At 50.6% G+C, this 70,970-nt stretch overlaps 1 protein-coding gene across 2 annotated transcripts; it reads left to right on the forward strand.

Moving 5' to 3' along the window:
* The first annotated feature begins 12,973 nt into the window (after positions 1–12,973).
* On the forward strand, positions 12,974–41,939 carry MFAP3L (microfibril associated protein 3 like). Of its 2 annotated transcripts, XM_064482510.1 has the most exons (3): positions 12,974–13,054; positions 26,829–27,242; positions 36,241–41,939. In XM_064482510.1, the coding sequence occupies exons 2-3, from the start codon at positions 26,957–26,959 to the stop codon at positions 37,167–37,169; spliced, it is 1,215 nt and encodes a 404-aa protein (XP_064338580.1). In that variant the 5' UTR covers positions 12,974–13,054; positions 26,829–26,956; the 3' UTR covers positions 37,170–41,939. The 2 variants fall into 2 exon arrangements, with proteins under 2 accessions (XP_064338580.1, XP_064338581.1); XM_064482511.1 differs by lacking the exons at positions 12,974–13,054; positions 26,829–27,242 and adding an exon at positions 27,385–29,400.
* The last annotated feature ends 29,031 nt before the right edge of the window (positions 41,940–70,970 follow it).

A 70,970-nucleotide genomic window follows, 5' to 3' on the forward strand; every position in this document is an offset into this window, starting at 1 on the left:
TCGGGTCCTCCAGCGGAAGTCTCACCTCGAAGCCCAAACCAGGGCCGCGGGCCCCCAGCCCCCTCCTCAGCGGGAGGCAGGACCGGAGAGGCACCGCGACGAGACCAGGCTGGCAACCCCGCCCTGCGGAGGAGAAAGCAGCAGCGCGGCAACGCCGCGCAAAGAGTGATGAAACCGCCTCCGGTACCTCAGTCAGCTTCCAACAGCAGCGGCCAGCGGGCCGCACAACGCAAACGAGGGCCGGGTTTGGTTTTACGTCGCCAACACAGGGCTGGTTTACAGCCCCCTTCGAAGCCTGGAAACAGTCTAACCACAGTCCGCGGGAATCTGATTCCTCAGAGAAAAGTGGACAGAGCGAGCGTGCACAGGGGACAACAGAGTGTTCCCGTTCATCCCGCGAGATTCCCTTCCCCTGGTCATGTGCATCCCGCGAGATTCCTTTCCTCCGGTCACGTTCATCCTGCACGATTACCCTGCCCCATTTATGAGCATCCCACGAGCCTCCCTTCCCCTGTTCACATTCATCCCGCGAGATTACCCTGCCCTGTTCAGGTGCATCCTGCGAGATTCCCTTCACCTGGTCACGTTCACCCCGCGAGACTACCCGGGCCTGGTCACCTGCATCCCGCGAGACTACCTCCTCCTGGTCACGTGCATCCCACGAGATTACCCTGCCCTGGTCACGTGCGTCCCGCGAGATTACCTTGCCCTGGTCACGTTTGTCCCGCGACAGTAGCCTGCCATGAAGTATTAGGCAGCGCATGCTTGTTGCGGTTTCCTCGTGAGTTTCCCCAAGGCCCCGGGGAGGCGGTCTGGCCGGATCCAGAAACACCGGATGCTTGTCCTGGGTAACACGACGTGTCTGACGCTGGCTCGGCTCCCTGGCAGACGCCGGGCTCCTGGCTGTGTCTTTGGGCTCTGGCTGTGAAGTGCCTGGTTTGCAGACGGCCCTGCGACCACCAGGCCGGCTTGGGTTCCGTCACCCGGACACCCGGGCTCGGCGCAGAGCTGGTGGAGATGGGCACAGGTGGCACTCCCGGGGCTGCCTCCCGGCCCAGCGGTTCCTGGTCCTGGCAGAGCCGTGCCCTGCGGGGTTGGACATGGTTCCTTCCTGGAAGCTCCGCCTCCGTGTCCCGTCACTCCAACCACAGAATCCGTGATCATAAACGTTCGTAGCCGAGAGCAGCCGGAGCAGTTTCCAGTTTCTGCAGCGGGAGGCCTCCCAGCGCGCCCTTGCGCTCGGGGGACCCAGGAGTTGTGTTCACAGTCAGAGCAGAATCGCGAAGGGCCAAGTCTGGGGGATCCAGCCATAGCCTGAGAGGCTCCCCGCCCCCACCCCCACCCGTGGTTCCACGGGGCTCAGTTCCTTCAGCAGTGATGGGGGCAGCGTGCAGACCTGCTGTCAGCAAGGGAGGCTCACCTGGCCCGGCTGTCCAGGGTTTTCACTGTGGTCACTCTTACAGTGTCTGCACAACCGACCCAGTCACTGCAGCGTCACGACAGAGGGAGAGCAGGTGGTCACATAAACCCGTCGTCAGCGTAAACCACGTGGGAAAGCCCTGACAGCAGGGCTCGGCCCCCAGGCGTGCAGAATAGGCCTGCAGTCAGTGCATCTCGAGATCTGTGTCCCCAGGCTGGGGTCCTCCAAGGGGACATGGCGGCTTCCCCGTGTGCGTGCGTGTGTGTGTGAGAGAGAGAGAGAGAGAGAGAGAGAGAGAGACATGATCAAGAAAGAAGAAGCAGAGGAGCGCGGTTCTGCAGGAGGGCGGGTGGCACTTACAGAGGGGCCCGTGGCACACAGCTGCTCTGGAGAAAGCAGCCTGAATCCGGCTTAGTCGCTATATCACAGACCCAGAAATCTGCAGCCCCGGATTTCCCACCGATGGTCGTCAGGACAGAAGAATAAACAGGAAAGGCTTGTGGGAAGGACACCTGTTAGGATGCCAAGCTTCAGTCATTCATGACGGCCTGGGGATCTCAGAAGTCCCTGCGGTTAACCCCTGCAGATTGCATCACAGCCCTTCGCTGCGATGAAAAAGGCCCAGGTTCCCGAAAGGCAGGCAGCAGTTACGAGCGTCGGCCGGCAGGTGGCAGGCTTGCCTCACGGTGAGCTGGCGGGGCGGCGCAGCAGCGTTTTGATTCTGAGCCATATCTGCCGAGAAATCCCAGCATATCTCACATTGAGCAGGAATTACGAACACGTTATTATTTAATCGTACTATGGCCTGTAGTTGCATGGATAATGTTGTCTAAGTCTGTTCATTCAATTAACTGCAAGAATACAAAAGATACCCCACGTCTGTAGTGAGTGAATTAATCATCCCAACGTTTCTGCACACTACATGCTGTGGAGACCATTCTAAGTCATAGTGGGGGACGTCGTATATTTAAAGACTGACTTTCCCATTAAGATTTTTAATGTATTCTGTCTTCCTATGTGAAGCCCGTCACTAATTCATATTGCAAACTCCTGTCTCATTTAATTAAAACTGTTCAAGTCTTCATCCACTGGAGAAAAAATATTGACATTTACTTTTAACTTTTCATGAAGATTAAGTACTGTCATTTTTACAATATTTAAAATATATTTTATATAATATTAAAAATTAAAATGGCAAACCCCATATGATAATTATGGTAAGTCGTGGGTTTACGCTCAAAATATCTGCTGAGCCTGGTATAGGAAGAGAACACAGTTCCTCTCTTCCACTTACTTGCTGTACGACAACCTCTGGCTTCACTAGCTGATGGTTAACAGGCATGGCTCTGCGGCAGCCGGAAGTTGGCAGTGAGAAGGAAAAGGTTCCTGCCTTCAAGGAGCACAAAGCTTGCTACAGAGATGAGACTTACAGAGTCTTAGGTCCCCAGGAGCCTTCTAAAAATCCTAACTATATGACTGCACAGACATCCCCAGCAAAAGACAACATTATCAAAGCACAGGACGGCCGCCAGCTCCCCCTCCAGGTAAGGAACGGCCAACTGGACGTCACTAACCCAGTCACTCATCACCACTTACTCTGCAGCCCAGCTGCACACAGCTGCCCGTCAGCGCAGGTGGTTAACACTGTATTTCAGGAAAAGAAAAAAAAAAGCTTGTGTTTCAGAAAAATTTCACGTGCCTAAGTATCAGAGTTCTTTTTAATAACAGAACCAGAAATCTTTCAGTCTACAAATTCCAGGAGCCTGATAAATGCACCGTGGCATGAATAAAACATCAAGTCGGGTGCACATTTCAAATTTCAGTTAATAAAAATCAGGAGAGAGAATGGACGAGTTACTGAAGGTCGGGGGTACGGAGCTGGACCGTCTGCTGGTGGGAACAGTGGAGGAAGATTTCCTGGTGATGAGGAAGGTGCCTGGGGGGGTGACAAGGGGGGAGTCAGACAGAGACTGTGATCTGGACAAATGTCTCTGGAAACACGCTGTCCTATTCTGCCTGGGCTGCTGTAACAAAATACAGACTTTACTGCTCACGATCTGCAGGCTGGGGAGTCCATGACCTGGCTCCTTGGCTGCAGGCAGCTGCCCCAGGCTGTGTCCTCAGTGGGGGACACAGAGCTCCTCTCCCGCCTCTTCCCATCAGGGCACTGGTCCAGCAGGAGGGCGCGACCCTGGTGACCTGATGACTACTTCCCACCCCTCCTAAGACCATCAGTCACCTTGGGGGTCAGCCTTCAACATGTGAATTTGGGGAGGTCAGGACTCTCTCCACAGCACACAGAAGGGCTCATCCGGTCTGTGGGATGCCCGTGTCAGTCACCCCTCCGGGCACAGTTGGCACAAACCCAGCAGAACGCACACGGAGTCAGGCTGAGATGGCCCTGCAGGTGATGGGAAATGTGCACACAGTCCAGTGCACACAGTCCAATGCATACACCCCAGGGCACACACACCAGTGCACACACTCGTACACAGTGTCACCACACGTCAGGGAAGGACCAGGATGGGATGGGGTAAACCAAAGGCAACTGCAATGGTAGGAGCACATGGGTTGAGGGAGAGACGCCTCCATGGCGGGCCGGCCCGGGGATGCTGGCAGGACCAGCAGGACTTGGAGACTGATGCTGGCTAACTCAGTACGTGGAGTCAGCTGCTTGGCCATCAGGGACGCCGGGCTGCTGGGAAGGGTTCTCCGTGGGAAATCTTAGGTGTCATTAAGTGAGACGACATCAAACTCACGGGGCCCATGGAATCTACACTCCCCATAGTCAGCCTTGCTCAGCAAGAGGGCCCCAGGGACCAACCTGTACCTGAAGCCCTCGGTGGCACCATCAGCAACACAGCTCGCTGTCAGATAAGCCATCGCCACCCCGGGAACTTGGGCCTGAACTTGAGCCGCACCCCTGGCATTTAAACCATCAGGTGGTTTTGGGATAAACCGTGCACGGCTGTGATCAGCCCTGTCCCTGAGCAGGTTACAAACAGGACCCTGAGGGCACTTAGATCAAGGAGGTTGTCGTTACAGGAAAGGTTGAGGTGCAGAGTGCACTCACACAAATGGAGCAGAAACACTGCGCCTTCGGTCCCAGAACACCACTGATGACGAGCTGCGGGCACATGATGAACCGCAGGTGGCTGCGGGCCTCATGGGCTTTGAGGGGCTCAAGGAAACCCAGGGTGACCACAGGACACCGGGAGCCTCCAGAGGCCCGGGCGGGGTAACAGAGCCCAGCTCCAGGAACCGCTGGTCACCACCTGTGCTCGGGGACGTGGAGACGAGGGGAGGACCGGGAGGGGAGGACTGAGAGGGTCCCTTGGCCCCAATGCTGGGCTCAACTGGATGCCACCATGAGGGGTTGGGAACCTGGGGGCAGATGAAGGCAAACGACACCACCTTCTTCCATCACCCCCAGCCCTGAGGACAGGGACAGGAGAGGACAGCCCAGGCCCAGGGGAACCAGGAGATCCCAGAAGTTCCCCATCACCCTGTGCTTCTGGCCTCCCACCTCCTGGCCCCCAGGCCCTGCCCGCTGAGAGGAAGTGAGGCCCTGGAGGACCCGGGACGGGGCATTTTCGGGGAAGCTGGGGTAGCAATACTGCCCTCTTAACATGGTTCTTTACAATTAAATGCACTTGTGCGTAGAGCTCACAAACGGGTCTAAAGGCTGGCGGTGCTCGAGTTATGTGACTTCAGTGCTCCTGACCTGCCTGTCACATCACACTTTCAATACTTCAAGTTAGATAACAACTACTATTCATAACAGGAAAGAGAATGAAAAGGACTATACGTGCATTCAGTTATGTATGTGTGACTGAAGCACGAAGCTGTACTCCAGAAACTAACACAGCAGTGTAAAATATACGTCGATTTAAAAACAAACAAACAAAAACAAAAAATAAGGAAACCTGAGCCAGAATCCTGTAAGAAATAAATCTAATCAACCCTCTCAGCATGCGATCTTGGGAGCCATCCTGGACGGGAGGCCACCAGGGACCTTGCTGTTCCTAAAAGGTCTCAGCAAAGACTTGGTCCTGCATTTCCCCGGCCATCTTCTCTTGAGTCTTCCCATAACATTACGAGAGGAAAGCCAGCAAAACTCAAGAAAAATAAATAGTGTGAGAGTCACTACAAGTGAAAATAAGAGAAAATGGTATGGAGATTCCACAATAAACTAAAAATAGACTTACCATATGACCCAGCAATCCCACTCCTGGGCATAGATCCAGAGGGAACTCTAATTTGAAAAGACACATGCACCCCAATGTTCATAGCAGCACATTTACAATTTCCAAGACATGAAAACCACCCAAATGTCCATTGACAGAGGACTAGATAAAGAAGATATGGAATGGAATACTACTCAGCCATAAAAAGGAATAAAATAATGCCATTTGGAGCAACATGGGTGGACCTGGAGATTGTCCTTCTAAGTGAAGTAAGCCAGAAAGAGAAAGAAGAATGCCATATGATATTGCTTACATGTGGACTCTTTAAAAAAAAAAGAGACACAAATGAACTTATTTACAAAACAGAAACAGACTCACAGACATAGAAAACAGACTTGTGGTTACATGGGGGCAAAGGGGGTGGGGAGGGATAAATTGGCAGTTCGAGATTTGCAGATACTATCTACTATATATTAGATAGATAACAAGTTTAGCACAGGAAACTATTCAATATCTTGCAGTAACCTATAATGAAAAAGAATATGAAAACAAATATATGTATGTGTATATATGACTGAAACACTATGCTGTACACCAGAAATTGATACAACATTGTAAACTGACTATCCTACCATAAAAAAAATTAAATGTGAAAAAGAAAAAGAAAAGAAGAGACAGAAAACCAGATTAGGACCTTCAGAACCACAGCCCCCGAGTCCTGGGAGGCACACACGAGAATCTGACAACTCCAAGCCGTCCTGGAGTGGCTTCCCTACGGCCAGCCTGGTGTACTCTGCTAGTGCCAGCACCTTCAGGACTGTCCCCGGTTCTCCTCTCGCCTGGTGCCCTGGGGGAGGGGGTCCAACACCAAGGGAATTCCAGGTTGGTAAGTGGCCAAGTGGTGATGGGCAGTTCTGCTCCGAGGAGCATTACTCCTGTGTCTCTTACAGGGAATAAGCAGTAGTGGACTCTTAGTGAAATTAAATGTAATATTCATGTACCAGCCAGAGATTCCTGAAGCCCAGCTGCTTTGCTGGTCCATTTTCTTTAATTAGTACTACAGCCACGGCACACGCTGGGAATTACAAATCACTGACATCAGTCACGTCAAGACAGGACTGCAGAGCCCTCTCCGTTTGCTGCCGTCGCCGCCACCAATGTCACCACGCTCCTCAGCAATCCTTAGCTGTGCTTCTCAGCCACCTGACCCTCCACCCAACCCTGGTGGGCAGCAAATCATAATTTGTGTTCAGTGTAAGCCAACTGGCCCATTTCGTTCATAAATACAACCACGACACTCCTCAGATCCTAGGATGGACGATTTTTGAGACACTTTCAGAATTCCTATCAAGGCAAATGGGAAGGCTCGTCGAAATGAACAGCAGACATGCTGACCTATAACAGGAGAGAGGCCCTCGGTGCTGGAAAAACAGCCACTTAGCAACCTGCATCGGCAAACACGTTCACAAATTCGGCCACACACACACATCCAGGATTTATTCACAAGGCTGCCTTTTGCCAGCTGACCCAAATCAGGGAGCAACGTGCTGATTACAGACCCAAAACACTTCATTCAGAAAGAAAAGCAGAATCAGCATCACATAGACAGAGGCGGAAGTCCAGGTGCTGCTTCCTACTTGCCAAGGGATCGGCAGGCTCTGTGTTTTGCTGTGCCCGCCTCCACGATGCCGCGACGTGTAGATCAGACCCCAGTTTCAGCACAGAATTCCACTACTGGCATTGATTATAAATCTGACTGAAAAACTGCTAAGGAGAAGCAGCTGAGTTTGTGCGCACCTGAAACGCAGGTGTGGTCCAGGCAGAGAGCCAGCTCCCTCGGCCGCGTCAGCCCCTGTGTGGCTGGTCAGTGAAGGAAAACTGTGAAAAGTGTCTTTCAAAGTCATCTTTCATTTCCTTCATTTGTAGTTCTCCACATATAAGTCTCTTACCTCCTTGGTCATGTTTGTTCCCAAGAATTTTATTTTTTTATGTGATTTTAAAAGGCATAGTTTTTTAACTTTTCTGATTTTTCCCTGTTACTGTAAAGAAATGCAGCACGTTTCTGTATGTTAATCTAAGGACCTACTGCAGAGCACAGGGAACTATATTCAGTACCTTGTAATAGCCTATAATGAAAAAGAATATGAAAAGGAAGATATACACATATAACTGGATCACTACACTGTACACCAAAAATTAACACATTGTAAATAAATACTTCAATTAAAAAAAAAAGTAAGTTCCAGCCCCCGAGGCAGCATTTCCTGTGGTGACGATTCACGTATAGGTGACCAGAGTCTCTATGCTCCAGGCTACGGAGCCCCCCTCCCCAGGCAGGGCCTTCCAGGACCCTAGCCCCGCTCGGCAGAGGGGGCGGCCCGAGAGGAAGCCGGACCCCATGTAAAGCAGGGCCCCCTGGTCACCAGCCCCTCAAATCTCCAAATGAGACCAGCTCTTTCCACCTTCTGCGGGGCCAGCGTCTTCTGCCCATTCTAATCCCTAAGTCCCCATCACCCCCGCAAAAGGCTGGGGCCCCCTGGCCTCCACCTTGGCCTCTGCCTGCCCAGCTCGGCTGTACCTCAGGGCTTCCCGCAGCCTCGAGCTCCAGGATCCCCCGTCCCCATGTCCACGTTTCTATCACCCTCATCCATGGGATAAAAACATAAAGTGCAGAAGTTTCTTCCCTTTTCACTTAGTTCTAGTCAATAACCACTGAAAAAGAGGGAGCCGCGGAACCAGCAGCGGGGAAATCACGCCTCCACTTCCTGAGCCCACCTCGGGCCTGCGCACCAGGCAGGGGTGCCGGCCCGCTCCTGCCCCGTCAGCGAGGATGCAGGCACTCCCCTGGGCAGAGCCCCCCGCTTCTGGGCAGCAGCAGAAGTGGGTGCGGGGGCTCCCGGCCAGGTGTCAGGCAAGGCCCTGTCCTGAGGCCACCACGCTGGAGACCATCTCCCGGCCGGTGTCAGGCACCGCCTCGTCCAGAGAACATCCTGGCACCTCTGGGTGTTTGTTTCCCACGTGCTGACCAGCAGTGTGTTTGTTATTTCGTTGCCCAGGTCACCCAACTTTGACCTTCTCCAGCCCGTGGCGGGAAAGTGGAGGTCCGGCCCTCCCTCCTTCCTGAGGAAACTATAAACGCAAAGAACAGAAGGCCAAGCTGCGTACAAGACAGAACTTCCCCAGGACCCCAGGGAGACACACCTGTGAAGTCAGGTGTTTACAAAGGGTCCCCCCAGCATTCACCCCACCTCCCAGGCAGCCTCTCCAGGGTCCCTCCCTGAACCTTCCCACATCAATGCCCACCCACCTTTCAGGACGGTCCTATGCCTGCGATCCATCCCTTCTCCTGCCAGTACTCCATGTCCCTAAATCCGAGCCACTGTCCCAAATGAAACCCAGAACAGGCAGCTGGCTCAGATGGGGGGCAACCAGGGCTGTGTGGTGACCTCGGAGGGTGGTCCAGGGAGGGCATGACCCCCACACTGGGTGATTGCCCGTGTGAGCTGCAGCTAACTGGTCAGACCACACACATGCACACCCCTCGGGGATCCACATTAATGCTCAGTCTACACCCAGAACGAGGAAGGGAATGTTTTCTGAACACTGACTCAGGCTTTCCAAGAAGCCTCGCCTCCTTGGCCAGCAAGTCACATGCTGTGGCAAGAAACACTTGCTTCCTTCAAGTCCTCTCCCACCCCCTCCTTCCTTGGCCCCTGGAATGAGGACATAGCCCAGTGTCCCTGTCATCTTCCAGGAGATAGCTGGGTCCTGCAATGCTGTGTTGAGGGCATTTGTGCTGGAGAATCGCACCAGGCCCACAGGGCCACCAAGGAAAGTCCTCTGTGGCTCAGCACAGAAGCCCCCTTACCTCCTGCTTGTCTGGATCCCACAGACACTCGAATACACGCCCAGGCCTGTTCACACACACAAATGTGGGTAACAGCCCTGGAACCGGCCAACACTGCCCACACATAGATCTCCCTGCCAGAGAAAACCAATGCAGGGGTGACTTGGAGGTCTGGAATAATAGTTTGTTTGTTTGTTTTCTTGTTTTATCCATATAACTTACAACCATGTTTCTCATAGTGTGCAGAATCACCTGGAGGGCTGTTTTCTGTCCAGGGAAGAGGGCGCTACCCTGCGAGGCTTGGTGTGATGGTGGGGCTGCAGCCCCTGGACCGCACCATTCAGGAGGTCTGGGTGGGTCAAACATCCTGAGATAGTCTGAAGCAGGTGGCTGGCCGTCACACTCAGCAACAAAGGCTCTCAGCAGACAACATGGCTGGTAGAGCTGGGAGAATTACCTTCATTGCTAACCTGTTTGTCTGCCCTCCCTGGGTGCCAGACTTTTACAGGAAAAAACAAAATCTGTTCTAAGGAGTAACCATTTAATTAGAAGGTTATGATGACTACACTGGGGAAGGAAACCAGGATAGAGAACAACAGTTTGTGGATTAATTAGCAATACAATGCTGAGCTGTGTGCAGCCAGGGACTGATAAACAAGGACCCCAGACTGGCTCACCAATGCTCCCTGACCTCTGCAGCTGAAGGAGATTCACTGGGTTGAAGGTCAAATCTGAAGTTTCAGGTACAGGACGCAAAGGAGCATAACCATCCCAAAAATTGTATCTGTTGGGGCTTGGTTGTGATACTTTTTCTGTGCACTAGACTTACAATCCTCATGAAGATTTTTTTTTTAATTAATGAGCTTTCAATATTGCACAGGTGTGTAAGTCTATCATTCATTTATTAAGTAAAATCTTACTGAGGACCGAGAGCAAAAACAGACAGGCTGGACAGGCGCCTGGGTGGACATGCTGCCTCAGTGCAGGGGAGGAGACAAAGGCAAATAAACCAAGGTCAGGGTCAAACGCAGACAGAGCACATGGCACAGGCGAAGTGCCCAAGAGGGAGCTGCCTGGGGGAGGTCAGAGGAGACCCGGCCTTAACCGGCTGTTGAAGATGTGAGTTTGCCAAGGAGCGAGCAAGGCACAAGGAGGGACACAGAACTACAGAACATGGAGGTGTGACCGTGCAAGTCATTCGGGTTGGCTACAATCAGGACATTAAGGGACACTGGCTAGAGGCTAATCTGGAGGGGCAGACGGGCCAGTTCGTGCTTACAACTTGGACTTTCCCAAAGGAACGAGGAATCCAAGTAAGGATTTTTAGCAGACATATTGAATATGTAATTCGCTTGAAAAGAAAAGTGTGGGGAGGCATAGAGGATGGGTTGGAGGGAACAGAGAGAGAGGATCCTTCCAGAAGGTCGATGGGAAGATGACAGGTGGAGGGCCGGTATCCAGAGACGTCTGAGGTCAGATGGACTTGCCCGGTGCCTGGCTGGATGATGAGGGAAGGCAGATGAAGGAGTCTGGGGTAGCACCCGTAACTGTGCTGTGCAGAGCTGGGAAGATGGGGTACCACTCACCACACTGGGACAGCAGGCAGAGGAGCAACTACAGCTCCTGAGTTCTACTGGGGACACACTGGATTCAAGTTGTCACCACCCTCTCCCAGGCCAGACTGTGTGCTGTGGATGACCAAGGGGCCCGAGCAACGTCAAGAGCTGGGCTCAGGAGGCACCAGCACCCACAGGAGCTCACAGGGAAGGAGAGGGATGCGGGTGACCCCAGCGCAAGGCAGGGTTCTAGGGGAAGCGCTGGAGTGAACTTCCAGGAAATTCTTCCCGGAGTGACTTTCCACCACAGGTGGTGTCTCCGGGCACGCTGGGGCTGGGCAAGCCGAGAGGCTGGAGTGAAGCCGCCCCCAGCCGTCGCACCAAGCCTCGCAGGGCAGCGCCCTCCTCCCGGGACAGAAAACAGACCCTCTCCCGCTCACACGGATGTCTCCCTGTGTTCCCGAGTTTATCCATCTCAAGCCTGTAAAATCCATTCCCTGAAAGCTCTCCATTTCTGTCTTCTCTTGGGCAACAAGACTAAAAGCAAGTTCCTACGCCCGCTCTGTGTGCGTCGAGGGCAGCACGAGCGCTTTCTGCCGGTTCCGGGGAATCTGAAGCGGAGTCTCAGAGGAAGAACTGTCTGAACAGAAAGAGGACTCTGACGCTGCGGGATTACCTGAGAGCGAGGGCCAAGCCTTCGTCTTTGATAAAGCGGGTGACAATTTCGTGTCCCAGTGCAGTTGTAAAGAATGCTTGTTAAATACGTGAAAGGAATAAAAGACGAAGGTTTCCTGAGAGATAAACGGGGTGAAACTTCTTGGAGCAAATGAAACTAATGTTGAAATATGATTTCTAATTTCAGTGTTGGGGTAAGTTAGGCTGTGACTCACTTGTGAGCCAGACGCCCTCACCCCCCCCCCCCGCCCCCAGCCAGGACCCGCAGGGCCGCGCGCACCTGCGCCCCGACCGCGCACCTGCTCAGACCCCAGGCCCGGCTGCGTCCACCTGGGCGCCCGGCTGCGTCCACCTGGGCGCCCACCTGCCGCCGAGCATGCTTAGTCGGGTCCTGACCCACTTCTGCGGCTGGGCTCGCGCCGGGGGTCGCGGCGCACCCCGTGTGGCTCGCCGGGGGCGGGGAAAGGCGGGGAGAGAGCGGGAGCGGCGTCACCCGCCCCCTCCGCTGCGCTCCCACCCTTCCGGCCGCGCCGGGGGATCCGCCGTTCCGGTTTTTCGCCGCAGCCCGAGGGGGCGGGGGCGGAGGGCGTGGTCTTTCCCGGGGCGTGGTCGGCCCGGGGGCGGAGCCCGAGGAGGAGCGGGTCCCGCCCCAGCCGCGCGCGGTCCGGCAGATCCCGACAAGGGCGGCCGACACTGCGGGGCCGGGCCCCTCAACTTCCGCAGGCGCCTTGGAAAGCCCGTCGCCCTGGTGGGAAAAGCACCACAGTGTTCGCTAGAAAAAACTTAGAAACCACAGTCAGAAAGGGGGCGGCAAGAGCCCCGAGCCCGCCTCTCCGAAGCCGCCGGGGACGCCTGCTCCTGCGGCTCCGCGCGCGGCGGGGCGCTGACGGCGCGGGCTCGGCGGCCGCACGGGGCCCGGCTCGGGGTAGGTCCGGGATCGCGGGCCGGGGCGGGAGCGGCGGGACCTGCACGCCCGCGCCGAGCGAGCGCCGGCCGGTGACAGCGGGGCGCGGGGTCCCGCCGCGGGACCGCGCGGACCGAGGGGCCGCACCCGGCCCGGCCCCTCCTCCGCGGGCGGGTCCACCGCCCCCGGCCCCGCCGCCCGCCCCGCCCCGCCGCGCTGCCGCGAAGACCCGGCGGCGCCGCGCCGCGCGCACTGGGCATGCTCCGCCCGGCCGCCCGGCTCGGCTGAGGGAGGCTCGGCTCCCGCAGGCTCGGCGCGCCCGCAGCCCGCAGCGCCGCCGGCGCGGGGACGGAGGCGGCCGCCGGGGAGGCTACCGGGCGTCGGCACGGCGCGGCGCGGCGGGGCTCCCGGGCTGCCCATGGCGAGGGGCGCGCGGCGGCCGCCGGGCTGGCGAGGCGGCTTCAGGTTAGTCGGGTTAGCGGGGCGCCGGCGGGCCGGGGCGCGGGCGGCGGGCGGCGGGGATCCCCGCACCGCGTGGTGGCCGAGTCGCCGCCGGGGCCGCGCAACTTTCGGGCACTCGGGCTGCAGGAGCCCGCAGCCGGGACTGCGCGCCGGGCTCCGGGGTCGCAGGATGCTTCGGGGTCCTCGCGGGCGGCATCCTGGAGCGGCGGCGGAGGGACAGCGCGCCCCAGGCTCGTGCCGTAGTCCTCCCGCGGCGGGGAGCGTGCTGTCCACTGCGCGCTGCCGAGGCGCCTCCCGGCCTCCGGGGAGAGGGGCCGCCGAGCCGCGGCAGGGCCTTCGCCGACTCCGGGTCGCCCGGGTCAGCGGGCCTCCGTGTCCCCTGGACGGGAGGGGGCCGCACTGGCCCCGGCCCCGCAGGCCTGGAGTGCAGGTGGTGCGTCGGGAGCCGGGCGGCGCCGCGTCCTGGTGCCGCCGCGTCCTGGTGCCGCAGGGGTGCGGGGAGCCGTGGGCGCCGCGAGCCGCCGCCTCCACTGGAGTTTGTCGCATTTGAGTCCACAGCAAGTTAACATCGAATTGCCTGATGGCGTGAAATGGGGAAATGTGCTTCATCGGCTTAAAAAACAAAGTAATTGCAGGGCTGATTTATTTTAAGCTCGACCATTAACCGGCCTTCCCTTCCAAAAAAACTTGAGCTTGCAAGTCGCAAGACGCATAAAGCAAGCTAACAGAAAAGGGTGTTTGCAAGGTCCAGTATCCGCTCACACCGTGGAAAATACTGTGGTTGAATTGTCATACTTGTTAAAGAAAAGGTGGGTTACTGTAGCACTGCAGCAGTCTTTATTTTGCGTTATTTTAGCTTTATATTAAGAACTTGAAAACGTTGCATTGCAGACGCTCAGTGTTTTTTGTAAAGTTCTCACTTTTATTTCTAAATGAAACACTTTTTTTTCCAGTTGCTACTATGCTGAACATAGTAAAAATTGTTCGGGATGAAATGCAACATGAAAGTATATTTTTAGGAGGGAGTAAATTAGAACAATGTAGTTCTACTGGGCGTTTTACTTTTATGGAAAATGCAATTTATTGGTCCCACTGCTGTTTGTTCCTAAAACATTTAGTTCCATTACTACCCTCAGGGTTACCCCGTTTTAGGAGCAAGGCAAACAATCCTTATTCTAGTGGGAACTAGTTCTACCTCTAACTAAAGCTGTAATTCTCAAGCTGGTTTTCCTGAGTACCACTGAGCAGTGGGTTCAGTTGTTTTATTTATTAAGCTTATTACAAAGCGTCTTGTTTGCGTCTTCATAGACCTTAATAGACTTTTGAGGTGTATTAACTTTTCGTTGGGTGGCAAGCAGCTTTGAATGTGTGTTCTCGCCCCAGATGCCTCCAGCTCTCATTCCAGATACTGCAGATAGCTCCCCACGTGGGCTCTGTGCCGCGCCTGTAGGTGACCCAGACATACTAGCAGGGACAGCCTGAAACATCCCGACAAAGGCGACGGCATGACTCCTCTTTCTGCACATTAGGCCTGCGGTCCTCTGTCTTAGCCAGAGGGTCTGGGCAGTGGTGTTCATTGCTCCTAAATGTCCTTCTAAATATCTTTGTAGAAAAATTTAGAATTTTGAAAAACCCAACATAAATACTGAGAAATTGGGCTTCTGTTTTCTATGAAAATGCATCAAGTTCAGCATGGATGTACAGCTTACCCTGCATAGCAGGGCCAGTTTCCTCCAGCTGCATTCTCCAGTGGGTGTTAGGCCCATCTCCCCTCACCCTTGACTTTCCCTGACCTGAAGGAAGCAGCGAGTTTCCCCTTTGTGAATGTCAAGGTAATGTCAGGCCCCTTTCTTGATCTAAAAACCCTACCTGTTTTTCCAGCATTGAAGGCCCATTTCAATACCACTCTTGACTTTGGAAGCTCCACATTCTCCTCACCTAAAAGTAACCAAACCAGCAGGATTTAAGTTGATAAGGGGTTTAATTATTGCTAATGAAGAAACAAATAGAGTAGACTTTGCATTCACTTTGGGAAACAGGTGATAATTTCTTTTCTTTGGTCGCGAATCATCAGGTTCTTGCAGCTCCCCGCCAGGCATGCGGTTTTACCTGTGATTGCACGCCCTTAGGCTTCTGTACTGCGTAGTGTTGTTAGTCACATTAGATCCTCCAGGCAAACTATTGCCTTAAAAACAGCTTCCCTCATCCATGTGACCTCAGTTTACTCAACTCCTTGAATGACTTGCAGTTTAAACACTTGAGGCCACTTGAACTTCGCTTAATTTGAACTTTCTGTTCTGTTTTTTTTTTTAATGCAAGGACTTCCAGATACTGATATCGAAATAAATACTGTGCCACAGTTGCTCTTAACCCTCAGCACAGTGCAGTCAGGTGTGTTAGGCAAGTATCCGCGTTTTGCGATTCAGAAACAGTGCAGGTAACGCCACTTCCCTAATTCAGCATCTAACCAGCCATTTGGGGTGTGACTTGCCCTTTCCAGCCAAGCCCAGGAGGACACGTCTGCTGCAGGGTGGGTGACAGCTGTGAGGCTAGGTGCTCTGGCTTGCTGGTTTAAATATAAGATATTCAATCATTCTTTCCAAACCTATTTGTTCAGCTTCTTTTAGGTACAAGGGCTTAATATCTGTCATGTAGAAACATATCGTCTAGTTGAATTGACCTCTCTGTGTGTCTGGAAAACCTCATCTGAAGAAATCTTCTACCTTAGTGTTTTGAGAGTGGCTCCACACTAAACTGAACTACGTGCACGAAAAATCAGAAAGAGAAAACGGGTTTTTCAGATGACGTGGTAAAGGAAGCCCTGGCCTGGCAAAACCCCATACTGGGAACAGCAGTTAAGACTTGATTACAACTTGTCTTGGTGACAGCAGAACTGTAAAACCATATTGGATTGCTTCCATTTGCATAACTTTGAAAGATTTTTACCCAAACTTCCATAGATAGTGATGCAGTAATTACTGTTTTCCTCCCTAAAGGACAAGCTCAGTGTACACGGCTCTGTGTGTCTTGAGCCTCCCCGCCCTCAGTCTCTGGGGTACGTGCTCCTTGGTCTCTGGTTAGTCCTTTTTTCCCTGGATTCCCACCTTGTCTTCTCATCATGTGACCTGCTGTGTTCCGTCTGGGTGATTTACTTTTCCTCACGCCTGCATCAGTCACCCACACGCCAGTGTCTCCAAATCTGGATCTTCAGATAAGCCCCACACATCTGTTCATTCGCTAACTCATTGATTCATTCAACAAACATTGATAACCTGAGAGCTTACAATCTAGTGGAGGGTCAGATGTGTGAAGTTCTGGGTGAAGATCAGCGAGAAAAGGAGTGTCTCGGGCTACCTGGGGAGCCCTGTTTGGCTTTGAACCAAAACTTGAAGGCGAAGTAGGGGTTTGGCGGATGTGTGAGGTTATGGACGGCAGTGCGGCCGGAGCACAGAGGTGCCGAGGCAGCTCCAGGGGCTGGGGGAAGGTACGGGAGGCGGAGGGGTGAGGGAGCTCCAGGGATGAGGTCGGAGACGGGGTGGGAGTCAGGGCATTAAGGGTCATGCATGCGTTGCTGCCAACTTCAGTTTTACCAAGTCCATGAGCACATGGACTACGTGTAAATCACGTCTCTCAGCGTCAGCCCACTTCAGCAACAGCACAGTGTGTGGGTTGGGGGCAGGTCAGCCAGGACTGGGTCCATCAGTGTGATATTAGGGGGATGCGCACTTGAACCGGATTGAACCTGGACGTGGCAGCCATGCGGGAAAGGAGGCATCTGAACTCCATGCAGCTGGACCGTCCATTAGGTGTGTGACATCAGGAGTAGGGTGATGCCTTCTCGAGAGATTGTGGGCAGCTCTCAGGGGCCTTTATACAGAACGCAGGGCATTGCAGTACCAGAGAAACCAACTTCACCACCATGTGCTTAACCAGGGGGACCTGAGGCCAGGAGGGGCGGGACAGCCCATACACAGGACTTCATGTGAGGGAAGAAGTCATAAGTGCACAGACTTGGTAGGAAAGGGTGGAAGAAGGAAAGAAGGAATTAATTCCCTGCTGCTTGTCCAGCTTCTGGACAGAAGTTTGGGGCCAAGGGACTGGAAGGAAATCAGTGTGGGTTGGACTTCCTAACTCTGGATTTAGAAGGTAGGTAGCTCTTTTAGAGGCTGTACTGAAGTTGTCTCTCTGATCAGTGGGAAAGAGAAAGCTTAAAGAGTATATTTAAATATCAGCCCAAACCTTTCCTTCCATTGAGGATTTGAGTTGGCTGATGGTTCAAGGAAGAGTGTAAGGGAAGGGTTTCCTCCTTTAAAAAATGAGTGGATTGGAGGAATCACTTGTTGACAGGGCTGGAGGTGGCAGGCTGGGGTTCAGTGTTAGGGGACAAGATGGCACACCTCTGTTCCCACATCTGTGCCCTTCTGTACCCTCCCGAATCGAGCGAGAGCCCTGTGGTGTTTGTGGCAGCGGGGACCATCCCAGGTTGGCCAGTGAGCTCCTCTCTTCCGAGAAGCCAGGCTGCCCGGTGAAGAGGCAGGTGGGTGTACAGTGACCATGCCTTCTTAAGGACGCAGAGCCCACCTTCTCACCTTGGCAGGAGAAGGTGTTTGGGTGAAGGCTGCACAAGTGTTTGGCTCCAAGCCTCACCCAGGATTTCTTCTGGGTCTTCACACCCCAGGGTGGCAGTGGGGTGGCTTAAACTGCCAGGAAGCCTTGAACTTTCTTGGGTCGCTGATGCTGTTGTTAACTTCATCTTGTAAATTTTTGCTTTTCTACTAAAGCCAGGGCTGGCCTGCGTTGCCCGTTATGGCTTTGCTGGAGGGAAAGTCTCAGACCTTCAAGGTTTGGATAGCCTCAGATGACTTGGCCTCTGAGTGAGTCTGCCTCTTGTTAGACTTCCCAAAGGTAGCCTGGTTTTCTCCATTTTAAAACACTTGAGGAACTTGAAATTAGTTTCCAGAAAGCATCAGAGTACTACCAGTCCCCTGCTTCCCTGGGGACTGGGCATTTCTCCCTGTCCGTCTGACCCCAGGACCCATAGTGGACTTTGCACTCCCTCCTGCCTTCGTCGGACATCCCGTCCCTTCCTCCGGGTTTTGGCGTCTCCCCTCCTTTCCCTGGGGTGATAGACTGTCTGTCTCAAAGTCCTCTTGGTCATGTGCCCTAAGAAGCCGCTGAGGCTGTCTAAATAGAACTTCTGGAGGAGGGCCCTGACAAGCAGCATTCTCCAGCTGGGCAGGCACAGCAGATCCTCTACATGAGTCTTGCTGAAACACGCTGTAAAAAACACGTAGATTTTTATTTTAAATTAGCGGGCTGTGTTGATTTCCACCCCTGCTTGCTAAACTAAGCCTTTCCTCCCGCTGGGAAAACTGTCCCGTCTCCTTTATTCACCCTTCAGGACTTGGCCAGCCCCAGGGAACATTCTGTGACCTTCCCAGCTGGCCCTGTGAATTTCTGCAGTATTTACCCAGTTTAGTACTTAATTGCATATTGTTTGTTTGCAGGTATCACCGAGATTGTAAACGTCTTTAGGGTAAAGACCTAGTCTTAAAAATTTTTTTAAAGAGCCACCGCAGTTGGAACGAAACTGATACTAGTGGCCTCTGAAGTGCTTTGAGTTCAGCTTCATTGAGCTGACCCGTCCTGGTTGTTTTTATGGCCCACGTGAGGCTGACTACCCAGCTGAGAAGCCAGTCAGCCTGCAGGGCCTTCTCCCGTCAAAGCTGAGAGGAAGCAAAGCCTGTTTCAGAGATTCTAGGGGGAAACCACTGAATCCACGCTTCCAGCTTTCTTCTGATGTGTAGTTGAGGTAATTTTCCGTAGTGGCACACTGAAACAACTTTTGGAGAAGATTGACCTTAGGATGCATGCAGTAAAGTCAGCCGAACGGTTATTCAGGTCCAGCCAGACTTTGAAAAGTACTGCTCCATGTACAAAATTTTAAATAATAATAATGGTAAAAATAAGTAATCACAATGTTTTAAAATGATCATTCTGACAGTTTGGATGTTAATGGCATTTAGCGAGGTTGTCCCGGGAGTGGACACCGTGGGCAGGTGACAGGAGCCCCGGGGTGAGGTCAGGAGACGAGGTTCTAGAGGGGCGTCCACAGGGGTTGGTCTCTGCCTCTTTCACTGTCAGTGTGGACAGAACACCAGGCCTTCCCCGCGCCGTGGGGTCCTAGCGAAGCTCAGATGGGATGACGTCTGTGGGTGTGTCTCGTGGACCATAAATGCCAGGTGAGTTTGAGGGATGTGTTGTCACGCTGTTTGTAAGAGTTAAGTCAAGTAGGGTTTCAATTACAGGATCTCTTTCCCCTAAGATCAGTTCTTGGGGAGAGTCTGTTAAGAACACTTGTGTGGCTCAGAGGAACGTACCCTGTATAGTTGCACTTTGTGATGATGAACTGGTAAAGAAGGAAGGGAGAAAAGCTCCTCAACTGCCCTCTCCAGTTACCGAGCGGGTTTTCTCCAGTAGATGAGATTTTTATTCTGATGAAAGAAGAAACCCCGGGTGGGCCAGTTCCTCTGCTGTGACTCTGAATGGCCTTAATCAGACACCAGGGAGACAAGGAGCGAGGGACGATGGTTTTGATTTTTGAAATAGAAATTAAATTTCATTTCTGCAGTCCCCTAAACCCTGTATTTCAGGCGTAGGACGGAGTCCCCTGAACGCTTCTCCCCTGCCCAGCCCGAGTCCCCTGACGGATGGGCCAGACCCCACAGCCTCTGCTCCCGAGCAGTGTGGGGAGGCCCCCGCCTCTCCCTGCAAGGGAAGGCGTGTTCTGAGACTGGGTTCTAAGGAAGTCTTGGTTTATATGCTAAAGTTAGTTTTGTGTATGAAGCACGTGCAGAACATCTCCAGCAGTGGGCTTGTGATGAAAAACCAGAAGAATCGAAGGTTGGCTGAAGTGGATGAGCCAGAAACAGAAATTAATTGGCCCAGAATGAAAATCTGACTCTCCCTGTATACATACTCCGAAGAGTAGGGAGAATGTTTTTGAAAGGACACTTTTTTTTAAAGCAGGGTAGATGCTGAGGAAGAAAAAATCTTGTGGTAGAGACGGGCAGAGAAGGACGGAGCAGCTCGAGGTGCCGCTGGGCCTGCTTTGGGTCCAGTGCAGAGTCTAGTGGTCACGCATCAGAGATGAGAGGGAAGGCCCGCCCGGCGTCCTCACCCTCTAGTCTGCATTGTCACCTGATCGGGAGCTGGTTTGGTGGCATGAAGGCCCCGTCCACCAGTGTATCGTCCCGTTTGTATTCAGTTCCTAGGTTTGGTTTATTCCCTGGACCGTCAGATTTCCGAGGAAATATGTCTCCGATCAGTGACGGATTTACAGTAATTGGGCCCCAGACTGTTTCAGCCTGTCCAATTAGAATGAGAATTGGAAGAAGTTAAATACACACGAAAACATCAATAAAGTCTTCTGAAAGATGTGCCTGTGATTGCAATAGCCCTCCTCACGAGACTCGGGTGCTGGAGCCTCCGTGGCACCAAGAGGCGTTCCCGTAACGTTGGGCCTGATGTGGGCGTGAGCCTGGTTCTGAGGTTCTGTGGCCCTGGGCCATCACGTACCTTCTTTGGCCTCCTTTCTGATCTGGTATAAAAAACCACCAGAACACCTTTGAGGAAAGATGCCCAGGTTTCTCCAGATCTCACGCTGCTCTTGTCCTGTGAGCGGGTGTGTCTTCATCCTGCGTGATCACGGCCGTGGTGCCTGGAGAGGAAAGCCTGTGATGCTGTGCTTTTTCTCATCCTCCTTTTTTAAACATACTATTTGTGGGAGCTTTAGTCGATAGGATTCTTACTTTTAATCAGAAAAACATACCAGGTGGAAAAAATAGGGTGGAGGTGCAAGAATGGTTTCTCAGTATTATACCCCGTCAGAAATGAAGTGTCCCAGAGGTGGCGTCTCGGGGGCAGATGTTCACTTTTAGGTTTGAGAAATTGCTTTAAAACAGACCCGTTTTTGAAAAGGCGGTGCCTTAGCTTCATTAAGGAAATAGCAGAGCTTACAACCTTGGACCGCCTGGGGCTCCTGCGTGGTGCCGCCGCGGCGGCCGCCGGGCCCTCTGATGGGGGAGCTGCCCCCCACCTTGTAATTGTGGACTTACTTCATCTGCCACCTTGCAGATTCTGGGATGGCAGGTGAGGCCTGTATCTGACCGGTGTGCCCACACCCCCGGCACGTGCCTGGCACCCTGGGCTCCTCAGGTACCGGCACTGACTGGGGTTGGTCTCTCCGGGTGTGTCCAGAGTGACCTGAGCAGGGTGCACTTCATCCTTCGTGGAGCCGTCATGTCTGCCATCTGAGTTCGGAACTACCTCTGTGTGATGAGAATCCTCCACAAACAGATCCCCAGACATGTTCGGGGAAGAAAGAAGGACCACGCGAGCCTCCCTCTGTCACGGGGCTTTGGGCGCGGAGACAAAACCGAGCTGACTTAGAACATGAATGACGTGCCCCTGGGCGGCGGAAGTCACCGCGGGGACTTGCTGCCCTTGCTCCACACAGTTCCTGATGTTTGGCTTCGGATTCCGGTGGGTCATATTCAGACATCCCCTTAACTACCTGAAATCTCAAATTACAGGAGAAAGAATGGACCGGTGGGAATTTTGTTGGAATTTTTCTTTAAAATTGCAGAAGAAAATGACTTTGAAACCCTGTTTTTAAAAATGGCGAGCATGGGCGGTAGGTTTTCATTGATTATGATGCTTAAGAGGGAGCGTGAGAGAAGGCGCAGAAAGCTGTCCGGAGCTGAGGTGGCCCCGGCCAGCTCCCCGCCTTGCACGGTGGCATCTGTGACAGAGTGGCTGCCCTGGCGCCTCTCACTGCACGGGATGCTGGGGGTTCCCGCCGGGTCTCAGGAGTCGGGACCTGTCAGGGACGTGTCTTGATCTAAAAGGCAGCCTCAGGGCCCAAGGCATCATTTATGCACAAATGAAAAAGTAGTGGTGACTCTCAGTAGATGTTGTGACAAAATCAGTTGTTGTGGGTATGAAATTATCCAGCACAGCTGATGAGGAAATACCAGCATGTCCACTGCCAAGAAAGAACAATCACGAACATTCATCTGGTTCAAAACACCCTGAAACAAGAGGCCCTTTTCCTCCCAGCTCCAGAAATGCACGGTCAGTGGTCATGTTCTGTTACAGGTGAGGAGCCAGCAGATAAGACTCCACCAAGCATGGTGTTTAAATACTTTTAGATAAAATGCAGTTGGTGGGAAGGCAGGAAGGGGTCGAGTTAAAGAAAGGACCTGTGGTGTTTGCTAAGTGTTTTCTCTTTTGTTCCATTTATAAAAAATCAGGGATTCTATGAAGGTTTTCCCAAAGGCCCTGAGCAAACGCGTGAACCTTAACAATCCTCCCATTGTGGCTGTTCTGTTGAGCCCGGGTTTGGGGATCTGTGGCCTTTGTTGTATTTTGAAGGACTGCATGTTAAGCTGCTGGATTATAGTCCTCGTGGTTAATTCTTTGTGGCTGAAATGTCTCTCCCAGCGTTCCAGTGTTGTTGACTGAACTTTTCAGGATGCTGTCTGCGAAGTCGGCCAGGCTGCGCCAAGTCCATTTGTGGGATGTTTCCCTGGTGTCCAAAGGGACATGATGTCTCCACAGTCTTCTGGCCCCTCCCCTGGGAGTTACTCTTCTCTTTCTTTCTTTCTTTTTTTTTTTTAAATGAGGTAGTTAGGTTTATTTGCTTATCTTTTTGATGGAGGTACTGGGGATTGAACCCAGAAGTGTAATTTCAGTAAACGATGTGTTATGTGCTGCGTCAGTAACTTATTTTTCAAGCTGAGTAACACGTACGTGCTTTGTGCACACTTGATCGTGAATCCTTGTGATCGTCCTTACCTGGCAAGTGCTGGGCCACAAACACCCAGGCCAGGCCGTAAGGGTGGTTAGACCCAGAATGCTGGCCCTGTCTCTCCGAAACCTGAGGCCATGCTCTTAGGCATTCTGTGTCCAACTCCCTGCAAAAGGAAACCATGAGATGAGCCAAGTAAAGGAAGCGTCGGCATAGTTGTGCAGGGCTGAGCTGTCTCCAGCCCTGCGGCTCCTGCTGGCCAGTCCCGGGAGACTGTCCTGGGCAGAAAGGCACCACAGTCCACCAGGAGCAGGGAAATCTGTGGCTCCAAGGAAACTCTTACCTCTCCTGCCGAGGAAGTCTGTAGTCTGAAGCAGATTCATCACCCCGAGTACCTCTTCTGTGTCATTGTCCACAGAGCTGGCCTAATAATTGCTGCTTTCGAAGAGAGGGCCATCCGTTCAGCAGTTCACTGGGCATCTAAAGTGTATGGGTGACTTCAGACACACAGACAGATGAGGCAGACGGCACAGGCAGGATGGTGTTGGCTGCATACGTGGGACAGAGTGAGGTTTACAAGTAGACTCACTGTTTTTGACAAGAGGGCAAGATAAGCCATCGAAGGAAGTGTGGTCCTTCCTACAGACGGCGCTGAAATGACTGGATATCCACGTGGGGGGAAGACGAGCCTTGGTCCCTCCCTCAGCCACGCACAGAAATAGCCGGATGTATCCGTGTGAAAGCTAAAATGGGAGGAACACGGGGAACTTGTGGTCGTGATGGTAACATTCTTTATCTTGTTTACTGTTGTGGTTACATGGGTGTATAAATTTGTCAAAACCTATTGAGATGCATACCTGAAATGGATATTTTTCTTTCTCTTTTTTTTTTTTTTTTTTGAAACTGACATATAGTCAATTACAAGGTGTCAGTTTCTGGTGTACAGCACAGTGTCCCCCAGTCATTCATGTACTTACATACATCCTTGAAACGGATGGTTTTCTTAATTTGTAAATTATACCACAGTTAAGTTGATTTTAAAAAGAGAAATCAGATCTTGTCACTCCCATGCTTAAAATTTTCCGGTGAATATCAGATAAAATCCAGATTCCATACTCTGTCCTCAAAAGCCCTCGGTGATATTGTCTATGTCTCTGAGCCGTCTTGCAACACCCTGTTTGCTTTTGTTTTTCCTTCTTCCCGGAATGCTTTTATCCCAGGTCTAGGTGTGGCTGATCCCCAAAGAGGCCCCGGCTCCAGGGCCACCTCCTCAGGGAAGTTCTCCCTGATTGCCTAACTCAGTGTTCAAGTGCATCGGGGTGCGCTTTCCAAAGCATGCATCATGAGCAGAAGTTCTCATTTACGTGGTTTTTACTTATTGTCGGCTGTTCCCATGAGAATATAATCTCCATATAACACGAAAGATCTGTCTTGCCATCTCTATCTCTGGGACCTAGAATGTTGTCTGCCCAGAGTAGGTGTTCGGGACTTTTTCTTTGAAGTACAGTCAGTTACAACACGTCAGTTATGTCTGATGTAGGCTTAATGTCCCAGTCGTGCATTTACATATGTACATTTGTTTTCACATCCTTTCCCATTCTAGGTTATTGCAGGACACTGAATGTAGTTCCCTGCACTGCACAGCAGGACCTTGCTTATCTTCAGGACTTACTTCTGAGGGAGTGAGAAGGGTGAGGAACTCAGAGGCTACAAAGTGGCAGTGCAGGGACTCAGAAGTGCTCAGTAAAGAGATGTCCACATGTGATGTGTGTTGTCGGGTGGTTACAGGGACGGTGCTGGGACCTGGGGAGAGACTGGAGACGGGCAGATCCCACTGGAGGCTTCTTCACCATTTCTGGTGAGGAGACAGGTCCAAACCCGGGCTCAGAGAGGGGGCCCAGAAAGGAGGGAACAGCCCGAGCAGCATTTAAGAGGTGGAACTGACACCATGTAATTACTGAGGGGTGAGGGAAGCCATGGAATTGAGGGCCGTGCCCACCACAGTTGAGGATCCCGGAGACATGGCTTGGTTAGCGGGTTAGGTGAGTTCGGTCTGGAGACGTTTGATGCGAGTTCCCCCCCAGCACCCTGGTGAAGATGTCCAGAGGGCAGTTGGTGCTACTTGTCTGCAGTGCAGGGAAGAGTCAGGACTGAGGATGTGGACTTGAGTTACTAGGTCGTAGGTGGTGGTGAAGGCGGGGGGACGGAACTTCGTAAAGGCTGAGGGTGGAAAGATGGCACCCTCAGGGTTGCTGACCTGCAGGACTGGGGAGAAGACGGCAACTGGTAAAGGACAGTGGCAGAGGGGAGGGTAGAAGCCACGGAAGGGGGAAGTGGCAGGAACCACAGCTGATGGTGGCATTTGCTACAGATTTGGTAAGAAAGAGACTGAGCCCTTGGCAGCTGGGAGTGACCGGGGACAGGAGAGCTGCTTCAGGGAGGAACAGGCAAAGTGCAGAGCACGTGGAGGTGAGAAGATGCGGAGTGCCTCCCACGGGGCAGGAAGATGGGCAGGGAGTTCACACCCGCACCTGCACGCCCCGCAGTGGGGGCGTGGGGTAGGACCACCGCTGGGCTAAGGTGCTGATTCTGCAGTCAAAGGGACTGTCAGCATCATGGGGAGAGGACACCGGACCTGAGGCTCAGGTGGCCAGCTGTCCCCGAGGGCTGGGCTGGGGCCGGTGATCGTCCCTTTATTTTTGCTGTAACAACATGGTTGGAGGATCCTCTCTGGCTGTGCCCCAGCCCCTGGGGTGTAGGGGCCAGGACGACAGGGGATTGGCTTGATCATGGTTGTGTGGAGGCAGAAGGACATGGGGTGAGGGTGCGGGGCGTGGGGTCTGTGCACTCCGGTCCAGACGAGACAGAAGCGGAGCGTGCCGGCCAGGGTAGGAGGGAAAGACTGGAAAAAACAGGAAGGCTGGGAGGCCCAGCGAGGGGAGTAAGAGGCCTAGAAGAGGGTGGGGGTGCAGTTAAAGATGGTTGTTGAGAACTTCAGAAAGACCTGGAACTTCAGAATTCAGAACTTGCAGAGAAGAAAGGTCCCGGGTGTGGCTGTGTGGTTAGTGGATGAGATGAAGGCTCAAGGTGTAGGGGGAGGCTAGAAGAAGTGCAGCCCCCGTCACATCACCCCCTGCATCCTGGGAGGCAGGCGAAGATGGAAACCAAGGAATCCAGTGAGTGACCGGGGTGGGAGGGAGGGTCACCAGGAGCAGGGGCAGCTGGATGCCGTGAAGCTCCAAGAGTCGGGGCGGGTGCCTGGCGGGGAGTCCAGGGTCCTGGGAGCCCTCGGGGGGACGGGGGCTGCTGGGCTGACTCTGGTCGAGCCCTTCCTGTGTGGCCAGGCCCACGTGTGCACCGAAGTAGCCAGAGGTCACGTCCACCAGCAGAGAGGTTGAGGGGCCCCGGTGAACCATCAGGTCGTCCACGATGGGGACAGCTGGCGGGTGGAGAGGGGCGTTGGGGTGCTGAGTAAAGAAGCCTGGGTCCTACGTATAAAATAGATAAACAACAAGTGTATACTGTACAGCACAGGGAGCTGTATTCAGTATCTTATAGTAACTTATGGTGAAAAAGAACATGAAAACGATTATGTGGACGTTCCTGTGTGACTGCAGCCTTGTGCTGTGTGGCAGAAACTGACACAACGTTATAAACTGACTATAGTTCAATAAAAATGTGTTTCTTAAAAAAAAGAAGCCTGGGTCAGCCTTTGGGCCCCTTGAAGCCATGTGATGTAAATTCCACCTGTTCCTACTGAGCATTGTCTGTTTCAGTAGCAAAAATAACAGAAGTATATTGTCATGATTTCTGTGAAAAACACAGCTGAACGTCTGGAACGTCCCCTGAATTTGTGTGCTGTTTAAAAATTACCTACATTTGCATTTTAGCTGGGTTCCAACGTTTGATAAATAATAATTAAAAGTATGAATACTCATATTTATGTGTCAAATTTTTTTTTAACAGGATCTTAACCAAGAGCCCTCTCTATGGCTCCAGGACGAGCTGGTCCCTCGGCCTGCTGTGAGCAGCGTGTTGTCCGGTAGGAGACCCCCGGCCGCTGTCCCTGTCGCCTCACGGAGCCAGCAAGGAAGATGGGCGGGTCGAGGAGCCTCCTGCCTGTGTGCTTTCTGCCTTCTGTGCCCTTCCTAATCCTGGCGTCCACTCTGGCAACTGCTAAGAGCCTGGCCAACAGCACTTTAAGTGGCACGGACGTGGTCGCCGGCTCCGCGCCCGTGGTCACCGCCAGAACCGACCACGTCATCGTCAGGGAGGGGAACAGTGCCTTGATTAACTGCAGCGTGTCCGGCGTCCCCGAGCCACAGTTCAGGTGGTACAATTCCATCGGGAAGCTGCTGGAGGAGGAGGAGCGAGAAGGAGGTAGGCTTCCCGGTCATGTCCAGGGTCATGAAACAGAAGCGGGGACTTTGGGGCCAGCACCCCGTCTCTTGGCTGTTCTTATTCAAGTCATTTAAAAATCTCCTTTTGTCTTGTGTTTCTAAGGCAGGAGAAATATGTATCCGTAAGGACTCAAAGCAGTGATGAATTCGTTTTTTCACTCTGACTCAGAAGACAAAAGGCAAACATTTTACGAGGCCTCTTTAATTTTGTAACAGTGCGCACAGAATGTAGGGGCGAACATTAACATGGCTTTCCCTCAAGTGTATGTTCCAGTTATAGGGGAGTTCTGCTTGGCTTCATGGAACATAAGTTGTTGATCATTAAACGTCAGTTGAATTCATTGACTGTGAATTTAAAGGCCACGCATTTTAAAAGAAGTCTCTGGGCAGGTTCTCACCACCAGCTGGAGATGGTCTGTGCTCCTGGCTGAAGTTGCTAGACTGTCACTGCCGAGGCCAAGAGGGCGGGAGGCCGTAGGAGTGAGAAATGACAGGTGCCCTCGGGAGCGCTTGGCTTCCCAGAAGTGAGTTTCTGGCTTTCCTAAACAGGAGCGCACTTGAGGAAAGGCTGCGGCCGGAGAGGGCACTGCTGGGCTCATCGGAGTCGGCACCCTTCCTGTTTCAGGTGCGAGAGCCCAGCCTGACGTGCTTGGCGCTCGGCGAGGATGTGAGGGGCCGAGGGGGCGGGGTGGAAGGACCGCCCATCTGGCTGAGCCTAAGCCCTCTAACCCCACAGTCTCGGCTCCCGGAAGACCTACATTTCTGACCTCTTTTCCTCGTTTTATCTTAATCACTCTGGAAGAGAACAGAGGCTCCCACGTCTGCCTCCTTAGATGCTCCGTGGATGAATGGGTTGTCTGGGAGGCTCACACCTCTGCCCACAGCCGTGTCCCTGCATCTCCCGTGCAGGTCCTCGCGCTGCTTTTGTCAGCCATTCAGGGATGTGCAGAGCCCCAGGGCTTCGCCCCTCTAGTAAAAGTGTTACAATAGTGAACAGTCTTGCGTGGTTTGGCATGTTTCAGCTACCAGGGGGGAGCTCCCTCCCCAAGTGAAATTACAAGACCACAACTTTCACATCAGAAGGGACCTCAGAGACATTGCCCTTGACGCCCCCCGCCCACGTCCCGGTCCCCACAGCCCCTTCCTCCCAGACCACAGGTCAGAAGGGCTGGAGGTGGTAACCATGGCAACCTGCGCACACGCAGGTCCCTGGGCTCCGTGGGGTCTTTCTGCAGGGCTGGGCCTCTGTGAGGGGTCCCAAGGTGACTGCATGGAGGGGACCAGGGACTCCAGACCGAGCCTGCCTTTCACATGGACCTTGGGGCAGAGCTGGGGCTCTTGAACCCTGGGTCCTGGAGAGGACGAGGACCAGGGAACAGCGGAGAGTCAGGGCCTGAACTTCAGCTGTGACATTTCGAGTGCTGTCCTGGAATCGCACCTGACGGCTGCGAGGAGATGGTGAGAGGTCCCGATGGCTGGTGTTGAGTCAGTCTTGGCCAGAGGACCCCGTGCCTCAGCTGCTCGTCTGCACGTCGGATGGGTGAACGAGGTCACATGGGGCTCACTGTTCTCCTATCTTGTGGCTGCGTGGGGGTGGGGGGGGTGACAAAGCCGTGGCCCAGAGAACCATGCCGTCAAAACCCTCTGGTCCTGTTTGGAGCCAGTGGCCTTGCTGAAAAAGCATTTGGTTGTTTTCAAAATCTCATGAGGGCGACACTCTGCAGATTTTTTCAGAGAACCCGTGATACTAGCACTTGGCGTTCCAGCTCAGCCTGTGTAATTACAGCGCATAGTCACAGTCATTTCAGGACGCAGGTAATGCAGGGTAATACACAAAGCACTGCTGTCAACCAGGCGGGACAGAGGAAACAGCGGGACATTGATCCTCATCATAAAACGTAGCATCGTGGTGCCGCTCGACTACCCGTCGTCTCTGACTCCTCCTTTCTGAGGGGAAGATGCCACATTGTAACCAGGACGTAGCTTTCAGTTTCCAGGCCAACTGGCCGGGGTTTAGGTGGAGCAGCGGCTCGTTAACAGCTCAGCACAGGGGTGACGGGTACAGCGTGGGAAGGGCGCAAGGACCTAGAACGTCACCTGGACGCAGTGGCCTGCTGCTGAAAACAAGCACAACGCGGGTAATTTCCACTAACAAGCACCCCTGGTTATTAAGTCCCTGGACCAAGTGACACACGTTATTTCCTGCACTGGCAGTTAGCGAGACCGCGGGTGCTGCTGACCCTGAGGTACAGGTGTGAAGCAGGTGAGGGGAGGAGCCAGTACCCGACCGAGTGCGGCCGGGCTGGGCTTCAGCTCCCTCCGTGCCTGGGCAGCACCTGCTCCTCCTCCCAGTCTCGGTCGGTGAAGGATGGCTTAGTCCCTGAGACCCACACCCGAGTGGAGGAGGCAGCACCAGGACCCCAGGTGGCATGCGTGCGAGGCGTGCACACCCAGGTGTGTTCAGAGCCTTCCGGCCAGCTGCTCTGGCGCCCAGCCCGTGTGCTTGGCGGTTCCAGGAGCAGCTCATGGATGCTGAGAGGGTGAGGTGGTGCTGCTGGTGCGGGCACCGCGGTCCCAGAAGGCACGGGCTGGCTCCTGGCTCCCACCACTGCTCTGCTTTGCTTCCCTAGTGTTGCCACTTCGATTCCACAGCTTCAGAGATGCTTGTGTGTGACCTGTTCTGGAGCAAGACTTTTTTTATTTTTGGAGTTCTCCAAAGGACATGTTTGAGGGTGTCCACCCATATTACAGAAATAACCCAAAAGTCAGGTGACATGAGCAGCCACCAGTGGCCACAGGACGTGCTGTTTTCAGTCCTCCTTTTGCTGGAAGCGAGTAGGATTATACAGTTGCCAGAAAGTCTAATAAAAAGTCCCCATTATTTCAGGTACTAATGATCCAGTGTATTTTTTTTTAGATTTTTTTTATTGATGTGTAGTTGACTTACAGTGTTAGCCTCAGGTGTACAGCAGAGTGATTCAGTTATACATATACATTCATATATATATTCGATATCTTGTAATAACATGTAATGGAAAAGTAGGGAGTGTATTTTTGCTGTAGCTTCTCACTCTGACTGTAAACCATTCCAGTGCTCATTGGCACCTTTATCAGATGGTAAATAACAGGCATTTCAAGAAAGTCAGCTCCAGAAAAGGCACAGGGCTTGGTAAACACATCTGATGGGTTATCAATTAAGTTGGAAATTCTTCATTAAAGTTGGAGTTTAGGCTTTTCTGTGTATTTGTCTTCCACTCTCCTGCAGCTTCCTGTCACCAAAAGTAATTAAGAATGATCTTTGGAAAGAGATGCACACAGAGTAAGCTGAGCTGAATTGTGCCAAGTTCACGAGGATTTCACAGCTCCTCAACCTCTGCGGAGTTCATCGTTTCAGATTTTGCTTAAGTTTTTGTCACTCTGGTGTTTTTACCGTCTATTTCTGCGAATGTTCTCAGTGGCCTGTGAAGTGCCTTTACCTCCTGCGAGGGATCACCCAGCAAGCTGTGCTGGCTGTGTTTTGACACCAGGGTGTATCACCCCCCATAACATATCCGGGAGGGGTCAGTTCCCACAGCAGTCAGCGCAGATCATCCTTTGCCTCTAAAATGAAGCGTGAAGTGGTGCATTGACCTCCGAGAGTGTTACACTGAATTCCTCTTTGGGTGCACTAAATATTTGAGATTTTAAAAAGTCAACTTCATCAAGAGGCATTAGAATTTGTGTAATTGTAAATGTATTACTGGGAATTCAGCGGGAAAGTGTGATGGTGTTTCCCCTGAGCAAGTTCCATAACACTTCTGAGCTGGTTCTCCTCCCTATGAAACAGAGACAGTCCTTTTTTACCTCCAGGGACGGCAGAGAGTCTTGTTTTGTGTACTGATTGCCCAGGATGGTACCCAGAACACCCCACGCCGTCAGTACACGCGGCTGTTGTCACTTCTGTCAGTCATGTTACCCGTGTCCTGCGCTGTCACAGTCAAGATTCCAAGTGCTTCAATCTCTGTTTCGTAATTAGGTGTGTTTTGTAAAGAAAGGAAATAATTTTCTGGGCTGTTCCTTATTTGCTGTCTCAATTTCTCAGCCTTTTAAAAACATTCAGTAAATACCCCCCCAAAAATGTATATCCCTTAATTTTTACTGAAACCTCGAAATAGCACTGTGACGCCTGTGATGCGAGGGCAGGGTACCCCACCAGCCGCTTCCTGTTCCCCACACACACCCCCTCTGCGCCCAAGGGGCCGGCCAACCTCCAGCGTGCGCCCCCGTCTGAGGACACGGGGTGCAGACATTACGGAGTATATCATGCGTGGGACGAACCGCCCATTTGTTGAACGCGTTGGTTCCTTCCTCCCAGAGGACACTGGCGAGGTCTGGAGGCATTTGTGTTTGCATAGCCGGGGCAGTGGGGGAAGGCAGCAGAGATGATGCTGCTGGCATCTGAGGGTAGAAGCCAGGGATGCTCCAAACATCTCATAATGCACAGGGCGGCCCCCTGGGAAGAATTACCCAGTCCAGATGTCAGCAGTGCCCCAGAGAGAATCGCTGGTCTCGCCCAAAGCAGCGGCCTCAGCCAGCTTAGAGAGTCATCCCGGAGGCCCTCAGGTCTCCACGGTGTGTTTCTCCATGGAGGTGGTACTTCAGTTTATTTCCCAAATTGAGTCATATTCGGCGCTGGCCTGGCAGCCAGCCACACTTGCAGTGTTCCTTTACTGACTCGCACTGCATTTGGGGTGTGGACATCTGGCAGTGAAGAGGCCCTTCCCCATCCTGCCCAGATGAGGTGACGGCTGAGGTCCCAGAACAGAGACCCACAGGCTGCTCTGACCAGGACATTTTTTCACTACCTTGATTTTCTTACAGTCACGAATATTTCCCCGGTCAACCTAGACATGCCTGATTTGAATTTCAAGAATGCTAAAAGCAGGTCCCAGGCTACATTCATCCTGAGTTTGGGTGGAGGCCCAAAATCAACTTCCCAGTGATTTTATCCCTGCAGCCCCCACCTGCAGTGCCCCTCCCCCGTTCTCTCAGCAGCATAATTAGAATCGGTGCCCACCCCCGCAACGGTGTTCTGAAAGGTGGGAAAATTGCTTTTAAGATTGCTTTAATCTCTTTAAATTCAGTGATGACTTGCCCAGCAGTGGTTTTGTGCACATAGACAGTACCCACATTCCTTTGTTCTATGACTGATCCGTCCATGTCCCTTCTGTTTTTTTTTTTTTCTTTTGGGTTATTTTTCTTGATTTATAGGAGTCCTTTATGCTTTATAGGGATTAAGCATTTGTCTGTCAGATATTCTAGATTTTTCTCCCGCTCTTGTCATCTGCTCTTTACTCTAGTAGGGTGTATTTTATAGTGTAAAACTTTTGGTAGAAATTCCATCCAGCTCTGTTCTCCTCTACAGATTGTGGGATTCTTGAGATGCTGAAGAAGGCCTTCCCATCCCCAGTTTATAAAATGTGTTTATACCTTCTATTAATTTTAAACTTTTTAATTTTATATTAAGATCTTCAGAGTACTTGGAATTTATTTTTACGTATCACATAAAATAGGAATTTCACTTTATTTTCTCTCCAGTGAGCAGTCAGTTATCCCAGAGTTCCTTCCCGCCTAATTTGCAATGACATCCTCCTCATGTCTGGTTTGGACTTTGAGGTTTTCCCTGCTGTTTAACCCAGGGTCGGAGAAGGGGATGGGATGAGCCGGCCACCCCCTGCCCCTCGGGTTTGCGGGGTCTGTCAGCAGCAGCATGTATCAGCTCCTCCCTTTTCCTCAAACACCCTGTAGCCCCCCGACCCAGCCTTGGGAATGCTTTCCCTAACCCCCGCCCCCTGCCTGCACTCCCAGCCCTGCTCAGGACCGCAGTCCCCTCTGAGCAGCGTCCTCGCTGTACCCTCTCCCGCCCCATGACGGCCCCTGGGTGGGCTGGGCGGGCACCCCCCTGGGGCCTGATGGTGTCTGCAGCCAGGGTCCTGTCTTCCTCATCTTTGGATCCGCCTCGTCTGGCAGGGACCCACTGTCCTGGGCTCAGAAGCAGAGCACATGCCGAACTAATAATGTTTCTTCTATATGTATTTTTTATTGAAGCATAGTCAGTTTATAGTGTTGTGTCAGTTTCTGGCGTACAGCACAGCGCTTCAGTCGTACGTGAACATACATATATTCGTTTTCACCATAAGTTGCTACAAGATGTTGAATACAGTTCCCCCTGCCATACAGGAAGACCTTGTTGTTGAACTCATGACTTACGTGCTGAACGTCTCACCGGCTTCCCCAAAACAAACCACAGGTGCCACCCGAGTAGGTTGTGTTTGGTTCCGGACCACAGCCCCTTGTGACCGTGCGGCCAGGAACTTCTGGGGTGTCTGTGTGGGTATCTGCCTTGAATGTCTTGGGTCCAAGGTGGATAAATCCACATCAGTAGACAATTAAAAGCATGCCTGGAAATAATTCTAAAATTCAAGCTCAGAGACGCCTGGAATACTCAGTAGAGGAAGGCGTCGGTGTCTCGTCCCAGCATGCACCTCTGCAGTTGACTTTCCTGTACCAGTTAGAATGCAGTCATCGCTGACGGCCATGCTCCGGTGTGGGGAGAAGGCGGTTTACGTCACCATCAGATGCCTGTCTTCTGAGCTGAGTGACCTTCTCCACCTTTCCTCTTCTGTAGCCGGTGCCCACTGCTCTGTCCTTGTATGTACAGATGATTCCTCCAAAAAGCAGTAGGGGTGGGAGGGTAGGAGGTGGACGCATTGATCCCCCTACAGATAACCTCACCTCCTCACCCTCTCCCATCCTGTTGCCATATTTTCCAACAAAGTAAGGAAGGTGGTATGAGAAAAAGCTGCAGGTACGGTCTGTAATTCTCTGCAGTCTGGCACCATCCTTGTCTATAATACGTTCTCTGTCGCCCAGAGTTGTTCTTTCTTCCCTATGCCTACCATAGTCTAGTTTTATGAAACATGAGTATTTTGAGAAAGAAAATGGATAACTTCCCTTTCTCAGATTATTACATACTTGGATAAATCTGCCACTGAGGTAGGAGGTGTTGTGTTCAGGGAGTGACCGAAGTGGGAGCCTTGCCTCTGCCCACTGGAATGAGAGAAGGTTTCCCAGGCCAGGAGAGAGGTTAGTCTGTTCACACACACTCACAGGAGACTGAAAGTCACCAGATTTTCCAAACCAGTGTGTTCCACCCTGGGGTGGAACACACTGGCTGGATTGTTAGGGGCGAGTCACTCAGGGGCACCAGGAGCCACTCTTCACAAATGGTCTTTCAGAGAGCACATAAGTAAGGTAACAGCATCTCCAGGGCGCATCCCGCCAGATTCCCCAGGCCAGCAGGGCAGGGGCGTGGGCCCCAGAGGCACCCCGCTGCCCCAGGCAGCTCCCTGGGGGACGCTCCCTGCAGGAGAGGATGCCGGAATAACGGAGGCGGCTGCCTCGTCCCGCGGCCCCTGGGGACCCTGGTCATGCTTGTCCTCACACGTTTAAAAAAAAGAAAAGTTGCTTGTTGCTTTTGGAAAATATCAGGCTTTTAATTAGACTTAAGTCCCTGCCAGACGGGGCAGAGACAAGTGAAAATGCAGTGCGATAATAGACACTTAAAAGGAGACGACCAGTTAAATGCCCTCCACCCCTCCCCGCCAAGAGAGCCTTTCTGGCTCCCTTGGGAACTGGAGTGCTTTTACAGAGAAGCGTCTGTCTGCTCCTCGGAGTTCCCAGCAGGCCTGGCCGGGACCCTCCTTCCTCTACAGGACAGCCCAGGGAGGTGGTGGGATTTCAGACAGACTCAGACCCAAGACTTGGAAGGCAAACCTGGTACCACATTTCCTGGGGTCCTCTGTCCTGCGGGTACACAGGCAGACTGAGAATTAATCCCAGGCAGAGAGTGTTACCAGATTCAGAACCTCAGTCCCAGGGCAACACTTTATCTTTTCCCGGCCAGAGGAGGAAAGAATTCTTAACAATCATAAGGCTTATCCATGTGCATTCTCCATCACGGGAGGCCTGATTTCAGCCGGAGGGTCTGTGATTTACCTGCAAAGATGGACCAGACTAATGCTCATTCACATGCAGCCTCTGAATCTCCGGGCAGTGTTAGCTTGCAGCTGTAAGTGACGTAGTTCATTGTAGGTTCTCAGAACTAATGACTGAAGTTTTGTTTCCATCGGCTGAGGTCATGCAAGGATAGCTTCAGTCTCAACCATGAAAACCCAGGTCAACAGTCATCATTTAATGGGTCTGCTCCAGAGTTTATGTTGCTCCTAAAATAGTTTATATTCTGAGAAGCATTAAACTCTCCCATGAACGTAAATCCAGTAGATCCAGGCCCGCTGGCAGGTTAGAAAATCAGATGCTACTTTGAGGAATTCTCTAGTAAGAGCACGGTATTTTCCAGACTTTCCAGGCTGTCGATTTTTTTCACTGGGAAGTGGGATTCCACAGTCCAGTTTGGTGTTAAGAGTTCAGCCTCCTGAGCTTGAGTTCACTTCGAGCTCAATGGCTTCCAAACGGGGGGCCTTGGGAGGTGGTTCAGTGCAACTGTGCCTCAGTTTCCCCATCCTGTAAAATGGGCTGATGCCAGTATCAGAGGAGCTAATCCAGTCCCATGTCATGTGTGTGGTCAGGGTTCCCTGTGTTCATTGTAGCAGCAGTGGATGTGGTGGTGGCTCTGGTGTTGGTAGTGGTGGTTCTGGTGGTGGCGGTTGCAGTGATAATGGTGGTGGTGGTGTTGGCAGTGGTGGTGGTGGTGGCGGCAGCAGCGGTGGTGTTAGTGGTGGTGGTGGCGGTGGTGGCACTGGCATCAGCAGTGGTGGTGTTGGTGGCGGTGGTGGTGGCAGCGGCGGTGGTGTTGGTGGTGGGGGTGGCTGCAGCAGTGGCAGCAGCAGCAGTGGCGGCAGGTGCTCCCACTGACACGGGGTGCAGTCGCCGCAGGGGAGCAGAGGTCCTGGCTGAATCTCTCCCCTTCCTTCCGGCAGGAAAGTGGCAGATGCACAGCGGCCTCCTGAACATCACCCAGGTGTCTTTCTCGGACCGAGGTAAATACACGTGTGTGGCCTCCAACGCCCACGGCTCCGCGAACAACTCGGTGACGCTGCGGGTCGTGTTCACGTCGGGGGACATGGGTGTGTACTACATGGTAGTGTGCCTCGTGGCCTTCGCTGTGGTCCTGGTCCTGAACGTCACCCGCCTCTGCATGATGAGCAGCCACCTGAAGAAGACGGAAAAGGCCATCAACGAGTTCTTCCGCACAGAGGGCGCCGAGAAGCTGCAGAAGGCCTTCGAGATCGCCAAGCGCATCCCCATCATCACCTCGGCCAAGACGCTGGAGCTCGCCAAGGTCACCCAGTTCAAGACCATGGAGTTCGCCCGCTACATTGAGGAGCTGGCCCGCAGCGTGCCGCTGCCCCCACTGATCATGAACTGCAGGACCATCATGGAGGACATCCTGGAGGTGGTGGGGCTGGAGGAACAGGGTCAGAACTTCGTGCGGCACGCACCCGAGGGCCAGGAGGCCGCCGACGGGGACGAGGTCTACACCATCCCAGACTCCCCGAAGAGGAGCGACTCTCCCACTGGTGACTCAGACGCGTCGTCGCTGCCTGAGCACCCCCAGCAGATCGCCATCAAGGTGTCTGTCCACCCTCCGTCCAGGAGGGAGCACGCGGATGCCCATGAGGGCGCGCCATTCCCGGCGGGAGAGGAGGAGGACACAGAGCCATCGGCTGAGCGGTCCCCGGAGTCCGCCGAGCCCTCCACCGATGTCACATCCGCGGCGCTGACCTCTGAGGAGCCCACGCCGGTGGAGGTCTCAGACCGGGTCCTGCCGCCCCCTCTCCTGGAGGCCGCGGAGCCAGCCGGGGCGCAGGACAGAGATGCCTGCGTTGTCTATGAAAGCCATGTCTAACAACCACTCCAGGAGCTGTGCACATCTGGAGAATCAGGGGCTGCTCCTCGCAGTACTGACCCAGTCCGCACTCGCCGCTAAGCCTTACAGGAGACACTCACTCCGCAGGTGGAGGAGGTGCCGTGTCACCGGGAGAGACACCTGTGTGCTGTTGGTGGTGGCTGGCACTTCCCCAGGAAAAGAGGATGTGAGGGACCTCAGGGTGCAGAGTCGAGGACGTCTGTCCGCGTGATCCAAGTCCAGAGGCTGTTCTCTGCCAAATACCTTAATCGGTGATGCCCGTGTGGCAAAGAGTCCCCGGCTGTAAGATGACCCGAGTTCAAGAGCCCCGTCCGATGCACCCCGCGTGGCTTTTCCTTTGAGTGGTTCCAGGTCTGCTTCGAGAGCAGCTGCACGTCGTCCGTGGGTCTGTTGCACTTTCTTCTCGGTTTTCACTCCTGTCACGTCCCTTTAAAACAGAGTCGTTGTTCTGCGAATGCTAACCGTCCCTCCCGTTCCGTCCTCTTTGCCACTTTGTCCTTACTTCCCCCCAGAACATTTACCTCGGGGGCTTTGGTGTCAGGGCTGCCACCTGCAAGTCACCTGCGATGTTCCAAAGCGGTTACCAGCCTTGTGATTTCTGTCGGGTCCCCAGGCTGGTGTCATATGTCACCCTTTTTGTTTCCAATGAAGCTGCTGTTGTGAAACTCAGAAAAAAAAAACAAAAAAACACCTTGCCCGAGAATAGCACTTTAATAGCCAGATAGAAATGTGTTTACCCGTCCGATTCTGGGAGCCTTTTGGTGAGCTCAGCTGAGCTTGGAGGGAGACCGTGAGGCAGGGCACACCCCACCTGTCCGTGGGAAGCACCGTCTTTACGTTTTAGTCCCGTCATCCCCACACGAGGCTGCTGCTTCCTCTGGAAACGTGTTGCTTCCAAAGACAGAGCCATCCAATGAGTCAGGTTAGAGCGGAGCCCCCGCGAGAGCTGGAGGGGACCGCGTGCCGTCGGGTGGCTCAGACACTTGATTTGGGGCCTTAAGGGTGAGGTCTGTGGAGTCACGGAGCCAGGCCCCCTCTTGTGACACGGAGAGCATTAGTCCGTCCTCGAAGGAGAGAGTGAAAGGTTAGCGTGATAGCATTGAATCGCATGCCAAATTTCTCGAAGTAAGTTTTAGTCCCACAAGAAAGCAGTTGCACATGAGGCAGAGAGACGTTGCAGGAGGGGGACAGAGCCGGTCGTCCGAAGGCCAGCGCCTCACCTGGCTAGGGGGCGACCACCACGGGGTTTGGGCGAGCAGGTCTCAGCTCCGTATCTCTCAGAGGGACAGACCAGCCAGGCTCTGAGTGCCACCTAGATGGTCTCACTGTCCCGCAGAACCAAACCAGTGAGGTCGCCCCGCTCTTCTCTGCAGTCGTGGTAAAGATTTCCACTTCCGTGGTTCTCTTGATGGTTCTTCTGCTGAAAATTAGTATTAATGCGAATAGAGAGTCGGTCTCAGAGGACTCTGAGCTCTCTCAGCAAGTTGTGGCTCTTCTCCCCCCAAAGTTGCCTCCCGTTCAGACGCAGCTGTGCTAAGAGCGAAGGGGCTTTATTTCCATTGGTGGGCGGGGGAGCCGTCGTTAGGGTCGCAGCCACACCGTGGGCCATGGGCCTCGCTAACCGCGGAAGCGCAGCCCCGATGTCCCGTCCTCACTCTCACTGTCCGGACAAGTGACCTTAGATGCCTCCCTTGGTCTGATCCCTCTCATCTGCATGACGCGGAGGTGGTACATCGGGTTCAGAGATCTTATTTTATGGAAGGTGTGTAACCACCCCCCCCCCCGATGGCCCCTTGCCTGAGACAAGTAATACTGGAAGCGAAAGTGGGCAGGTGATGGGTGCCTATGGGGTGGGTGCTTTTGCTGCGCAAACTTTACAGCCAATGAATTTATCTGGCCCTGTAGCTGAGGGCAGAGGGCTTGGCTGGAGGGTCTTCTCTGTCTATAGAAAACCGGTGTGGGAGGTGGGAGGTGAGCCGACAAGGCACAGACTTGGATCAGATACGTCCTGGCCTGGAATGATCTGCTGCCATCTAGTTAGGAGTGTCTTGGGTGGTCACATAAAAAGTTAGTGAACAACCAGGAGACTCCTGGAGTCCCGCTTCGGCTCTCTGGTCGAGGGTCTTCTGTATTCGGGTGGCAGGAAAGCTGTATCTCCAGCTCTAAGAGCATAATCATTTTCCGCTTGTCCTGATGTTGGCAGGTGCTGATTTTGTGACACTGTATGAGCTGCTTCCCACGGTGTCCAGTCTGCGCCACCGAAATCCACGTAGTTACAGGAAAAGGTGTCTTTCCCATCTAGACACTGACTAGGGGTAGAAAGTTTAAAATAGGCAGATTTTTTTATGAAGCAGGAGCAGGAATGTGTGACCAAAGAATGTTTTCAGGTTGGTTTTAGCTTTTTTAGACTGGGGAGATTATGTAGATTTTCAGCATGCTCCCCATCTCTGAGGCGTTGGAAAGCTCTTGACAGGGTGACAGCCAACCAAAGAGGAGGCTGGCTCCCAATGCAGGTTCCTCCGTCCAGAGAGTCTCCGCTCTCCTCCCCTCCTGCGGTGTCCCTTCGGAGTGACAAAGGCTCTCCTGCTGGAACGTGGAATTCCACGACCTCATGACTTCCAGCTGATTTTTCAAAGATGAGTTAACCCCTTCCGCTTCATGGAGATTCATGGACGTACGGCTGCATGTGTGTGTCTGTGTCTGTACACGCACACAGACACACACACGCATCAGACTCATTCGGGCAGTTTTTAAGAGCTCAACTCTAAATCCCAAGCCGTGTCCTTTGGGTTTTTCTGTCGTCATTCTCAAAAGCCAACAGTTTCTGGCTTCTGAGTCATCGGTCATATCTCTAGCGATTTTTTTTTCTTGAAATTCTGAAAATGATTCAGATATGTGTGCGTATTTAATTCACTGAGATGATCTGTAAACTTGGATGGTATTTATTCTAAACGGGGAAAAAAGCAATTTTATACTGCAAATCTATGTAATTTATAATGGTTTTGTTTTATATATTATATTTTCATATCTTTAGGGCACATCTACTATTCTCATCTTTTTGTACATCATACTTGACAGAAAAAAAAAATACTAATACTTGACGAAATCTCTAGGAACCAAATGTGATATACGTAATGTGCAGAAGTCGCTCTGAAAACCCCTGCGTGTTCTCGCCCACCGAGCCTGCTGCGCCGTGTGACCCGTTACACCCGGAAGCATTGGTCTCAGAGGCTGATGAGCATTTCTTGTTTCAAAGCCAAGGTCAGAGGGCCTGACATCCCACGCACTGGAGTCCAGAATCCTCCCTTCTTTTTTTTTTTTTTAACATTGTTTTTACTGAGTTATAGTCATTTTATAATGTTGTGTCAAATTCCAGTATAGAGCACAGAATCCTCCCTTCTTTGTCTCTTTATTGTGTATTTCAGTTTTTAATTGCAGAAGGCCGTGTTGTTGAAGCTGCCCTTTCAAGGGCACACATGAGGTAAGAAAGCACCTGGTGGAAGGGCTGACATGAACTGCGGCTCCGTAACGCATTCCCCGGGCTGATGACGTTCTACGTCACGTGCTTGGATTGTTATTTTTTGGTGACCCGGGATCTGTTCAGCTCTAGCAGGTGAAGGAAACGTGGGGCCCAAGGAATATTTGCGTGTTCTGAGCAGACAGCACAGACCAGCTCAGCCGGGCACAGCCATCCCAGGCACTGGCGCTGCCGTGTCAGGAGAGCAGCCCCGACTCCGTGTGCTTGTAGGCGGGTGACAGGGCTGCACCAGGGTGAGGCCCCTGAGTGGCAGCCCCTGCGGTGCTGTGACCAGGGATTTCCTCCAGCGTTTCCCTGGGGGAGAAAGTGGAGCAGTTACCGTAACGTTCAGATGCTCCACAGTGCGGCGACCGTCCTGGACCTCTCCTCGCAAACCTTTTTGCAGTCCCTTAAGATCATGATCCCTGTTTCTGTTCTTTTTAAACTAATTCATGGGTTCTCTTTAAGTATCTACCGAGTCACATCGTATATTCACACACATAGTTTGAGCACCTGTTACCTTCAAGAAATTAAGTCATTTTTACGTTCACCGATTCATTTAAAAATCTTTCAGTAGATAACAAATTTCACTTTCCTAATGACTCTTAGGGTTCCTACAGTGATTAATAAGGTTTGGATTAAGCAAATCAGTGGTGGGGAAAAGAATCAAATAAAGCAGAATTGCTCATTATGCTTTCCTGAGGACTGAGTGTTTGTTATACAGGAAAACCTCGTATGGAGGTGACCAGGATCTTTAATTGAGACTTTTTTTTTAGAGATGTCATTTCTAAGGAGGCTGATGCTTAGATGACTACAATCAAAACTGAAGCTCGTAGAGAAAGTAAAAGCAGAAAGCAAATAGTTCTCAGAATATTCCGGCGTGAATTACTTTTATCTCACTGGGAATGTAAACCTTCCAGTGTCCCTCAGACACCCTGGAGCTGCCTGCAGCGAGTCGGGGTCACGGGAGGTGCTTGTTCCTGCGTCCCATGTGCTGAACCTCTGGGTCTAGACATCCTTTGTTAAAACCGGAAAACAAGACGGGAAAATGTATCTGGGCGGAAATGTCAAACTGTTGATTTGTGAATTGTAACTTTTAAAAACTAATTGAAACATGTAAACCAATGACTAATATTTAAGCTGATCTAGCAGCAAAGGAAAAAAAACCCCTGAAAACCCACATGACCCATCCTGTATTTTGATTGTTGCTTTAATAAAGGATTTGCACTGGTGTCCCGTGTGTGTCGTGTCCCACCTGGAGCCAAAAAGCGTGGAAGAGGAGGGTGCTGGCGTCAGCGGACAAATCAGCCATTGTGCCATCACGGGAGAGACTCAAGAGAGCTTTGTCCGAACTGCGTGATTTTGACGGGTGTGTATTTTCAGACCCAGAATAAACAGTTGCTAACTTTTTCTTTTTTACAGGTTTTGGAATGGTATGTTCTGCATGGGCAGAGGAGCCTAGGTAAGGCTTCATGTTAATCTGCGTGGTTTTTCAGATGTGTGTCATCACAGAGCTGGAAAGTGAGTGTCAGGTGTCCTGATTCCCCTGTCTCTTCGGCAGTGTTCCTGACAGGCAGGGGTTCAGGTCTGCTTGAGCGTCTCTGACGGTGTGGAGTCCGTGACCACGTGCTGTACATGTCTCTTGGTGGGTGGGGTTTAAGCGCTGAGTCAAGGTTCTTGAAAGTGGTTCCACCCTGGTCCTTGTCGAGCCATCTGGAACCAAAAGCATGAGTTTGTCCTGCCGCAATAAAATTGTCCTTTTACTGTCAAGCCCAAATGAAAATGATAATTGTATTCATATCACAGAGAGGATTACCAAACCTGGGTGCTCCTGGCACCCCGACATTGAGCACATGCTGTGTGGCAGACACGGTCATTTGAGTTTGAGTGATTTCTGCTAGCGGGCATGTCGGAGGCAGAAGTCAGGAGAATCTGGGGCTCCCCTGGCCCCCAAGATGCCCTGAGGCTACAGCTCATTAAATAAAAGATGGTTCAAAAGCCAGAAAAATGAAAGAACAAGCAGATTAAGTGCCTCAGTAGATGAGTGTGTTTTGGAAGGATCATTAGGACTGACATACTGACAGGAGTGGGTGTGTGCTGAGCGGCACACACAGATATTGAGTATCTTTAAGTAACAGTTCAATCAGAGCCAGCACCGATTGCATTTAATTATCAGGTAAAAGGAAGATGCCAAGGGTAAAATAAGAATTTTCCTAAAATATTAAATAGCTAATACCAAATAAGCTAAGAAATACTAATGAAGGTTGATACAGCAATACGGATTTTTCAAAAAGCAAATTTCTCACCACCACAGGAGTAGATTTTCTTGTAATAGACTCCTGTTTGGAAGCTCAGTATGGAATAGGAACCCCATGGAGCATGTGAAACATCACCTGCGGGTAGAACACTGATAGAATTCAGTGACTTGCTGTCATCAGTTTAAATGCTGTGCGATAATTCACACGACGCTGATACGTATTGGAGACCCCGGTGTGATTGGTGGTTTCAAGTCTGGTTATTACATCCCCTGTGGCACCCATCCCCCCGGGTGAGGAGGTGAGCAAAGTTGTCCCAGAGCTTTAAGAAGATTCCTGATTCTAAACATCAGGGTTTTCACATGATGTGGGGGAAAAAATGACAGGTTTGTCTGAAGAAAGAGGTAACATTCCCCAGGACCAGCTGCATGGAGCTCCCTCGCTGTCAGGCAATGTTTCTGTCTTCCCTGCGAACCTACCTCTGCTGTCGCGCCGTGAACCAAGCTGTTACACGTGAGATAAGATGCTCGATTACGGAACAGAGCCTGAGAGAAACCCGTCCGCCTTCTGGTAGACATTTGAGCACAAGAGAGGTAAATTTTAATGCTGACTCTGTTTGAAACATTACAAAAGTCATGACCTGATACTGTCCTTGTAGAAGTGTGTTCATCTAAGGAAGAAGAAATTAGAAAGTGTTAAGACCTCAGAAATGGCAGAAAATTTAAATATATTCCATTTCTAGGAAAAAAGGAAGATGGCAGCTGGTATGGGAAATCTGTGATCATTAAATTTTTTTATCTGCAAGATGTACATTCCCTAACTTTTTTGTCATCACAGTAATTATTGAAATACATATTTCTGACACCCTGCCAGATCTTGTGGGGGAAAAAACCCCAAATTTAACCCAAATGTTTAAAAAATACATATAAATAGATAATTCTTATATTATGCTAATTATTTTGTTATCTTTCACCCATAATGAACTTGAGACGACTAAGTTAAATATATTTTACTTTTTGTGCATCCTTTGAAATTAGTAACCGATCTGGTTCACACAAGTTCACCGACTCTCAAGAACCAGGCTGCTTCAGTAATCAGATGTCTTACTCCCAGTCATTTTGAATCAGTGAGAGGTTTTCAGTATGATCGTAACAGCTGAACAGCTGGATGATCAAGGAAGGTTTTTCTTTAAAAACAAAAGATTTTCTGCTGTAACACAGGAATCAGATGATTATCCTGTGCTCACAGACTGAATGTTGTGTCCTCTCAAAAACCAGGTGTCAAAATCCTAATCCCCAGTGTGATGGCGTCAGGAGGGGGGGCCTTGGGGGGTGATTGGGTCGTGAGGGTGGAGCCCCGTGAATGGGGTTAGTGCCCTTATAAAGAGACCCTGGGGAGCTCCCCCACCCTCCCACCGCGTAAGACGCAGCGAGAAGACAGCCCTCTCCAGACACTGAATCTTCCAGAGCCTTGATTATTGGACCTCCCAGCCTCCAGAACTGGGAGAAATGAATGGTTTTGTTGCAGGTGCCAGTCTGTGGTAATTAGGCCCTTTATCCTGAGGTAAGTCCAAGTTCTCCTGCGGTTGTGAGAAATTGTACAGAGATCTCCCACGTCCACTTCACGGGTGGTAACCTCAGATAGCAGTGTGCACACCATCGCAATGGGACATCAACAGTGACACAGTTCCCCAGTCGTAACCGGATTGCCCAGTTTTCCCCACACTCATTTGTGTGCGTGAATTTAGTTGTGTGACATTTTATCACGTGTGTAGGGCTGGGCGTCCACCACCACCATCCAGAAGCAGAATTTTCCATCACACAAGGATCCCTCCAGTTCCCCTTTTATAACCTCCCCTCCCGCCCCACCACCCCAGAACACTTTTTTTTAACTTTACTTAATTAGATAACTGAAGCTTATCTGGAACCAACTGTAATAAGTATGTTTGTCCAATAGACATCTGTGCAAATGTGTCCATCTGGCTGTCTGATTTCCCATTGCTTTAGAAGAACTCGTACAATGAAGACAGACAGGTGTGGTTTCTGAAACACACAGGGAAGGCAGCCAGACACTTGAAATCCTAGAAAACTCTTGAGAAGGAGGGGACCTGAGGGAGCATCAGTCACGCTGTCTTGGAGGAGGATCTACTGGCCACCAAACCCACCCCGACTGCTCTGGGAGCCAGAGATGCAGGACATGGAGCAAAGGCATCGTTGCTACACGCCTTTAAATGCCTCAAAGAAGGAGAAGGCCCGCTCTCCTGTATCCCCAGTGTCCCATACCCCCTAGGTCTGCTCCGCAGTTCCCAGAACCGAGAGTGCAGGGTGCTAACGGCACCAGGAGAGCCCAACTCTGTGACACTGGTGACCTGCTCGCCTTGCTTTCCTCCCCCTTGGGTGAGACAGGACTTGGAGGTAAGTGCCCAGCCCCTCGGCCACGCTGAGATGCCTGCCACGCCTGATGTACTGAGGAAGCGTGAACGCCGCTACCATCTCAAGCGCTGGCCTGAAGGCCGCCAGCCGGGGTCGAGGAGATGGTCTGCCCAACTCGAGGGAAGCAGCAGGGGGCAGGGTGCGGAACAGGGTCACCCCTCATTCGCAGCCACTCTTTCATGGAATGGCACCGTGGAAGAGTCCCTCCTTCAGAGTAACATTTTCCTCTTACTGTGCAAAGGCCCTGGACTCGGAATCCCATTTGGCCTTGTTAGGCATTGCAAGTGCATGGCGTGGACTGGTTTAATCCTGTGACTCTACCTAACAGCCACTGAAGTCTGAGTGCCCAGAGCAGGAGAGTGAGGCTATCCAAGGAGACTTAGGGAGGCCAGACCTGGGCGCAGGGCAAGCAGTCAAGAGCTGGATGCTCACCTCTTGGAAGCATAAGAGGAGCTGCCTACAGAAAGCAAGAGACAATTGAAAAATGGCTCCTACGTCGTGCTGTCAGCCAGGAGCAGCCATGCCCAGATAAGAGTGAATTTTTAAATATGGCAAATACTGCATGCATTCACTTATGTGAATCAGTCATTAAAATTGCAGAAAATTACACTCATTACCTGATTTCTAGCCAAGAAATCCCTCCAGTTTTGGTCCTGGTTGTCTCCTAGGTGACATGAATCTCAGTGCTTAAAGCATTTTGGTCTAAGCTAATCAGCAGAGTCTGTTATAAAACTTGAGTTATTAAACCATGTCTCAGAAATGATTCCTGGAAGCAACCGAAGTGTCCATTGATAGATGATTGGCTGAAGATGTGGTGTATTTACACAATGGAATACTACTCAGCCATAAAAAAGAATAAAATAATGCCATTTGCAGCAACATGGATGGACCTAGATATTATCATACTAAGTGAAATAAGTCAGAAAGACAAATGTTATGACATCACTTATATGTGGAATCTTTAAAAAATGATACAAATGAACTTATTTACAAAACAAACAAACATAGAAGACAAACTTATGGTTATGAAAGGGGAAAGAAGAGGGTAAGAGACAAATTAGAAGTTTGGGATTAACAGATACACACTATTGTATATAAAATAGATGAACAACAGTGTCCTACTGTGCAGCACAGGGCACTATATTCAATAGCTTGTAATAACCTATCATGGAAAAAACTCAAAATGAAAAAAAGGAAATGATTCTGTGATAGTGGAGGACAGACTTTCCAGGAAACAGTAATATTGAAGCATCTTTCAAATACCTGTTTATTTTGAGGGTGAAACATTAGTTAGGGTATTTGGTTTCTATTACGTTCAGAAATGTTTTTTACAGTTGCCTCATCAGTAACATTGCTGTTCTGTAGTTTCCACTCAAAACTCAGGACTACGCACAAGATCCCTACACCACACTCTGTGATGTTCAGTTTTCTTGTGTCTCCCCTGAGTTTTGCCCTGTTTTCTCTGCATATGCTGTATTTTCAGCCTTACAAGATCATTCATGCTCATTTATCAACAGTAGGATGTAACATTTCCTGTCCTTTTTCCATATCAAAGAGTATTTAGATAAAGCTAGGTAAACCCTTGTCTTTTTTTAAAATTGAAGTCTAGTCAGTTTACAGTGTTGTGCTAGTTTCTGGTGTACAGCATAGTGGTTCAGTTATACACACATATTTTCAGATTCTTTTTCATTATAGGCTGGTACAAGGCATTGAATATAGCCCTCTGTGCTGGACAGTAGGACCTTGTTGTTTATCGACTTTATGTGCAGTAGTTTGTATCTGCAAATCCTGAATCTACCACGGAGCTATTCCCACCCCCCGCGAGTCTTTTCTTTGGTTTCCACTTCGTAATGACGCACACCTTTCTTTCTCCCTGTCTTATAGGCAGTTTAACCTAATAGGTAACCCCACATTCTAAGGAACAAAAAAAGCAATTTTCCCAAGACTGTAATAGACCCTGAGCTCTGCTCGACAGCTCTGTGTCCCCAGAGATGCCAGCCTTCAGTAAACGTTAATTAACTGAGAGCAAATATGTCTTCTCGCTATTGAGGATCTACTGGTGTTGGGCTGAATGTCTTCTTTCATAGGGCCCAGCGAAGGGTAAAAAGCACATTTTGAAGAGTCTCTTTTAACCTGAAACCATTAAACTTGTCCCAACTCCCCCATCCTCAGGATGGTTTTTCTGGGTAGGTTTCCTTTTTTCACAAACAGAATATAACTTTGCCCTTTTCGTCGAACTTGAACCTGATATTTTAAAGGGCTGTTTGGAAAGTCTTTTGCCGCTCTCGTGGTGTCAGGGTGAGGCACTTTCCCACAGTTAGAAACCTGCAGTGAATTCGAGTGGAAGGAATCGTGACTCTGAAATGAGTTCCCTGTCACTTCGTATCATGTTCTGGGAGAGCAGTTCTCAGTCCCCAGAGGGTGGAGCAGAATAAACCCACATCCTTCACAGATACCAGCGGGGCCAGTCCGTGTGCCCCGGGGACGGGTTCACACGTTAACCGTCCAGGCTGCCTCCCTTCTAGGTGTCTTACCTCCAAAGAAACAGCACAATTCCAGTGCTGTCCCTGAGCCTGAAATCTTCTGCAGGGCAGAGCGGCCCCCCTGGAGAATTAACCCCCACACAGCTGATGGGCTTAAATCTTCCTAAAGGGCCAGGTGTTTGTCCCCCTGCCCCCTCCCCATTTGCTTTCAGGGCACAAACAGGGCAACGCTGCACACAGGCCTCGTAGGAGCAGGAAAATGGGGCTCATGAAGTGAGGGTCACTTCAGGTTGAGAACAGAGAGGATGTGAGTGTCCCGCCTCACACGCGCTTACCCTGAGCCCCCAGCCCGCAGTTCTGCAGCCCGTGCCCGGGGTTGGGAAGGGCCACCGTCTGCCGCTTTCCTAGGGGGATGAAGGCAACTTCCCTCATTCGTTGTCTCAGGGAGTCCGTATCACTTCCTCCCCGCCTCCTCCTCCTTCCTCGGGGATCCCAGCTCCCTGCACCTGGCTCTTGTTATGGCCTGGCTCCTCGGTCACTGCCGCGCGGGTCTGCGAAGGGCCCAGCATCTCCGCGTGCGCTCCGCTGCCCCGGGCTGGGCCACTGCTTTCAGACGTAACACCAGCCCTGCCCGACCTCGCTGTAAATCCTCTTTTCTGGCATTTGCAGTCACGAGAGGCTGGACTCTGGGTATTACTTAACTGTGGGGTAGAAATGCCTTTAACCCTCTCGGGAACTCACTTTTCCCTACTTACCTGCTGTGCGTCTCTGAGCTCTGCAGTCCTCTGTATCCCCACCCAATGAAGGACCTGTTTGATCCTGACGTGGATCCCTTTGTGTTTTAGTTTTATGAGGATATCGTGCGAATAGAATCTTAATTGCTCAGTTCTCAGGAATTCGGTTTCACCGATTATCAAGTGCTCGCTCTGTAACCTGACCTTAAACTGAGTGAGTCAGAACAGCTCCTGCTCTGATACCCACTTACATTGTCTTCTTACCCAGCAGGAAGTAAGCTCATGGAAATGAGAAGCATGCATTTACTGTACAGTTTTCCTGATCTGATAACCTCTGGACCTACTTCCATTTTATATTGTGCGTTAAATTTAAGCTAAACAGCAGGGGGGGGGAAATTATAGGAAAGAAAATGTGGAGGGTAATCCTAGCCATGTCTTGGTTCGTCCAGCATGAGTCCAGGGTGCATTGTTTTCCTGCAAGTCAGCAGGTTCGAGGTTCCTGGGGTCCAACAGGATCTCCTGGTGCTACCTGGTAACTAGGTAACACGCATCTCGTCATCTCCTGGCACCTACAGATGGGCAGCGGGGCGTCACCCTGATCAGTAGCGAACTCTGCCCAGTGAAGAAACAGACACTTACATAAAAACATCCTTCATCTTGATACTGGTACACATAACCTTTTGACTCACTGAACAGTGGTGTTTTCCAGTAACGCAAAACAATCATTTTTGGGGGTAAAGTTCATGTGATAATCTTCAGATGAAAGGCCAGAAAGGACGTATAGATTTGGAGACTAACCCTGATGTATGTGTGTTATTCAGACTGTCTCAGAGTGAGGAATCTCTGAAACAGAGAGCTGAGGTATTGATCCTGTTTTGTAGTTAAGATGATTCTGAATTCATTACCCCTTAAAGAATTCTCCCTCATGTGGGCAGTTGGTATTCAGCTGAACCAAATACTGCCCCTTTTTTGTTTTGTTGGGTTTTTTGGGGGGGTAAGAGTAGGTTTATTTATTTATTTTAATGGAGGCACTGGGGATGGAACTCAGGACCTTGTGCATGCTAGGCACGCACTCTACCACTGAGCTATACCCTCCCACCACCTTTTTTTCCCCAAAATTTTACTTCATTTTAATTAATCAGATGATGACAAGGTTTGGACTCACGAAACAGGATTCAGCAGAAAGACAGCCCCTTTTGGTGATTCCCCTTTCTTTACTGGGTGTTTGTAACAGCCAAGGAAATGTTAGGCCCCATGCACATAAAAATGAACCAGGCCTGGTTCCTCCAAACACCCCCTTTATAGGAAGTGTGTAAGACAGGTGGTAAATGTCTACAGTAGATGCTTGTAAGTAATAAATGTCCCTGACAGAGAGATGAAATTCTAGTGAAATTCAAGGGAGGAATTCCACACTCTTGACAGGGAGAATTCGGGAGAGCGCTGTGAGGGAGGTAATTTCAGATCATCTGGCAAGAGGCGCTGGATTTGAGCAGGTGGAGACAGTCAATGTGAGCTGAGGGTGGAGGCAGTTCTGCTGGGCTGGAAGGGAGTCCACGAGGCAGGCTGGGAGGTGGCTGGGATGGAGGGTCTCCCAGGATCTTGAAGGCCAGTGTGCAGAGCAGGGCAGCGAGGACTCACTAAGACGGGGTGGGCACGAGGGACCCTGGCTTCAGACAGATGAGTGGGAGAGAGGGAAGCACCCTGTGGGGGGTTCAGAAGGCTTTGGATGAGGGTCTGAACCAGGTTAGTGGCAGGGCTGGCAGTGCAGACAGCAGGGATGTGAGGATGTCTCTAAGAGGCTGTCATGGCATGCTGGGCGCCACTGTTTCTGGAGCGAGAGAGCTGGCAGTATGCTGGACGCCTGAGAACCACGCTGCCAGCACGGAGCAGGGGGCATGACAGAAGGAAAGCCGCACGCTCGGAACAGGTGGGATTCCTAATGCTGGGATTTGTAAAGGTCCTTTCTGTCTCCTGAGATCGACAGATCAGTATATGCAAGCATGTAGGTGACAACTGTCCTCTCTGCACCTCTGCAGTTACTAAAGGTCTTCTCATCCTTGGACTTCCCCACACAGCAGGACTTCAGCGTCTGCTGTGATTTGAGAACATGCAGTGGTGAAACACAATACAGGTAACGCTGAAAATAGAATCAATAATCTGTCTCCTGTTGGAAATAGAGACCTGTCTGTTTAATATATTAACCTATTAATTACTAGAAAGTCCTACTGTTGTTCAGAAGTCCCCAAACTAGGGAACTATAAAGACACACTGAGCAAACGACCTAGAAGAAAAGGCTTGGTTAGGGTGCTTCAGGCCACCAGGAAGGTAGAAAACCCAACTCAGAATGACTTAAGCAACATTAGGATTGTTTTTTAAAATCTTTTTAAAATTACTGTTCTTTTTTTTTTTTTTACAATGTTAGCTTCAGGTGTACAGCAGAGCGATTCAGTCACACTTATACATGCATACATGTATATTTTTTCAGAGCCTTTTCAATTACTGCTCACAACAAGAAGTCAAATACAGCAGATTCCTGCTGCTTCTCCATTTCACATACAGTACTGTGTATCTGTCAAAGATTGTTGGTTTTTTTTTTTTTTTAACTCTCACGTAAAAACTTTGGAGGTGGAGTTTCCCAGGTTAATTGAATCATCAGCATAATTAAGTGCTGAGTTTTCTTCAGCCTTCAAGACTCCCATTTCTCCCAGCCCTTCAGCTGGGGTCCCTCATGATCTCCCAGTGACAAAAGCAGCTGGGGGCACCGCCATTCAGACTCGCCATTTAGCAAAGGGCTCCTTATTCCTATTCTTGTTTGTTTTGTTTGTCTTAAAGAAGGGATCTCTTTCTCATAAGTACCCCCAGCAGACTTAATCTCTCATCTCATTGTCCTGGACTGAGTGAAATGTTGCCTAAATCAGTCCCTGGCTTATGTCAACCACAATAAACACCCTCTGGACAGGGCCAGTGTCCACTGGAATCTAACCATGTCAGCTGTTAAGAGAGGTGAGGAGGGCTGTGCAGGGTTCCATCAGAAAGGAGGGCTGTAGAGATAACTGGATAAAGAAGCTGTGGTATATATAACATGGAATACTACTCAGCCATGAAAAAGAATAAAATAATATCATTTGCAGCAACACGGGTGAACCTGGAGATTGTCATTCTAAACGAAGTCACAAAGAGAAAGCAAAATGCCATATAATATCACTCATATGTGGAATCTAAAATGTGATACTTATTTACAAAACAGAAACAGACTCACAGACATAGAAGACAAACTTATCGTTACCAGGGGGAAAGGGGGTGGGAAGGGATACACTGGGAGTTCAAGATTTGCAGGTACTAACTAGTGTATATAAAATAGATCAACAACATTTATACTGTACAGCACAGGGAACTATATTCAATATCTTGTAGTAACCTATAATGAAAAAAATATAAAAACGAATATATATGTATATGTATGACTGAAACATGATGCTGTACACCAGAAACTGACACAACATTACGAACTGACTATAATTCAATTACAATTTTAAAAAGGTTAAAATTTTTAAAATTAAAAATGAATTTCAAAAGAAGAAGGGGGGCTGCAGAGGTAGGTGGTGGCCAGGAGGCACTGTGACATTTGCAGTCATCCCGACAGGAGGAGGGAGAAGGGGAGAGAGAATGAGAAGTTGGACAGTAGGTTTTTTTTTCTTTAACATTTTATATCAATGAATTCAGAAACTGAGAGCAATCTGCCCTTATTTCTGTCACTGAGGAAACTCATCTCCCAGTGGGAATAGAGTTCTTGGCCTCTCCAGCTACAGCCAGGGTTTGGGGGCGGGGCGGGATTCTACGTCCCCGGGGAGCTGGCGCCCTGTACTTAGGAGGACGTGGGAGGAGGGCTCATGCTGCCAGTCTGGCTGGGACAGGCGGTTCTGTGATGAGCAGCCAGCCGGCCTTGGGAACGCGCTTCAAGCTCGAAACGCCCTCTTGGGAGCAGAGAGCAGGCGGCTCGTGGGAACAGCAGACAGGCGCTGTCAGAAAAGTGGAATCGTTGATTCTATCTGGAATGACTAATGGTCATTACGCCATGGCTTAGAACAGAGATGCAAGTTCTGCATCCTGTGATGCTCCACTGACACTGGCTTGATAAAAGCATCACGATAAATCAGACTGTCTGGGGTTTGTTTACACCCGTTTGTCTCAGATTCGTGAGAGTATTTACCAGTGAAGCCAGTTTCCCTTCCCGGTGCCGTGCCTCAGGGACTTTCCTTCCCTGACTGGGGCGGCTGGCACACACGTGGGGTTTGGATGAGATCAATACTGCAGGCTGAGCTCTTGGTGTCTTCACGTGGGTGCCGAGCTCCTTCCAGCTGCCAGTGTGATGGATTTGTGTGTTTGCCGTCACTAGGCAACACGAGAGCCTTGAAAAATTCACGCCCAACTGTTCAAATCCAGCTCAACCTGTCCTTACCAGCAAGGAAACCGGCTTTCCTGTCTGCATTCGTGGGTCACTGTCTACACTGTCTACACTGCCAGGTGGCTCCGGGCTCCCTGGCTCACTTGTTGGCTGTACCATTCTCTGGTCCTCTCTGTTCACGTTCTTATAAGTCAATATGGAGAATATATATCAATACACCGAAATCAAAACACGATACCACAGCAAGTAACACAGCGATGGTGATGTTGACCACAGTCATCATTTCACAAATACTCACGTCTCCACCAGGTGCTCTTCTGGGTGTTTGAAACCAGCAGTGAACAGGCAATGTCCCTGCCCTCCAGGGATGTCAGTGCAGTCAGTGCAGACAGTGAGCGTGTAACCAACTGAATAGATAATTTTAGAAAGTTCTAAGTATTATGGAAAAAACAAATCGGTATAACCGTGTAGAAAGGTGTAATAATGACATAACCTGCTGTGTGTGTGTCACACACATACACTAAACCCTTGTTAAATGTACATGCACACAACGGTGTCCTCTTTGTTGCTCCCAAGACTTTATTTTACGTCAGTAACAAGTTGCATCAGACCAAGTTAAGAACTCCTTAACTTTTCCAATAAATGTTCGCTGAGTTCCTGCTTTGCACCACGCAGGCACTGTTCTGGGCGCTGAGACACAGCATCTAACAAAGCCAGGTCCCTTCCCTTGTGTAGCTGAGATTCTGGGGTGGGGGTGGGGACAGATAATGAGCAAATAGAGGTGGTGATACCTGCTAAGGTGGAAAGCCACACAGGGCAGAGAAAAGGAAGTGTGGCCTATGGGGACCCACCCCGACTCCACGTGGTGCTCTGTAGGTGAGTGCCTCAGTGACAAGGTGACATTTGAGCAGAGCTCTGAGGACCAAAGTGGGCGTCCCAAGGAGGGACATTCTAGGCAGAGGAGGACCAAGGACAGATCCCGGGGGAGAAGCGCATTGAGTGGCCCTGGGGACGGCAGGGATAGGGGTGGCTTGGTGACGGGGGAGCAGGGGAGACAGGCCAGGCCAGGCATCTGGGGCTGCGTCAGCAATTCTAGGATCTGTGGCTTTCATTTGAGGGGAGGGGTGGCACTGGGGGACTGTAATAAGGAATCTGCAACATAAGGAAGTGACTTATTGATTTAAAAATTGAAAGTTTGTATATTTTGATCATCTTTACCCATTTCCCCCTCCCTCCACCCCGCTGCCTCTGGCAACCACCAATCTGTTCTATATTTCCATGAGTAGATCTTTTAGATTCCACATAAAAATAAGAATGTGCTGTGTTTCTCTTTCTCTGTCTGACTTACTTCACTTAGCATGTCCCTTCATGGTCCATCCATGTTGCCACACAGGGCAGGATTCCTTCTTTTCGTGGCTGAATAATATTCCATTACATATATATATCATATATATTATAGATGTATTACGTACCTATTTATAGAGACAGATATGTAATTTTCTTTATCCATTCATTCATCGATGGACACTTGGGTTTTTTTCCATGTTTTGGCTACTGGGAATAATGCTGCAGTGAACATGAGGGTGTAGATACCTCTTCAGGACACTGATTTCATTTCCTTTGGATAAACACCCAGAAGTGGGATTGTCGGATTCTAGGGTAGATTTATTTAAAAACCTTTGAGGCCCCTCCATGTGATTTTCTACAGCTGGTCCACCAGTTTACTGTCCCACCAGCAAAGCACAGGGGATGACTTTTCTCCACCTCCTCACCAACATTTATCTCCTGTCTTTTTGTTGACAGCCATTCTGACAGGTGTGAGGTGATACCTCACTGCGGTTTTGATTTGCATTTCCCTGGTGATTAGTGATGGTCAGCATTTTTTCATGTGCCTGTTGGCCATTTGTATGTCTTTCTGAGGGGAAAAAAATGTCTATTCAGGTCCTCTGCCCATGTTTAAATCAGACTTTTTTCAACTGAGTCTTACAAATTCTTTATACTTTTTTAAGCCCTTATCTGTATATGATTTGCAAATATTTCCTCCCATTCCATAGGTTGCCTTTTCATTTTGTTGACTGTTTTATTTACTGTGCATAAGGTACAGTTTGATACAACTCCAATTGTTTACTCTTTTTTTTGTTTGTTTCCTTTGTTTTTGATGTCAAATTCAAAAAAATCACCACCCAGACCAACGTCAAGGAGCTTACCACCTATGTTTTCTAGGAGTTTAATGGTTTCAGGTTTTATGTTCAAGTCTTTATGCCATTTTGAATTAATTTTTGTGTATGGTGTAAGATAGTGTTCCAGTTTTGTTTTGTTCTGTTTTGTTTTTGCATATAGTTGTCCAGTTTTTCCAACACCACTTATTGAAAAGACTATCCTTTCCCATTTTATATTCTTGGCTCTTCTGTTGTCAATTAATCCACCACATAGACATGGGAAAGATTTGAATCCTGTAAATCTAAAACATTCCTGTTACTGTTGTCACGCCTAAAATTGGTGCATGGATTTTGTAACCATAGAACCTTGGGTCTATAAAAAACTATATTCATTTTTTTTCTTTTTTTCTGATCTTGCATGTTGCTGCTAAAGAGAAAAAGAGTCCCAGCCGTCCCAGCCGAATCTGAAACCTCCCTCCATCTTCAGTGCGTCAGCACCCTGAGTGAGTGAGTCACCTCCCAGTCAAAGGACAATTCTTTATCAGGCTCCTAGGTCTGAGGGCACTGAGGCTGATCATCAGATGAAACAACAGGAAAAAAAAGGAAACTAAGAATACTTCCTGTGCATTTTGACTATTTGTGAAATTTAAAGCTTGATGTTATCACATACAAAGAGCAACATTTTAGCGGGAGGCCCAGGTGTTTAAATCCCACCTGTCTACAGATTCAGTATTTATGAATAGCTTCCCACTTAGATGGCCCAAGTCTGGATGGAAATAGCTTCTTGCCACCACCTCGAACTTCTCAGCTTCTTAAGGATCAGTGAGCAGATACAACTGTCCAACATCACAAGCTCCTCAGAATATGAGAGGGACGTGATACTATCAGCCATGACTTTGGACATTAATATAAAATGCTGGAAAACGTGGCTTTTTGGAGGGGGAGTTTCTTCATGTGTTTATTTGCCAGTGAAATATGAACATCAGGTATCAGGAAAAAAATGTACCGATTCACCAGGCAGAAGTCTCTCAGAGGCTGAGACACACTGCTTATGGTTTCCCACGTAACTATTTTGGACCATCGTATTTGTACAGGTTGGACTTGTGCCTAATCATACATTCAGATTGCTTCAGCCACCCAGACGCTTATGGGCAAAAATAGTAAGTCCACACCGAGTTATTATTAGCTTTTGCTGCCTGAATCATGGCTAAGATCTGTTTGTCTTTCGAACTGATATTGGCGCAAACTGCTGTCAATTTCGGTATTTTCTTTCCAGCTTGTGCCCCTTTAAGCAGCTGTCAGAAATCCTCTCATAACTCAGCAGCGGATCCTTCCTTAAGCTTTGTCGGTCTTCGCTTGAAACTGGGGGCTTTGAGGAAGTCTGACCTACTGTGTATGTTACAGTAACAGGCTTTGTAGTTAGAAACCTTTGGCATGAGACGTACCTACTGTTATCTTAGGTCTGGGGCCCTACCGCTGAGGCCGGTCACCCAGCAGGATGAGAGATTCTGGAACAGTGAGACCTGCATATTACACCAGGTGTTACCAGCAGGACGGTCAAGTCCACGGTACACACAGCAGTGCCCTTCGTCTGACAGGGAGCACTAGGCCGAAGTAGACATGGAAAGTGTGTGTGTGTTTAATGGGCGATTTCATTCGGGAAGTTTATTTCACTTGGTTCCAAATAAGCTTCAAGTCTTAAGGTGACAATTCTAAGCCGCCTAAATCCTCTCTATTAGTGGACACAACATAGATACATTCATTTGAGACATACCCGTCTCGTCAGTCAGAACGTATGAGTTGGGTATTACTTTTAAAGACAGAATTTGGTGTTTCCCCAGACTAGCAGTCCGGTTTGTACATGCGTTACTGGCCCAACGAACTCTTTATGAAGTAGCTCACATCAGAATTGTGTGTGTTGGTGGCAGTGGGGTGGGCGTGGGGCGGTATCTGTGATCTTGGTCTTGTCAGTTTTCCTTCTTCCCTCCGAGCCCCTCCTCCCTTCCTGGTGCCCTACTTTCACCAAGACCCGTCTCCCCCACCCTCCTACCAGCTCTTACGCCCATCCAGCTTTGTGGCAAATCTCCATGTAAGTTTGAATCTGACAACTTTTTTAACGAGATCAAAGAAGCATCACCTGTGATAAATTTCAGACAAATGGGTAACGGGCGGTAGGACCGCGGTGGGGTGGCTGGAGGGACTCTGAAATGGGGTTTTGAATCTCTGTCTACTTACTCGTAGGGTCTCAGGGTCGGGGTGAAGGACGGATGTTGAGAACGCCCCGTCACTCCAGTCTCCACGCACCGCAAACTTTTGCCAGACCAGCCCCAACCAATGCCCTGCAAACAGATAAACCAGAGACACTGACTCTGTCTGACCTAGCACCTCCTGTCAATAAAATCGTAATAACTGTAAACAACTTAGAAGGCCGTTACTGGGAAAACAGCAAACAAAATGTTCACTCTGCACTGACAGAGAAGAGTAACATTTTAACCCAGATCAGCCTGAAGCACTGACAATATTTAATAAAATGTCTCTAAGCAACACAGTAGGAGAATCAAAGTGCTTCAGCCGAGCTCATATTAATAGAATAGAAAGGAACCCAAAAATAGCCTCACTTTCTTATAAGCAATTCAGTCTGGAAGGTAAATCAAACTCCTTCCCAAAACTCAGCCTACTGAATGGTAACCTCCTTCCAAATAGCCCGTGTATGCTTTCAGTACAAGATAACCATGTTCGTAGCCGAGTTTTAGTGTGCGTGAAACACTCGGAGAGCGAGTCCTGGGGAACAGCAGTGATTTAAATGCCCAGGATGTGGGACACGCCCTCTTCCATCCTCCGTCATCAAGACAACTTACAAATAAACAGGAAGGCTCAGGACTCCCGTTCACGTATGCTCCAGTCCCATCTGAGTGGAAGTTTTGGTATTCCTTGGTTAATGACAGCCTAGCTTTGTCAGCAAGAGAGGTTCTCTAAGGAGAAATTTAAATGTCTGTGACAGACCCAAGTGAGAGCTTAACAGATTCTAGTCGAGAAGGGAACATGAGCTCTTTTCATGCCACCTTGATGCCACAGAACCAGGAACCCTCTAATCCTGGGAGATCAATTTTCCCACCACTTGTGTCTTTGAAATTACGGCGTGGAAATCCACGAACATCCCCATAGCTTTCCCAAGAGAGACTAGAGTGTGTGAGAATGGCCTTGTTAAATCACAGTCTGGGGTGAAGACTCGCGGCATACAAGTGTGTGTTCTTGGCTCTCCTGTGCTCTGCACCGAAACACGTGTGTGATAGGCTTAAGAAAGAGAAAAAAGGAGGCCCTTTTCCTGGCTGTTGGTCTGATTGACATACCAGCCCTGGGTGCTTTGATTTCTCTGTTTCTGCTGCCCCAGGAGTTTGGTACAGAAAGTCAGGCAGGGACCGTGCAGATCAGTTCACTAGCGAGAAAGGCGTTTTGTGAAATTGTCCATCCATCCGGACTTTCACACAGGAAGCATAGTTTTGAGAGTTGTTTATTTGATTAACTGGTTTTTAGAAAACTCACTGAAAATACGTATTCTGTGTGTCCACGGAAGCTCACCAGAGCTGATGGGTGAGGTCGAGGGCACACATCTTGGTTCCCGGCTGGTCCAGCCGGGCGATCACACAACTCCTGCCAAAATGAGCCCGGCTTTCCTCCCGCATCATGTCTGAAGAGTCTGTACACGAATTCTACAACTGTTGCTCTGCGCCTTCAACCCGCCTTTGGTTTCAGAGTGATCAGCCTCACCCGCCCCAGGCTTTTCTCACCCGTCTGCTCGGGGGACCTCTGGGAGCCAAGGGCTGAAGCTGCATGTTTCATTGTATTCCTGCCACTTTCTCATAGATCTCCGTGAAAATGTAAAGTCGTCACAACGTAAAAGGTGCAGGTTGTTTACAGGAAATGACTACATTCACACAGTGTCCCTTTGCAAGGGCTTCCACCAAGCCGCATGTTGAGCTGCCAGCCGCTCCCGGCGTTTTCCTGAGGGAGTCGTCATAATGTGCCTCCCCTTTCGTAACCTTTGTGCATCTTGGGTTCTGGGACGAGTGCATCAGGGGTGACAGTGTCGTGGTGTGTCCGCTCAGACGTTCTGCCCACGTGAAGGCTGGCGTCCTGACGTCAGCACGTGTACTTAAAGGCGCCGCACCGCGCGGCCAAGTGTTAGGTCAGCCCCCGCTCACGCGGTAAAAACATGGTGCTGAGTTGATGGGGAGATTACACTGCTTTCATATATTGCATTTTACACAGAAAATAAACGACCGGTTTGTACCCTACAGCTCAGGGAACTGTCTTCAATAGCTTGTAACAACCTATAATGAAAAAATATATACACATATACGTATAACTGAATCACTATGCTATACACCCAAAACTATCACAACATTGTAAATCAACTACAATTCAGTAAAAATATGCGTATTTTATCTTTGCAAGTCTAACCACAGAATATGATTTATCTGGTTCTAGATTAGCCTTAAAATGTCCCACGTAGGTAAGTCCTCACGTGCGACACCCTGCTGATAACCCCACACGTCAGCCCCGCTGCTGGCTTCTTTGAGAACCTAGGCTGTTTTCTTTGGGGGGGGCTGGGGGAGAGTATAGCTTAGTGGTAGAGCACGTGTTTAGTGTGCACGAGGTCCTGGGATCAATCCCCAGTACTACCATTTAAATCAATCAATCAAATTACAACCCCCACCCCGAAAAAAATTTTTTAAAAAAAGAGTCTAGGCTCTTGCATCATCACTGGAGAGATGAGAAGAGGTGCTGGACCAGGAAATACTCTCCCTGGCACTCACACTTTAGGGAAGAGTGGAGACCCCTGAACTAGGAAGCAAGAGACTTGCCTTCTTCCCCAGATCAGGGAGAACTGGCCCCGGGAGCCGCGTGACCACAGCTCAGATCACGTCCGTTGCCATTTATGATGGTCCTACGCGGCTCCCGGTCACCACGCAGATCACCTTCAAGCTCCCAGGGTAGCCTTCAGTTTCCGCCTCTGTTCTGCTCCCACTGCCAGAGGGGTCACCCCATGCACGGGTCAGGTGTCCAGACTCTGCGGTCAGACTTTGAAATCTAGGTCTGCCTCTGGCCAGCTGGGCAGGTAGCTCATGGCTCTGGGACTGGAGTTCCCGATCTGTGAAGGAGGTGGTGACGGTAGCTCCTTGCAGGGCTGTGGTGAGGACTGAGTGAGTGGAAGCCGCCCTCCCCTCGGCGCGGTAACCCACAGAGAGTAAGTGTTCCATGTTTGTTAAAGGACAGTCTTCCCTTCACTGTAACCCTGAATTTCAACCCACCTGCCCCAAGCACTTTCCCAAGTAGATGTGGGATGAGGATCAGTGGGCAGTGGTTGAGTTGAGTTAGCAGTTCAGACACGTTGATAGATTCCAGGCATCTGAGGGCAACGAGATTGGTTTTCCTCTGATGTGTGATCCATTCCCAGTCACCCTCGGATTCCTGCTCGTATTTCTGTGTCCCCGTGTGAGTGTGAGCCTGGGAGATGTTGTTCCTCGCTCCCACTCCACTTCTGACGACTTCCACTCCCCTTCCAAGGTGCAGCGCCAACGTCCCCTCTCCTGCGAAGCCTTCCTGACTCCCCAGCTAGGACGGTGCTCCCTCCTCACAGCTGTTTTTATAAATGGTCACAGAATTCTTCAACCATCCTCCCACTGAGAGTTTAGGTCCATGTGCCTCCCCCGTGCTTCTGGGTGGGCTTGTAGCTGCTTCATCTGAGAGTCTGTGGCAGGAGTGACACCGGTGTCTCGTGGGGCTGGGTCCAGAAAGACAGTGTGGCTCCCACCTTGTTGCTGGAACTCATCCCCTTGGAGCTGTGAGGAAGCCTGGCTCCATGCGGGAGCCACATGTGCACCCGTGGTGGGCAGCCCTGGTCACTGTGTTTCCAGGTCGGGTCCCAGACACTGGCAGCCACCTCCCCTGTCCTCCGTGCCCCCTCCAAACTCCTAACCCACCAAATCTGTGAGTATAAGACAATGGTTGCTTTAAGTCACTAAGTCCTGGTCTAATTTATTATCACCCAGCAAAAGTAACGAGAACCACTTTCTATGAGTCCAGAAGACTTTGTGTATGCCAGTGTTACAGCACCCAGTAGCCCTGCAGAATAATTGTCTTTGTCACACTCACTGGATCGCGGGCTCCCCAAAGACCAGAACTCTGCTTAACTTGTCATTGTTTGCCTGGAGCCAACACGGTGCCTGGAACATGACAGATACTCAATGTGTGTGTTGAACAAACTATTACTTAGAGGGCACATTCGTCAAAAAATACTAAATTATAATCAGATTATATTTATAATCAGCAGAAGGTTTTGCATGGTGTTTGAACTTTGTGAGTTCTCAGAAATGCATGTAACAGAGGGCAGAGTTGTGTATCATCACATACGTGTAACACACATGAACGTCCCACACATTGAGAGCATTGATTCACCTGCCCCACCTCGCCAGCACCCGCGTGTTTACTGGGCTCTTCCCTGACCTGGACCAGCTTGGACAAACCCCTCTTCCTTTCTGCCTATAAATCGTGCCTGAGCTCAAAGCCCTCCTTGAAGCCATCACGTGGAATTAGCCCAAATCATGAGCTGGTCCAGCCCCCGACTCTCAGATCACCAGCAGACCCCCTCCCCTGGGATGAGCACACCCGCTTTAACAAGTTCCCTGTTTGTGTGTAGTTAAAGAAGCCAAGAAAGTAGCGAGTTTGTTTTCATTGCCAGCTTTGGCTGACTATATATAGACACGTGTTGCAGGCTCACCTAGAAGCATAACATACACCCGTACATTCACACCAAGTCTTCCCAGCAAGTAGCAGCCTGCCTGGCTTGACTCTGCAGCTCTGAGCTCCCCGGTGCTGCCTCCGGGGCGCTGCTCACTGGCTCCTCCACGTGCTCCCAGGAGGATCCCCACCAGCCCTGCTAAATGCCAAGCAGCAGAGACTCCTGGCGGCTTCATTTATTTCATTGGGTTTGAGGCAAATCTTTGATCCAGCGTCTGCTTGCAAACCACTGTTGCCACTTCTCAAATGTCTGATTTTGCAAATAGGATCAGAAAAAGCCACGTGAGTCAATAGGCGTACGTAGGGGCTGCGATTAAAGTCTGCGTGGAATTTACCCAGAACTGACAGCCCTGACCCTGAGGTTGGTGTTGATGGAGGGAGGCCAGCCCGGGAGCCAGGGAAAGTGTTTGGAATCTGTGAGACCAGCAATGGAGAGTGGGGGCCTCGGAGGGAGGACACACGGCCTGTGTGCTCCGGTCTGGAAGAGACCATACCCGAGGAGCTGGTTAATCACGTTAAGGAAAACCAGAGGGTGAGATGCTCCCTGAGCACCAGCGAGTGTTTCCAGGCACCGACTTGGTGGCCCTTGCACTTTGCCCCACCCTCGTGACAGATCATTTGATGCCTCTGAGGCTGTTCCCTCCTCTGTGGCATGGCTTCCCCTCCCCACCACAAGGCTCTTCCCTGACTTCCACCCCTCAGACCCCCCAGCCCCCACTGAGACCTGGGCTGTCTGGTGTGAATTCACCGCATCTCCAGATTTCTCCTTATCTTCACTTACATCTGTTGTTTTTCTTTACTGATTTCAGAGAAACTTTCTAAGGCTCCATCTTTGATCCCAATTTTCCTCTCTTAAACCTTCCAGTATCTCCTCTGATTCAGCCCTTTCTCCTCAGCCCATAAATGTTCCTAAATCTCAGATTCCTGGTCTTGGTTGACTCCCTTCAGTGTCCAAAATTAGAACCTGGTGTGTCCAGATGCTCTTAAGAAACTAAAAGATGCAGTGGCCCCCCATATACGGGGAGGTCTGGGGCGGCTTCCCTGAGGATGGTTACAATCCCAGCGTGTGCGTGTATGTGGCTGACAGCTGGGAACGCAAGCTTCCCACATGGAATCAGATAACGCTCTGGATCGGGTTAGATGTATTTCTTCCTCTCTTAATAGTATTAATACGTATCCTGGTCGCTTATGGCTTCAGGCCTGAGTCCAGTTATAGGTAGCAGGCAAGGAAATGTATCTTTATGCAATATTTTATTACAGTTTGTCATACATTGAATTAACTCTTATCTACTTAAAATCTGGATGTTTTAAAGTAGGCCTCCTGTTATAAAAATAAAAACATATGCAAGGTAATGTAGAACTGTGTACCGTAGGGTTTTGCTGGAAGGACATAATCGCTTTAGTGCGGAACGTCATGCCTGCTAGACAAGAATGAAACGCTCCCAGCGCCCCGGGTGCAACCATTAGAACAGACGAAACAGCTCCCTTCACTCCTCCTACCTTTGACCCCTGTTGTGCCTTAGGCTTCTGTGGCCCATGCCCAACTTTACCAGCTTGATTGGTAAACAAAATGTGGTATAGCTATACAACATAATATTATTATTTTAAAAAATTTTTATTGAAGTGTAGTTGATTTACAATGTTAGTTTCAGATGTACAGCAAAATGATTGTTATACATACACATACATATATTTTTTATATTCTTTTCCATATGTTATTATAAGAAACTGAATATGAATGGGGGTGGGGAGCAGCTAATAGTGAGAAAAACAAAAAGGAAGAGATGTTTGTTGAATCCATGCCTCCCAGTTCCCTTGGAGTGAAAGGAACTGTCTCCACTCTCTATCCATCACTCCCTCGTCCCGTCTCAGTGCGGAAAGGAAAACTGAGCCCAGAGCACAGGCAGAGGTGTGTTTTACTCTCTGGGTGGGTAGGGGCAGCAGTGCTAGGGGAAAGGCCATTCTGGAGCTTAGAGGAGACTGGGTGCTGAACAGCGGACTGGGGTCAGTGATGTAGTGAGTGATGTGGTCAGAGTGCAAAGGATGTGGGGCTGTCTTTATAGCTTGTGCTTGAAAAGTACCAGCAGAAGCCACGGCAGGGTGCTGAAGGCGGGGTGGGGGGTGGGCACCTGCTCTGCTTCCAGTGCTCTCTGGAATCTCCCTCACCAGACCAGGTTCCACATAAAGAGCCGTCATGTTTTCTTCGCCTCAATGTTCCAAGGATAGGGTTTTCTTTATTGCTACTTAAAGAATCTAACTTCCAGAGCCATCTCAGTAGTAAGTCTTTTGGGAGAATAGAGTGGAAAATTGATCTTAAACACCGGTCACTTGTTACTAAGCTACTGGGCAAAACCCCAGCCCAGTCTGGTTGTCAGACTTCCCCATAAGTCAGGATCACCCGAAGGCCTTGTAAAAACACAGCCTGCTCACCCCACTCCCAGAGATGCTGATCTCTGGGGCCTGAGAAGTCACCCTTTTCTAATGTTTTACAGTTTTTCATATCACTGCTTATGTAAGAAAAAAATGGTAATATTCCTATGCACGCTGGGGTGAAGGCAGGGGCTGTGGTCAGAAGCAACTGGCCTCAAGGCTCTGGCCTCTCCAGTCCCTGCCCAGCCCCCACCCCAGGGGATGACCATTATTTAGGCCCTTAGACCAATATGCGCACAGCCATTCTAAGCTATGCGGTGAATGGTAACAATTATTACCCTTATCTCTGGCCCTGATCCGTCTCCAGGGCTCCAGGCCCACAGTAACAACGCCTCTATCCCCAAACCAGGTGGTGATTCTCAAAGTGAGGGCCCCTGGTCAGTAGCACCACCCTCACCTGAGGACCTGTGAGACCTGCACACCCCCAGCCCTGGCCCACTGACCCAGCCCCTCTGGGGAAGGGCCAGCAGTCAGTCGGTGGATGACACTCCCACCCCAGGTGATTCTGAGGCAGGTAAAGTCTGAGAACCAACGCCAATAGGGATTTTGACCGAGTAGCCGAGCCTGTTCCCTGACCCCTCATTTGGGTGAATTAGTTCCAGTGCCTCCCCACTACCCGGGCTCCAGACCTCAGATCTGCCCATCACTCCGGCACCTCCTCTGTGTCTTCTCCTCAGCCCTGGATTTGCCTCCAGCAGCATCCTCTCTGTCCCCACCTCAACCCCACCCCTGCCCCCAGTGGAGGGGCTGGCCAGTAGCTCCCAAACCAACTCACCTGAAATCCAATTTGCCTGCAATTATTTCACCAACAGCCAGAGTTAGGATAAAGCACACTTAATTTAAAATCTAGTTAATTAACATTGGATTAATATTTAATTAAATAAGTATTAATGAAAAGTATACTTATAATGGTCATTATAATTCTACACTTAAAATGAATTTAAATGGGTAACTTTTAAAATGTTAATTAAAAACCAATTTAATTAATTTAAAAGTGAATTTCATACTGTCCAGGCTGCCTATTATTTTCTTGGTGACCTCCACCCCTTCTGAATATACTGTGTCCTCGCTCCGCCAGATGCTCGAGAAAAATATAATTCTATGTTTCTAGTTTTTCTACACTTGAATTTTCTCGCATTTAACTTCTGAATTGTCTGGGGTTGGTGCTGGGCTTGGGGGTAAAGTGAAGGTCAAGTTACCTGCCCGCTCACCGCTGGAGGGCAAGACTCCTCATTCCTCGCTAAACTCTGAGTTCTCAGCCTCCAACAATTTTCCTCCCTCCTCCAACAATTTTCCTCCCTCGCGGGCCTCGCATAAAGATCAGAGGCGATAAGCGGGCATGTGGGTGGTTGTCCCACGTTCTCCGAAGCTTCTTCCCTTTCTCTGAAGCTTCTTAATAGTAGCTTAAAATGGGCTTATTTGCTAGAAACTGAGGCACACGTGTCCTTGCACAAGCTCACCTGGAAATCCTTAAATGCTCGAGACTTAAAGGGCCCGCACTAGACGCGCCTTCTCTGCCCCAGGTCCACGGACCGGGGCGGACGGGGCAGCTGAGAGACTGACATTTCCCCGAGAGAAGGGCCGCCTGGAAAAGAGAATCTGTAGACACGGAGGGACCCCCTACTGCCCCTCACCTCCCAGACGGTGGGCAGGGGCTGGCAAGGAGGAGGAAATAGCTGTGTTCTGTTTGCATGTATGAGCAGTAGACGTGCATCAGCAGCCCTGCTCCCTCCGGAAAGTAGAAAATACAGCCCGAAGCTCGTAAAAACACAGAACGGTCTGGACATTTCCTGCCACAAATGAACCGCCCACTGTCCCCCATAAAATAGTGCCAACTTGCCTAAATTAATTTTTAACTTAGGAAATAATAAAAACGAATACTTGTAAAACACGCATAATGTATGAAAAATACTGGCTCAACATAAAACCCAAATGAAAAAGGACACCCCGTAACCCTGCAGGCCCTTCCCGCCGCCCTCCAGCCCCACTCACATGACGCCCCTGCAGGGGAACCCCCCCGAACCCCCCCAGGGCCCAGGGTTCTGCCTCCAACATTTCCTCGTTTTTCATAAGAGTTTGACCACATGTTTGTTCCCCTAAGCAATATAGGTAGTTCAGTTTTTACCAGGGGTCCTTAACTTTGTTGTAGGTATTCTTGAGGGACCTTTTTTATTTTATTGAAATACAATGAGTTAACAGTGTGTCAATTTCCGGTGTGCAGCATCATGTCTCAGTCATGCATATGCATACATTCGTTTTTATTAAAAGTGATTACAAGATACTGAATGTAGTTCCCTGTGCTGTATAGAAGAAATTTGTTGTTTATGTATTTTTATATGTAGTAGCTAATATTTGCAAATCTCAAGCTTCCAAATTTATCCCTTCCCACCCCCCTTCTTAGGGGTCTTCTTTTAGGTCGGTATTTTGTTTCTCAGATGCTTCCATGTGGTTGTTAAGTGTAGGCGAGAAAAAAACGTTTTCCTCAGCTCTCCTAGGGCCGCTGGCGGGCTCTGATGATTAGACTGACAAAGACGGATGGACAGGAACAAACATGCAAATGTATTTACCGTGTTTCACGTGGCAGAGGATCCTTCGTAAGGACACGAAGAGCCGAAGACGCAGCCCTGAGCGCATTAAAGCCGGGCGTAATGGGGAGCGGTTGTCGGGGAGGAGGAGGAGGAGGCACGGTCGTAACTGGGGGACGCTGGCAAGGCCGGCTGGGTGGGAGTCTTCTCGGTGCCCTGTGTGTTTGGAGATTCAGATGTTCTTTTCCTCTGGGAGCAGGGAGGGAACCTGTCACCTGGGGGTCTTGTAACCTGCTTCAGGGGAGAAGGGGGAGGGGGCAGGTCACAGTGACCTTCATGCTTTTGCCGTTTTCTGACTCCGCCAGCTTGAAATATCCAATATGCGGGGGTGCTGTATTTTGGGGTGGCTTGTCTCGAACCCCATCTCAGGTAATTGTGATTCAGTCGGTGGCATTTCAGGGCACGTCTGGGCCCCACTTATTCACCCACACCTGCGCCGTCCCCGTCCGCTGTCACCAGTGGTGCTGCCCTGCGCACCCCTGGGCGGGTCCCGGGGCCACGACGGGGGGGCTTGCGTTGCGAGCGCTCAGACCCGGCTGGTGCACTCGGGACTCGGGCAGGCGGAAGGACACGCTGGGAGCCGTGGGGCTGGGGTTGCCGGCCGCGTGCCTTCCTGCGGAGGGGCACCACAGGCTTCGGCGTCTGCAAAGCCCGTCCGCCTCACGTGCCGAGGCGGCGTACAGGGCGGCGTCTGGCCGTCGTCTTCGCGCGCACTGGCGTGTGCGGGCCCTGCGCCCAGGGCGCTGCGCGGGGCTGCGCATGCGGGACAGCGCGGCCGGCCCCGCCCCGGCCCCGGACGTCAGCCGGGGAGCCCGAGGGGCTCCACTTCCCCTGAGCTCCGCGCCCCAGCGGCGGCCCCGGGCAGGGGCCCTGGCGGCCCCGGCGGCCCCGGCGGCCCCAAGCTCACAGGGGCCACGGGGGCCTGAGCAGCCCCAAGGCTCTGCCGTCCGCGCCGTGACGTCTCCATGGGTGAGTGAGGGGCTCTGCTTAGCCTTCCGCCCTGGCCCCACAGGGGACGTTGTGGCCACGGCGTCAACTTCACTGGGCGTTGGACTGCGGTGAGTGCGCACAGAGGTCTCCGGAGCTGTGTCCACCGTGTCCCACAGCCCTGCCCACACTTAGTGCCCAGTTGTTAGATTTTGTCACTGGTGGGTATGAAAGGCATTGCACGTGTTATTTGTAATTACGCTTTTCATTTTGCGGTAGTTGTAGGTTCCTGTGCAGTAGCTAGAAACACTGCAGAGAGATCCCCTAAGCCTCCCCCTGTAGAACCGCAGTGCCCTGTGGCGGCGGGGACAGTGGTGCAGACACAGCTGAGCCTACTCGCATCTCCCCAGTCTCGTGTGTGCGTGCGTGCGTGCGTGCGTGTGTGTGTGTTATGTGTGCATTTAGTTCCGCGTATGCAAAACTTTCCCGCCCTCGGGGGGATCTTCTTCTCCTCCGCCGTTCCCGCACCCATCCCTCACTCCTGACCTGAGCATCTGTTACCCATTTCTACAATTCGTTTCATTTCAGGAATGCCGCGTAGATGGAATCACACAGTTTGCGACCTTTGGGAATTTGCTTTTTTCTCTCGGCACCATCCCCTGCGATTCACCCGGGTTCTGGCGCGTGTCCCCGTCTTATGCCTGAGTGTCGGTGCTTCAAGGTGTGGGTGGACCCCAGTTTCTTTGACCAGTCAGCGGTTTGAGATCTGGGTGGGCTCCAGTTTGGGGCCACTACGAATAATATCGTATTAAGATGCAGGTTTTTGTGTGAACTCTCGTACTTTTAAGCTGAATTTCCCTGAAAACTCAAGTTACACATCTCGCTGTTTGTTTATAGGCTGTTTAGGTTTTCTCTGTTCTGAAGTGTGTTTTGGCTGTTGGCCTTTCTGGGTATTTACCGTCCTCATTTTGATTCATGAGAATTCTTCATAGAGGCTGAATGCTAATCTCTTGTCAACAGTGGATGTTCTGTGTATCTCCCAGACTGACGTTTGCTTTTCCTTCTCTGGTGTCTTGAGATGAGTGTACATTTTTAACCTTCATGTGGCAAACTTCTCCCTTCACCCTCTTGTTGGTGCTTTTGTGTTCTGTTGAAGAAGTCATTCTTTACCCCAAGATCAAAAAGCTAACCCACACAGTCCCTAAAATGTTAGGGTTTTGCCTTTCACATGTAAGTCCTTCATCCACCTGGAGTTTGATTTGTGTGAGACATTTAGGTAGGGGTCCAGTATGGCTTTTTGAACACGAATACTCAGTTGTCCTAAGATCATTTATTGGAAAGTCTGTTCCTTTCCCAGAGATCAGAAAAGCCACCTCTTTTGTATGTGAAGTGTCCATATATCCCTGAGTCTGTTTCTGGGTTATCTACACTCAGCAGCAAAAAAATGAGAAAGTTTCCCTTGCAGGGGGTGGGGAGAGGTGGGGCAGGTTTCTTCCCGGCACCATCTGTACCCTTTGGGGTCCTGGCTGTGTGCAGGTGGCTCAGGAGTCTCTTCTGAGAAGCCCTGCCCTCCGAGGGCCTGGGCCAGGGAGGGTTGGGGTAGGGCGGGGGGTGGGGGTAGGGGAAGAGAAGGTGCAGGAGCTGGACCCTCACCAGACCGCCCTGGGGGCCAGCGTGGCCCAGAGGTGCACGCTTTAGCCTGGATGCAGTGGGAAGCCACCGAGATCTCGTACACAGGAAAGGATGTGAACTACCTGACATCGGACCTCGGTGCTGGACAGTTTGTTGCAGCGGGGCCATCATCAGGACTCTGTCACATTGGTCCCCGCAGAAAGCAGGGAGGCCTGGACCAAGGTCGTAGCAGTAAAAACAGCAGCAAGGGTACAGATTCAGAAGGCATCCTGGCAATAAAACCGATAGGACTTGCTGGTGGGTCAGACGTTGAGGGTGGGAGGAAGGAAGAGGAGGAATTTGGAATGACCCAGCCCCAGCAACTCGTGTGGTTTATTGGGATGGGAAAGACAGGGGATGTGCAGCTTAGAGTGAGGGCGGGATATGGACCCCCGATTGGACAGGTGACCCCTCAATCAACAGACATTCAGCCAAGCCCGTGCAGAAGGGCCAAGTCCCCAGGGCTTGTCTTGGGACCCAGGCCACCTGATCGTTGCTTCCATGACACATGGCAGGTTCTTCCTGTGCCATAGAGTTATCCGGAGGTGGGACATGCCGGTTGGCAATTTTCGGGATTATGAAGTGAACCACATACTGGCCTTTGGCCTAAACCACGTGCTCCATTTTAGGAAGGTGCACATCACATGACAAAGTGTGGAACTTTAATTTGGACCAAAAGAAGACGATCCCAGGGTCCAGGTGTTCCCCGTCTGCTGTGGCTGGTTGCCGTATAGTGCATGCTTTCTGTCTTGGCCCCCTCACCCTGATGCAGTGCCTTTTACAAAGCCGGAAAGTATCCACTGGTCGCACAGTTTGCTCCTATGCCCTGTTTTGATATTGTCTCACTCACTGAGACAGTGAGCTGCCAGTGATGAACTATTTCTGTGATTAGACTCTCTGAAGGTACAGAATCCTCTGCACCTGTGGCTAGGAAACTATTCATACTGCAGGGAGTGGGTGGTGCCATGCTTAGATCAGGCTCTAAACATTTTTTTCAAAAGCAAATACACTATTTCTTATTTATTGTTGCTCTTTGTGTGAATAGCTCCCATGAGAACCTTAGAAGAGGAGGCATCCTCCGTCTAAATACCGTCAAATAATATCCATTTCCTAATCTCATCCCAGGAAAGAGCTGACACTACTTTCTTATAAAAGTTGGACTATTTGAATCATGCCATTTTCAGCAACATGGATGGACCTAGCGATTATCATACTAAGTGAAGTAAGAGAAAGACAAATCTATGATATCGCTTATATGTGGAATCTAAAAAAAAAGATACAAATTTTATTTACAAACCAGCAATAGACTCATGGACATAGAAAACAAACTGTGGTTCCCAGGAGGGAAATGGGGGTGGGAGTTGGGGGATAGATTAGGAGT

This window comes from Camelus dromedarius, chromosome 36, assembly GCF_036321535.1.
Source record: "Camelus dromedarius isolate mCamDro1 chromosome 36, mCamDro1.pat, whole genome shotgun sequence".
NCBI lineage: Eukaryota > Metazoa > Chordata > Mammalia > Artiodactyla > Camelidae > Camelus > Camelus dromedarius.

Coding starts and splice junctions, on each gene's coding strand:
- MFAP3L (XM_064482510.1), top strand. CDS start 26,957: ATGGGCGGGTCGAGGAGCCTCCTGCCTGTGTGCTTTCTGCCTTCTGTG. Junction 27,243..36,240: donor GGAGGAGGAGCGAGAAGGAG/GTAGGCTTCCCG, acceptor TCCTTCCGGCAG/GAAAGTGGCAGATGCACAGC.